Source organism: Malus domestica, chromosome 17 (genome assembly GCF_042453785.1).
Source record: "Malus domestica chromosome 17, GDT2T_hap1".
NCBI lineage: Eukaryota > Viridiplantae > Streptophyta > Magnoliopsida > Rosales > Rosaceae > Malus > Malus domestica.
Genome location: NC_091677.1, coordinates 25,266,512 through 25,327,515, shown reverse-complemented (window position 1 = coordinate 25,327,515; position 61,004 = coordinate 25,266,512). Strand labels below are relative to the sequence as shown.

General features: G+C 37.2%; 6 protein-coding genes across 12 annotated transcripts; 4 read left to right on the top strand and 2 right to left on the bottom strand.

Annotated features, from left to right (window-relative positions):
• The first annotated feature begins 7,521 nt into the window (after positions 1-7,521).
• LOC103428700 (peptide deformylase 1A, chloroplastic/mitochondrial) lies at positions 7,522-10,302 on the top strand. Its single transcript, XM_029097116.2, has 4 exons — positions 7,522-8,163; positions 8,693-8,782; positions 8,891-8,958; positions 9,784-10,302. The coding sequence occupies exons 1-4, from the start codon at positions 7,762-7,764 to the stop codon at positions 10,022-10,024; spliced, it is 801 nt and encodes a 266-aa protein (XP_028952949.1). The 5' UTR covers positions 7,522-7,761; the 3' UTR covers positions 10,025-10,302.
• LOC103428701 (probable polygalacturonase At1g80170) lies at positions 10,267-13,839 on the bottom strand. Its single transcript, XM_008366827.4, has 9 exons — positions 13,440-13,839; positions 12,808-12,939; positions 12,468-12,638; positions 12,354-12,374; positions 12,034-12,241; positions 11,654-11,735; positions 11,464-11,572; positions 11,223-11,339; positions 10,267-10,829 (listed from the first exon to the last, which is right to left on the bottom strand). Exons 1-9 carry the CDS (start codon positions 13,665-13,667, stop codon positions 10,509-10,511), a joined length of 1,389 nt encoding a protein of 462 aa, XP_008365049.1. The 5' UTR covers positions 13,668-13,839; the 3' UTR covers positions 10,267-10,508.
• Positions 13,840-15,669: 1,830 nt separating this feature from the next.
• Positions 15,670-24,256, bottom strand: LOC103428698 (ubiquitin carboxyl-terminal hydrolase 5). Of its 4 annotated transcripts, none has more exons than XM_070816601.1 (14): positions 23,890-24,190; positions 23,406-23,660; positions 22,720-22,864; positions 22,540-22,599; positions 22,325-22,420; positions 21,047-21,080; positions 20,673-20,947; positions 19,912-20,052; positions 19,662-19,832; positions 17,821-18,078; positions 17,585-17,733; positions 16,585-17,154; positions 16,109-16,382; positions 15,670-16,005 (listed from the first exon to the last, which is right to left on the bottom strand). In XM_070816601.1, the coding sequence occupies exons 1-14, from the start codon at positions 24,024-24,026 to the stop codon at positions 15,862-15,864; spliced, it is 2,709 nt and encodes a 902-aa protein (XP_070672702.1). In that variant the 5' UTR covers positions 24,027-24,190; the 3' UTR covers positions 15,670-15,861. The 4 variants fall into 4 exon arrangements, with proteins under 4 accessions (XP_070672702.1, XP_070672703.1, XP_008365044.3 ...); XM_070816602.1 differs by having other exon boundaries at positions 21,047-21,077; XM_008366822.4 differs by having other exon boundaries at positions 20,673-21,077; positions 23,890-24,256.
• Positions 24,257-33,501: 9,245 nt separating this feature from the next.
• LOC103440730 (pentatricopeptide repeat-containing protein At1g08070, chloroplastic-like) lies at positions 33,502-37,040 on the top strand. Of its 2 annotated transcripts, none has more exons than XM_008379428.4 (2): positions 33,502-33,777; positions 34,677-37,040. In XM_008379428.4, exon 2 carries the CDS (start codon positions 34,788-34,790, stop codon positions 36,573-36,575), a length of 1,788 nt encoding a protein of 595 aa, XP_008377650.1. In that variant the 5' UTR covers positions 33,502-33,777; positions 34,677-34,787; the 3' UTR covers positions 36,576-37,040. The 2 variants fall into 2 exon arrangements, with proteins under 2 accessions (XP_008377650.1, XP_008377651.1); XM_008379429.4 differs by having other exon boundaries at positions 33,564-33,777; positions 34,670-37,040.
• A 1,353-nt stretch (positions 37,041-38,393) lies between these two features.
• LOC103440729 (uncharacterized) lies at positions 38,394-42,049 on the top strand. 2 transcript variants are annotated; one of them, XM_008379427.4, is made up of 7 exons: positions 38,394-38,662; positions 39,355-39,490; positions 39,591-39,658; positions 40,401-40,511; positions 40,631-40,793; positions 41,600-41,749; positions 41,841-42,049. In XM_008379427.4, exons 2-7 carry the CDS (start codon positions 39,416-39,418, stop codon positions 41,865-41,867), a joined length of 594 nt encoding a protein of 197 aa, XP_008377649.1. In that variant the 5' UTR covers positions 38,394-38,662; positions 39,355-39,415; the 3' UTR covers positions 41,868-42,049. The 2 variants fall into 2 exon arrangements, with proteins under 2 accessions (XP_008377649.1, XP_070673059.1); XM_070816958.1 differs by having other exon boundaries at positions 38,405-38,662; positions 39,619-39,658.
• Positions 42,050-57,796: 15,747 nt separating this feature from the next.
• LOC103401850 (DNA-directed RNA polymerase I subunit 1-like) lies at positions 57,797-60,174 on the top strand. Of its 2 annotated transcripts, XM_029097872.2 has the most exons (5): positions 57,861-58,073; positions 58,265-58,336; positions 58,460-58,604; positions 59,353-59,564; positions 59,768-60,174. In XM_029097872.2, the coding sequence occupies exons 3-5, from the start codon at positions 58,460-58,462 to the stop codon at positions 60,071-60,073; spliced, it is 663 nt and encodes a 220-aa protein (XP_028953705.1). In that variant the 5' UTR covers positions 57,861-58,073; positions 58,265-58,336; the 3' UTR covers positions 60,074-60,174. The 2 variants fall into 2 exon arrangements, with proteins under 2 accessions (XP_028953706.1, XP_028953705.1); XM_029097873.2 differs by lacking the exon at positions 58,265-58,336 and having other exon boundaries at positions 57,797-58,073.
• The last annotated feature ends 830 nt before the right edge of the window (positions 60,175-61,004 follow it).

Sequence of the window (61,004 nt, the reverse complement as noted above, 5' to 3'; positions counted from 1 at the left end):
AAGTTGTAAATATGTGATAATAATTGGTTACATATTTGTCTACATGGTACTCTATTTAAAATTTGGGTTTTATTTGGATATTTAATATTATGTGAGTTTTTGTTTGGAAAATAAGAGTTTCAAGGGCCTTTTTCTTAAGAACCCTTAAATATATAACTGTTACACAAGTTTAATTATGGCAAATATTGCAAGATGTAAAAGTGATCCAGGAAGAGTACATCTCTTAGAGTCCCCTTGCAAGCATTTGCTCGTAATTCTCAATGGACTCGAGCCTTTGGATCAAAAGCTGCTTCCTGAACTTCTTGATGAATGCCTCTGCGCTTTCGTTGATATCTTCAGTCGACTTCCTCTCTAGCTTCTTTGGTCCCGTTTCCTCTTTATTGTTCGCCATAGCATGAGACCTTGAAGCTCCAGTTTTCTGATCGACTCGAAAGCTTTTCGCTTCTTCTTTCTGATCACCTGCATTTAGGGGAGAGTGGTATGGATGAGGAGGCATGGAGCTCTTCTTCATTATTGTAGCTTCTCTTTAATTTTTTTACAACAAGATGCGCTTTCTGAGCTCCATTGCGTCCATATTTATATGTGAAAAAAAGTGCCATGGTGTATTATATTCCTTTTTCTATTTTTCAGCTAGGTGGTAATTAATAAGAAAATCCCTTCTAAGTCAAAGTTACCCTAAAAGATATTCGGTAGCGACTAGGAGAAGCTAGATATGCTTTGACTGGATATGCGCTAGAAAGTCATATGCTTGTTTGGATTGAAGTGCTATCAAACTAGCTATTTCTATCTAAAGATTATCAAACCAGCTATTCTGAGTCCTGCAGCAACTCCTATTGGCTAATTAAGTGACAGTTGATTAAAATTATATCACTAATCACATGGGGTTTGGTCAACGAAATATAACTAATTTATATTGATTAACAGTAACAGTTGATTTTCTTCCTATGAAACTTGGTAGGTATTCTTTTAATTAATATTGATAAATGATTTCCTTTCTGTATAATTTGGCAGGTATGATTTTGGACGAATATAATAGGGATTTGGCTTAATCATACAGATGCGAGATTGACAATCATCCCTTTAAATATTTTATATATTTGGAAAGTTTTTAACCCACACGCATGTGAGTAGACCTTTCAAATAATTCGTGCGGCTTACGGCAAGGGTTAAGGCCGAAAGGTGCCTCATCTGGCGCCATATGTAATGCCTTTGAATGCATGCAATTATTTGTTTACGTTTAATTTCTCTGCACTACTATTATTGGATCGATCAAGCAGAAGAACCTTCGTGGCTCATGACTTATAACTAAAAAAAAAAAAGCATTATTGCATCTTTACCCAATTCTGCCGAACTACAGGGGTACACAGCATGCACAAGTTCTATGCCAATAAGATAAAACATGAAATTTAAGAAGTACATCGCACATCGGTGCAATTTATTGACGAGGTATGGCAGGTTGTCATCCATATGGGTGACCTAAACCCTAGGGATGGCAAAGGAATGGGTTACGAATCTTCGGATCAATTACAAGTGACAGGAGTTTTGCATTAGAGCCCTTGAACCGTTCCCCTTTTTTTTCTGTTTTGAGCAAAGGTTGCAAATAAGAGCAAACCCAAAAGAAGGAACAAGGGAAAAAGTAGGCTAGTGGATAGGATATGGATTACTCTTACTTTGGATATATACAAGGCAATTGGATAGTGCCTTTAGGAAGATTTGATAGAAATTTAAGCGGGGGGAAATGAATCACCCTTATCTAATAAATTTGGTTTGGCAAGGGAATCAGGTCCTCATCGAATATTGGCCATATTTCAAGGGTGAATAACAAACGTCTCTACAACTACCAAATGCCTCAATGCAAGAAACATAGAAAACTCGATAACTCAAACGATCACAAGCTCTAGAAACTGTGAAATCCCAAATTAATGATTTACTTGATCTTGCTAAACATATCAAACTGGGCGGTAAGAGACAATAGGACCCCCAATCGGTTGACATTAAAGCTAGACTACAAAAGCAAATCCAATATACATACCAAAGTAACTATTCTATTTTTACTAGTACAATTTTGGTCGTTAACGACATTATGCAGAGGACGGTTGTTGATAAAACTTCGTTTCGGTTTTCGAGATGACATATTAGGCCTAAAAATGTCGTTCAATGAGGTGCAAAAGGAGTGGAAGATAGATTTCCTATAGACTTCCTTGTAGTTTTGGTTCTCCAGACGATGGTTTTATGGCACTGTCGAATGCCGATATGTGACAAAGGCAAAAAAGTTGAAAAACAGGGAGGGGCTCCGTGTATTGTTCACATTTAAATGAGCTCCCCACCTCAATTTTTTTTACGAGTAAAGTCTTTCTCCTTTTTCAGTTTATCAGACACATGCAACCAAAAATCTCCAATCTACTAATTGTAGATCAAACGCCACAAACCAAGTCTCACCTTCTCGATGTTATTCTCGAAGATTTCCATACTACCCAGTGCTACTTTATCAATACCAGACGATAGTTTAAAAGTATCATGTAAGACCTTTTTTGTACTATTGTTTTAGTACTTATCTCACATTTGAGGATTATGATATCACCCTTCTAGATTTAAGGAGTTTTATATTTATACCAATTAGATATTGGTTTAATAGTACTTCTCTTTTCAATATTAAAACAGTCTGCAATTTGAATCATCGTAAACCATTGATAAAAATAAAAATAAAGAATTTATATTTATTAAAATATTGTGGAGTTGTTTCAATATATTTAGGCGTCAAACACAAATTTCTAGATTTAAGTTTATTAACTAGACAAGGAAGAACATAAGCTAGTAGTTGTAACCTTACAATCTAGTTTATGTGAAAACAAGTGTTGTGAAAGTCGTTTCGTACTTGTCAAGCAAGGTTTATATTATAGCGTGTTTGATTAATTTGTAATCCTTTTATCATTCTAACTAATGATATCTGAACCCTCGTTTCATGCTCAATTCATATATGTTTATATTCATTTTATTGTTCAGAGACACTCAATTGAATTAACATATGAATTACAATGATTATGCCTTCGCTATTGAAGTCAGGACCACCACGTAAAACGTAAATTAACATAAATATATTTAATATTTTGGAGTAGCAATTGTTATGGTTTGTATTTTGGTGTAAATTGTAATGGGAATGTAACGATTTAACAGCATGTCTTACTTTATCTTACTTTATCTTACTTTCTTGTTTGTACACGTTCTTTGAACAGCTTACACACAAAAAAAAAACTTATTTGCTCGAAATAACAGAAAATTAATAGTACAAATAACAATTCACGAGTTAAATATATTCTATGAGACTAATAGCTTTAGTGATTAAAAACAATTTATTCATGCATATGAGGTTGAGTCACTTTTTCCTAATATGTTGTTGTCTGGGTATGAAATAGTAGCTTGGGACGAGAATGGGTTAAACCAAACTGAAAAACCACAATACTCATACCAGTAGGCTTTTAGCCCAAGAAAGGGTTGATTCGACCGAGACTTGTATGAGGATTAAGATCATATGTGCTTCAATCGAGTCTTAGGCAAATTGAAATTGCTAAGGATCATAATAAAGCAATGATTAGATGCGAATTATCCCAAGGATTAGAATCCATTCTTGATCAGATAAGAATGAATTACTCACATAATGGGGTCAAGATAATCCTAGTTGGAATAAAAATAAAAATAAAAAGCCGAGACTGAATGAAGAAGAAGTCTTGGCTAAGAGGGAAATTAAAGAGATAAGGGAATATCCAAGTAAATGCCGAGAAAACACAGTCTTATCAGGACTTTACTGTGATAGACTTGTTTATCATGAAGGTTATCCCTATAAATAGGAGAGGTTCTGAGATGTGAAAACCCCTTTCAACACAACAAACAACTCAAACGCTTTAAGAAAAATACTATCCATTCTAAACCTCTGGTCAACACACCTTCAGTTTGGATTAGCAGCACTTTATTGGCAACTGGCAACATCTTCAGTTTGGATCAACCGCACTAAAGAATCAAGCAATTTAGGAGCATCTTCAATTTGGATTAACATCATTGCTTCTGGTTGGTTGGATATCTATCTAAGTCTCAGCCAATGAAGAATTATTAATTCTTTCACCCAAAGAGGTCACTTCATTAGCTTCCCAACAAAGTGAAGTGTTCTATGATTGGTTACTCTCAGGTGCATTTTGCAGTTCGGCATTTAGACGACCAAACCACATTCACCATAAGAGCACTCATCTTCTTTGAGTACTTGTGTCCCTACAGCCTAATACAGATTTGGCATGCCTATATTCTTACGAATATAGCTAATGCAACCGACCATGGTGTAGGAGATCCTGAACTTTGCAATGAACTAGGCAACCTTGTTTTCAGGTTCTCGAACCCCAGGCAGAGAGGTGTTCCTTCCTCGGCCATAGTCGCTCAAGTGCGGAAGTCAGTAGCATTCAACACCACCACCACCACATCTATTCTACTCGCCCTACCAAGCTCGCTTGCGAGTTGGCACGCTTGCATTCACAAGAATGACGTAGTTAACTCATAGTTACTCGACCTGCGAGCCTCGTAAACTTTGTAATTTTTAGGATCAACAATTGTATAAAATGAGAGAAGTAATTTTCACACACCAATAGCTTCATGCACACTCATCCTTTATTTCCAACCGTCAAAATAAATAATTAAACCAAAACAACATAGAAGATTAAACATGTGTGAGGCTAAAAATTTGCATTTATTACTCTGATTGGATAAGGAAATGTAAGATAAATAAGGAATTCCAAAATGACATAAATAGAAATGACGGAATTTTTTTTCTTCTAGAATTTATGAATTTTCTTGTTTGTTAACCTATTAAAACAATGGTTGAATACGGAATTTAATGTGTGTACAGAGTCCTTAATATATAAATGAGAGATAGTAGTTAGAAAATGTGCTTGCAGGTGGTGGTGGTGGCAACGATGATGATGGTTGGTGGTGGTGGCGATAATGATGGTAATGGGTAGTGGCAGGGACCATAACAGTATATGGTGGCGACGATAGTCGTGATGGTGATGATAATGGTGGGTGGGTGGGGGCGGTGGTGGTGGTGGTGATGTGTAATAGTGGTGGCAACTCATGGTTAAGTTTTTTTGTATTTTTTAGTTTTAAACCGTTATTCATAGAAATTTAGAAATAACACATATTTACATATAATTTAAACATGAGAATAGGAGGTCCCAAATTTTATAGTTTTTTTCTCACGCGAAAATTCTAAATTTTTTTGTTTATAAATCCAAACAAAAAAATTGATGCATATAAATTTATAAATTATGTATTTTGTCCAAATTGTAAGTTTGTTTCCCTTGTGCAATTGCAACCATAGTGTAAAAGAAAGCTTGGCTTGACGTTGTTATTAAGGTGCCTGAACGACGACATTATTGTTGCTGTCGTTTGATTGAAGCAACGGACGACATCATCACCTTCAAAGCATTCTTAAACCCTCTACTTGAAAATCCGAACCACGGCTATGGAAACCATCCATCGATTCTCGCTTCGTCTCGGCCCGATTTGTCTAGCTACCGCCCCGATATTTCTGAACTCCCGAATCATCTCTTTGAATCCCGGACTTCCAAACCCGGATCCAGTCTTCAACACCCATTTCACGATCCGGAAAAGTTCAGCTCAACCTCTTCTCCCGTCGCCAAAGCCGGTTGGCTTCTGGGTCTCGGAGGAGAGAAGAAGAAGAAGAGCATCAGCATGCCCGATATAGTGAAAGCAGGTGACCCGGTTTTGCACGAACCGGCCCGAGATGTTGAGCCCGGGGATATTGGGTCGGAGAGGATCCAGAAGATAATTGATGATATGGTGAGGGTGATGCGGAAGGCTCCTGGGGTCGGTCTTGCCGCTCCTCAGATTGGAATTCCCTTGAGGGTCAGTTTTGGTATTTTATCTTAAAGGCTCAAGTTAATCACTGACTATTTATTAAACGGTACACTAGTAATATCACTGTTTCCTAAATTAAACACTTATTATTTCTCAAACGGAACACTAATACTATCACTATTTCTTAACTGAACATTGACTACTTCTTAAAATGAACATTATTTCTCAAATTAAACACTGACTATATCTTAAACCGAACATTAGTACATCACTATTTTATAAATTGAACATAAGTACTGTCACTATTTCGTAAACTAAACACTGACTATTTCTTAAACGGAACACTAGTACTATCACTGTTTTGTAAACTAAACACTGACTATTTCTTAAATGGAACACTAGTACTATCATTGTTTCATAAACTAAACACTGACTATTTATTAAACGGAACACTAGTACTATCATTGTTTTGTAAACTAAACACTGATTATTTCTCAAACGGAATACTAATACTATCACTTGTTCGTAAATTAAACATTGACTATTTTTAAAATCGAACACTAATACTATCACTATTTCGTAACTAGAACTATCATATTCGTGTTTGTTATTTGACATTGACTTTCCTTTAATTTTTTTTTTCCACACAAACTGAGCTTCTCTCTTCATTTACGCATACAAAAATACCCACATCAGTTTTGGTCGCCCACAACCCAGACCAAATTGAACCTAGCCCACCCCTTGTAAACCCACCGAGATGCGAGTTTGAGAGAGTCACAAGAACAACTTTAGCAGAATTTGTTAAGAGTTTTACATGCTGACATTGTAACCCACATCAATTTTAGTGCATTGAGTGCCCTTTAACTCCACATCACCTTGCCAGTGAATCAGTTTCTGTTGCCATTGCGAATCTATCGGCGGAGCCCCAAATCACCCACTTTGACAAATCCAGTTCCACCGAATCAACCTCCCTCCCTCCAAATTGAAATACAAACCCTCTTATGTGATGACTCACCAACCTCGGAGTAATCAAATTTAACACCCCCGTTGACCTCAAGAAATGATTCAGGATTTGGAAGCAAACGAGAAGCAATCCGGGATTAGAAAATCAAATCACAGATGAACAAAACCCATAATTTATCTGTGTTCTTCTCTCTCTCCTCTCTTTATTTGCGCACTAAATCAGTTTCCCATCATCAACTTGAAAAATCGAAGTGGAGTTGCAGATAGAAAGTTAGAGAGAGAAAGTGAGAAAGAGAGTGGGGGAGCGCGAGAGGGAGCTCATGGGATTTATGGGTTGTTGGGGGTGAATATAAAGAATCGTGACTTTTTCAGCTCTCTGACAAGGGCAAAAGTAAACTGACGGAATAAAACGAAACTGACTTAACCTAAAACGTTAGGGGCAAAATCGACAAGTAATGGTATTATTTTGGTTGGGCCATTGTAGTTGGACTGCTTTAGTATTAAGCTTTGTACTAACCATTAAATAAAGTTGTAACATGTTTTTTGGTTAAAATCCAAAGTTTTCAAGCCTTTTTCATTAGTTTTCCTTTTAAACTATCATTCATAGAAATTTAAAAATGACACATATTTACATAGAATTTAAACATGAGAATAGGAGGTCCCAAATTTTATAGGTTTTTTCTCACGCGAAAATTCTAAATTTTTTTTTTATAAATTCAAACAAAAAAAAATTGATGCATATCAATTTATAAACCAAATTGTAAGTTTGTTTCCCTTGTGCAATTGCAACCATAGTGTAAAAGAAAGCTTGGCTTGACGTTGTTATTAAGGTGCCTGAACGACGACATTATTGTTGCTGTCGTTTGATTGAAGCAGCGGACGACATCATCACCTGCAAAGCATTCTTAAACCCTCTACTTGAAAATCCGAACCACGGCTATGGAAACCATCCACCGATTCTCGCTTCGTCTCGGCCCGATTTGTCTAGCTACCGCCCCGATATTTCTGAACTCCCGAATCATCTCTTTGAATCCCGGACTTCCAAACCCGGATCCAGTCTCCAACACCCATTTCACGATCCGGAAAAAGTTCAGCTCAACCTCTTCTCCCGTCGCCAAAGCCGGTTGGCTTCTGGGTCTCGGAGGAGAGAAGAAGAAGAGCATCAGCATGCCCGATATAGTGAAAGCAGGTGACCCGGTTTTGCACGAACCGGCCCGAGATGTTGAGCCCGGGGATATTGGGTCGGAGAGGATCCAGAAGATAATTGAGGATATGGTGAGGGTGATGCGGAAGGCTCCCGGGGTCGGTCTTGCTGCTCCTCAGATTGGAATTCCCTTGAGGGTCAGTTTTGGTGTTTTATCTTAAAGGCTCTATTTTTTTTTTTTTTTTTTTTTTTTTTTTTTTTTTTTTTTTTTGTTCTTCTGTTTCATTAATTTCTGTTTGGCTGCTGAGAAAATGTGGAAAGAAATGTAAAATGTAGCTTTCTTTTTCACCCTGCGTTGGTTCTTGCGAGTAAAATTTTTAGACAAGCGATAGTCTGCACTAAATTCGTTCTAAACTACGGGGAGGGGGATTCGAACTTGAGGACAGGGACGGGGATTCGAACTTGGCTAAGCCCATGTCTGCAGATAGATAGACCTTTTAATGGTAAATAATCAAAGCTTAGTTCAATTTAAGCTACATTGCTGATTTTAGTGATGTTCCTTTTTTTATTACGGTTACAAAAATTGATACTTTCTTTTTATTTTGGTGGAATGTATAGCTTAACTAACCAGTTTTAAATTTTCGTTGAAGATTAAACTTTCGTTATTCATGAAAACCTAGCATTCCGTAAAACGAAGGTAACAACTCTGTCTTGTCATCCGTGCAGATAATAGTTTTGGAAGATACAAAGGAATATATCAGTTATGCACCTAAGGAAGCCACTGCAGCTCAAGATAGACGACCTTTTGATCTTTTGGTATGTTAAGTATCTGTGAGAGAGGTGAACATCCGAATGACGTATTGAATCTTAAGATTGAAAATGTTACACTTGACTATTCCAATTTATTTGTTATTTTTGAGGCAGGTGATTCTTAATCCGAAGCTTAAAAAGAAGAGCAACAAGACTGCAGTATTCTTTGAAGGGTGCTTAAGGTAACGGATACAATGTTTTTCTATTTTAGCTAGAAATGAGAGAAATCTATGGTTGAGGTCGGAAGAAATAGTAAATGAACCATCCCCATCAGAGACGACACAGAATTTTCCTTAATGCCCTGTTCTTCTCGTAAATGGATAGTTGAGAACAATAGCTTTGTTGGGGGTTTGGATGTTACAGAGGCGTGGCAGTGATTCAAGTTACATAAGTTTCTTTATCATTCTCAACATTTGTATCTACAGTGTTCTTGTTAGGAATTTTCAACACCTATTCTCTGCAAAACTATACAGAATTGGTTCCATATGGTTACTGAATGCTCCCTTGTTTTGCGAGATATGATCATATGATATGAATAAAGTTTATGTTCTATACCATCACCTTGGATGCCACTGAACTACCACACGGTGAATTTTGAACCTGTCTCAATGCTAAACCGGGACTTAGTCATAGGGCATGTGAAACTATAGTTGACAACCTCGGGTGTTTGTAGTATTCGAGTCCCTCAATTAGAGAATTCCATCTCAGTTAACAAATTGATAGGAAACATGACGCTACTGCATTATAAGTGTTCCTCATTTGTAAATAGTTTTCATCTCTAAGGTTGAAATTTTTATAGTCAATCTTAATTGAGACTGTGAAAGCGAACATAGGATTTCATCATGGACCCTTGTTTATTTTGCTTGTGTTGGGTGCTCGACTTACTCGAGTTCACACCTTTCTAATATTGTGTTTTTAGAATTTTTTTTTAACTCAAGTTACTATGTCCATGGAAACTAGAATCGCCTACTGTCGATAATATGTAATTTTACTGTGATATTTTGCAGTGTCGATGGATTCAGAGCAGTGGTGGAGCGAAACCTTGATGTTGAGGTTTCAGGTTTTGATCGAAATGGCCAGCCCATCAAAGTAAATGCTTCAGGTTGGCAGGCTCGTATTTTGCAGCATGAATGTGATCATTTGGAGGGAACTCTTTATGTTGATAAGATGGTCCCAAGAACATTTAGAACTGTTGAAAACTTGGACTTGCCCCTTGCTGAGGGGTGCCCCAAGCTCGGAAATCGCTAGCTTATGGCTGTGAAAATGCAGAAGATAAAGGGACACATAATTTGTGATGATGTGAGATTTTATGCACTTGATTCTGGTATTCCTGGTGCGACGGGCGGTTCATTATTTCTACCGATGTGTACGGTTATCTTAGAATGTATTGGAAAAGGCTTATTCGTTTGAAATTTTGGCTTATGTTGTAACGAAGTCTCCCTGTAAAAGTTCGTTTTGTTTTTTTTTTTTTTTTTTTTTTTTGGACAATATGCATAAATACATTCCATAAGTAATGTTTCATCGAATCGATGCCAAAACTATACTGTGTATACATTATGTACAAATACTCCAACGAATCGATGTCATCACTACCGTTATCTCTTTCGTGCAAACCCAAGTTTTACAGTGGACTGTATACAAAGGGAAAAAGCTTCAGGGATCCATGCTCCAAGAACAAAATGGAATCCAAAAATGTCAACTCTATACGCTGTAGCTAGATCTATACCACAATCTACTGGGTTGCCGTTCGTCCATATTCCGAACTGCCCAACCTCTGTGAATGAATGGTAGAGTATGACGGGACTTTCTGCGTAATGAAGCTTTCGCTACACGAGAAGCAAGCCGGCGGGTCTACCAAACCCAAACTTGAACCTTGAGCTTCCCAACAAAGAGATGTTGTAATCTCCCCAACGCATGGTAGAAGCTGAATATCTTCCATGTATAACCCTTCACATGGAGAATCGTCACTGCAAACAAATTTTATTGCTTCCTCCGTAGCAGAAGTCCCTTTAATGTGCACGAAGGATATGTTCTCCACTTTTACTGCCGAAGTCTGCATTCTCATACGACATTGATGTAAATATGTTTTAGTTTAAGCAGCTCTAAAAACTAAAGATTACAATGTCAGTAATTCTAAGGAACTTCGTTTCGCTGGAGAACTAATAAGTCTCTCCGTGCTAACAAGTACTCGTCGAGATGTCAAATAAATTGTGCCTTGCACTTATTAACAGAGTTATGAACTAAACTTTAGGAGGCTACCGATACATGGGAAGAATGACATAATCTATTTGCAAGAATTAAGTGTTTTTAGTAGTCTCAGTAACTCATGACCACAGAGAAAGAGGAAGTATTCTTGAACCAGTTACCCACAATAGCTCGGCTTATACCTTATGAAGGACTTGGAATTAATGGGAGTAGCGCTATAACTTTTGTAAGAACTCTATACCTGATTTAGACATGGCAGCCGGGAGTCACAATAATACTGATCGATTATTATCGGATTTGATACATTTTCCATCATCACATTCCGGAATGCAATGTTGGAGGCAAAACCACTACCGCCCTGATGAAGATACACGAAAAACCAATTTCAATTAAATGCATAATGGTTCAGAACAAAAGCAAAAGATGAAGAATAAAAAGAACTCCTTGGTGTGTGCCTGTGAACAGAGTTCAGAGAAGATTACCTGCCATGTTTTGATTCTCACCCCATTATCTGTGTTGGACAAGAATGCTGTATCAACCACTACATTGCGCACTTGGGACCAAGAGTTTGATTTTCCCAAGCTTCCAATGCTTGATGAAGTATTTCAAAATTAGTAACATGTCCAGATGATTATGAGGTTTACCCGAAATGGAAGTATAGTCCAGTTTTACCTTATGCCATGACCGGGGCCACAAGCAATATTTATGATCCGGATTCGTGAAGAATTGCTGACTATAGAAATACAGTCGTCTCCTGGATTGAGTATATAAGAATCTGATATTAGAAAGAGACCGAGTTTTTTTTTCACCGCATACTTTGGATTGGACAATGATAAAAAGAAACCTTGATTGCTTAAATCAGAAACTAAATATTAGATCTAAAACTATGCTGAATACAAATTTCCAATTGGCACGTAAATTTTGCTAATCGCTAGAGGTAACAACCAACAACCTTTTCTGTAACAACTCAAACGTGAAAAAGAGAATATATTTCCAGGATCACAAGCACTGAATAAGTTTAAAATTGGAAATAGTTCTCTTGGATAACTGACCTGTTCGTATTATGGTATCCTTGACCTTGACACCCTTCGATGCACTAATGTGGATGCCATCAGTATTAGGACTAACAGCAGGCGCTATCACTTTGAGATTTGATGCCACTACCCGCATGCAGCTTGTGAATGCCATGTGCATTTGTTGACTATTGACAATCAAAAGATTCTTGACCTTCAAATTCTTGCACTTATGAAACGTAACTGCCTGGAATGTATTGAATATCCCATATTAAGGTTATGATTGAAACCATCGGAGGCATGAAATGGTAAAAGGAAAAAAACCAACTGCATTCCTCGTTAACTAAAAAAGCACTAACCGTTGGAGCATGTCGACATGGCTGCCATAAACAAATTAAAGCCACTTTTAGACAGATGTAGGTAGAATAATCTTTACATGAAACATAAAGCTTACAGGTTCAAGAGGGCTATACATTTGATGAGTTGGTCTTGCAAGACCGAGCCCACCATTCCTGCCCCATTCCATTGATTGTCCCTCCCCCTTCTATGGTAAGGTGGTTCACCCCATGGAAATAGAGCCACTTACGTCGATTCAAACCAATCCAAGCATCAGGATCTTCAGGAGCAATGACGGTACCAGAGATCTATTAAGGCATGCGATTTGTTAAAGGGAATGCAAGTAAATTCTGAATAACAAATATCAAATGAACCATAGATTTTGGACCAAAAAATACTGAACCATAGATGCATTCTCATCGAAATACTGCTAGTTAGAAAAAAAGAATTATAGCAAGCAATAGAATTGATTCATACCATTAGAGTCACCCTTGATCGACAAGGCCCAGCGATATCAACAGGATGGACTAGGTAAGTGCTTCCAGCAGGAATTAGGATTCTTGTCCGTGCAGGGATAGAACAAGCTATCTCCCAAGCATTTTTGAAAGCCTGAAGAGATGAAAAAAACTATATCACTCATCGATACGGGCTTCATTAACGGTTTTGTGGTAAATAATAATGCATAAGAAAGCGCCTGCTTATCGCCTCATTCCCAGAGAATGCATCTCCATAGCTATCCCATCAACCATACATCTCAGTCCATCTCTCCCACTTAAAATATATTTATAAAGAAAAACAACTCTCATTGATAAACGTCGTAAAAGTTGAATAAAATTTCTGGAATTAATATTAAATTTCTGAAACAATGCGTGGTTCTGCAAAATGGGCACAATTCATTTCAAGCGATATCACTATTCTAAGCTAGATTAAGATTATGAGAGGGGAAAGGGTTTGAACTCAGAAACGCAGTGTGCTTAAAGAGTAAAACCCTATTCACTGTAGCACCCATTGAACAATGTCATCATTTGTAAATTGAGTTTTAAAACCCCAAAAAAAAGAAAACAAAAATAAATCAGCAGAAATATTACAGATTGTGGGAATTTTGTTACCTGAGAGTCATCAGTGACGCCATCTCCCTTTGCGCCAAACTCACCAACAGAGAGGACCCTCTTGGATCCGGGTCGGATTCTTGTCCACCCGGGTTGTGGGAGGAGCTGCAAGACAGAGTCGAAGGTTTCTCCATACGCAGTATTTGAGCTGGCTAACAGAAACAACGTATGAATAACACCATAAATTATGGGTTTGGAAGCAGTTGGGGAAGATCGAAGGCTACTCATTGTGTCAGACCATGCCAGACAGATCTCAAGGGTTCAGCTTCGAGACGAGGTGCTTAACGACAGTGATCTTTGGACAATCTGTACCTCGGAAAACTGAAAATGTCGGTAGGTTTATTGGATTATACGAAAGTCGCAGGTTTCTAAACTCGGTTTCTTTTTATAAATTGTAGTTATTGGTTGAAGTCATTCTTTAAATTATTAAAAATAGAATTTAATCATTAACCGTCGCATTATGTAATTTATAAAATAAGGTCTTAAAAAATGGTTTTTCTATTTTTTAAAACGTGATTGTCCAAATAATTTATGGAGAGAGTTGTGTGTTTTATTTTTGTAATACTTTTGGTTTGAAGTACTAGAAATGTAGATTAATACTAAATTTTACACATTTTTTTTCACACAAAAGTTACTCTGAAAAATCAGGACCAAAACTATGACTTTTGAAGGTGTTGAGGTATCATTTGTAATAAAAATGGTAAACTATATTTTACACATTTTTTGTTTGAGGTGATTTTTAAATTACGCTAAAAAATTGTAATTTTCTCATTTTTCATTCTAAGAGTATTGAAATGTTATCAATTTATACTTTTGACCTAATTGACTATTTGATCATTTGTTAAATTTATGACACCATAGACATGTGACCCATATATGAGTTGACGTGTAAGATACATTTGCGTCGCATTAGCTAAAAAAAGAAGAAAAAAACTCATGATTTTAGTGGAGGATTAGACATTCAAATAGAAGAATGTACTAGGGTCCAAAGTGAGAAAATTAGAACATCATGACCCATTTTGAAAATCGCATCAAACCTAGAGAGTACAATGTTGGTTTTTTTTTTTTTTTGGGGGGGGGGGGTCAAAGGATAAAATTCATTAACAACAAGAGAAGTATAACAAAAGCTCAAAACTTAATAAACACAACAAAAGAGAAAGAGCCACAACACACAGAAGATAAAGGCACAAGACCAACCTTGGAGCCCAGCACAAACAACCAAACCACACAAAAAACCCTAGACAACTAGGCTTCCTAAAGCTGCAAACGACAACTCTACCGCCAGAGAACCACATCATGATTGTCACAACCGACCACCCTACACGATCAACTGAGATTAGACCATCAAGAAATCCAGAATTGGTGAGGACAGAGGTCACATCATCATCCATAGACCAGCACCAAAACAGCCGCCACGAGAACAAGAAGCACGCAACCCACAAACAACATCACCGACAAGGGCAAGCAATGGGAGTGACCAACAAGGGCCAACAAGGGTGATGGTATGGACACCTGAGCTAAAGCTCTACACATGCTCCCAAAGATCTGCAAAAAAACGCGGTAAGAAGAGGTGGTACCCAATCGGACATGAGGAGAGAGATGATGGAGCCAACTGAGGAAGATAATGGAGGGGCAAGGGTCAAAGAGGATGGAGGAAATGGGAGATTACGGAATAGGGCCCAGCATGGTGAAATCAAAGGCAAAGGAAATACACGGGGTCCGTAGCCGAAGCTAGGGCCCGCGCCGAAGAAAAACGGAGAGAAGGAAAATTAGTGATACGGCAGTGAGAAAGTCTCTGAGAGAGGAGAGAAAAGTTCTCACAGGGAGAGCAGTGAGAGTACAGTGTTGTTAGCCCCAAAAAGACATAGATTTTAAGATGTTGTGGTGGTGGTGGGGATGGCGATTGTGACGAGGTGGTGCTGGTAGCAACAATGGTTGCATGCGGTGGCGATGGTGGTGGGGTATGAATGGTAGCAATAGGAGGTAGAGATGATGAAGGTAGTGATGGATGGTAGCTAGGAGTGGTGCCGCCAGAGGGTGTTGCTAGGTGGTAGGGGTGATGTTAGCGTAGAAAGTGACCGTGGAGGTGGCTACGGTGGCAAGGGTGATGGCAGCAGTGACGTTGGCATTGGTGGCAGTGACAGCGATGGTGGCTGGACCGTGGACGTGATGGCGCAGGTAGTGGTAAAGCAATGGCGATTAGGGAGCAAATTGTGATGAACACAAATGATAGTGGTGCCTTACATGATTTTGTTATTTTGAAGAAAAAAACACACAAGCATCCATTTGATGTTTTTAAATAACCTACCAAATACATTTCACTAGTGTTTTCATCTGTAATTTAGTCCGCGAAATGAACATAGCCCTTGAGAGTTAGTCTTACTATTTTTTGTGAGTAAACACTAGACGTCGCTGCAAAGGACTAGGCCACATCGCTAACAGCTGCATCTTCAGTTGGCACACGCCGATAAAAGAGTACATACGCGGCGCCTGACTTCACCTCGTCTTCATTTATCGGTGATACGCAACTGTCATCAAAACTGTACCACCTATTCTCGTCTAGAAGCTGCGTAAAACAAACACCAGTCAATAAAATATATTTCTTATTACCGGTGAGATATGCAGCTGATTAATGTTTCGACCAAATATAATTCAATCGTCCCAGATACCTTGATATGTGCAGTGTAGTGGCCGCTACCCATTCCGCCAATGTGATTGGTCAAGGCATAGAGCTCATAAAGTTGACGTCGCGAGTTGTTTTTGTTAGCAACGTAACGTGTTAGATCAAAACCATGGATTGGGAAATCCACAAAGGTTTCCAGTTTATGCTTCATCGACCTGCTGTATGAGAACCTCTTTAGATGGATGACTAACACTTCTGGAAGCCTCCATAGATCAAGCTTCTTACTTGCTTGCCTTCGCTCATTGCACTTCGGGCAGTACCTACACCATACCATAATTATTCTATTAATTTAAGACATGCTTGTTTGAATACAGCTTCGTTCAACAGAATACTTAGTTATCCAAAATTCCGCTTATTAAGCAGGATACAGCTCCTACAGCACCTCTTGATGTTCAAGAGGCAAACTACATATGATTAAAATACATCAGTTTAGGGCTTTAGACGAGCGGGAGAGAGACTAACCACATATCTTCAGGCACCAGTGGTTCTTCACGTAGAAAAGCTTCGAGGCAGGTGTATAAGGAGAGAGGTTCAGTTCGGGCTTTCTTTGTTACAGGTCCATATTTATAAACTTCTGGCAAGGTTTCCAGATAATGAGTATCATACTTTTCCGAAAGCTTCTGTGACCAATCAACATATATTAGTATTGATGTTGAAGATGAGGCCAGTTTGATGGCTTTATCTTTCCTCGCTGATAGATCAATGCATGAATTATTTTCAGCCACCAACTTTAGAGGCAATTCTTGGGCTTTCACCACTTCAGAACTAGTGATGTCCTTGCTAGCTGAATTTGATACAATGGAATCAGTACATGTTTCGCGTAAACCCAATTCAAGAGAGGCGTCTGATCCAGCTGTTGTTGAGCTTACACCGGATATATCCATACTTTTAGCTTTAAGCATTGGAGAAAGCATTTTATGAACAATCGTCTGTATATTGCCTCCTTTAATTTCATCAACACAAGAGATTGGCGAGACGAGAGGTATTCCATAGGGTCTCCATCCTGATGCAACCTGGGAATCACTAATTCCTCTACGAGACAATTAAAAGTTAGTAGGAGAAGCCAGAAAATGATCTACATACCAGATAACCCCAGAACAAGAAGTCCAGTTGTTTAAGTTCAAGAGAAATACAGATCAACACCACATAGATTTTGTTTTTTATGGTTCGAAATGAGAAGTCAAATCAGCACCACATTTTTTTTCTTTTTCGAATTGTTCTCATTAGGAAAATGAGAAAAATTAATTCTGGACAAATTATATTTTTGCAGTCTTAACTAAACAACCAGCTTCTTTTCAAAATGCTTATAAAAGTGGTTAAATTGGCCGGGAGTAGTCAAGCAAGGAAAATAACTTTTTGTGAACGTGGGTACAGGAATCAAAGTGGGTGAGTGGGGGAGAGTGAGCTTTCTACATGATTCTAAACACTGCAGAATATAAGGTGAAGGTCAAAGTATACGTACTGTTCTCGACGGCGATGTATCAACTGAAGATACTTTGTTTTGTTTGGCAATTTTGGAACCTTATAAGCAGCAAGATGGTCATCATCTTTGATGGTAGACAATGATATTAATGGGTCTTCTAAAAATCTCTGAATCATATGGTTTCGTATCTGTGAACCACAAATTGAAAAAGTTAACCAACCATACAGATTCATAAAGCACAGAAGCATCAGTTCCAAATGTAAAATGCTGCTAACCTCCACAAGCAAAAGCTTTTCACTGTGCTTCACAGAACTAGCATTGCTAAGCACCTGGATCAAGTCCCTGCAACGTCCCTGTTTTGGGACTGTGACAGTGCAAGCAGACGGCAATGCACTTCCATCGCAAGAAAAAACTGTCACTGTCATTGTTCTAGTGGTGGTGGACTGGAGTGGCAACGAAAGGTACATAAAGGGATCAAACGTAACAGAGACTTTATTGCAAACGGGACAAACCAAAGTTGACTTATATTGGCCCTGTTAATAGGAAAAATTAAAACCATGAGAAAAAAACTATTGGTTATTACAAACTACCAGGAAAAAATTTTCGATAAGTATCAAGATTTAGTGCAAATATCTCTTGCATTAACACCAAACCATGATTCACCGGCCTTCATAGCATCGAGCATAAAATAAAAAATTATTTGATACATGAGATACGACACCAGGAAGCTTATATTTGATAAGTCTATAAGGTAATCAAAAGAATAATACGAAGACAAGTCACAAACCATTATTTGTATAATCCATAGACAAATTGAAGAAACTTGTTAAAAAAAGCACCCATAGAATTAGCGCACTAGGAGAAGAAATCAACAAGGAATAAGACCTAGACATACAACCAACGTATTTAAACTCAGGTACTATCAAGTCAAATGAATGGAAATTTGTCTTAGACTTACGGTTTAAAAATGAAAAGACTGACGAGTCTCAGAAGGTTTTTTTCATGGGAAAAAAAACTGAAGGCAAAAAACTGACAAAGTCTCAGAAGATTGCAAGCAGAAAGCATAGGATTGTACATCATTAGTGGAAGTGCAAACTTAGTGATACATGTCACTGCTTGGGAGCAAAATCAAATAAAATTGTTACGTCAGCAGATAATGAAAAACTTATTGACAGGGAATTTTGGTTCACCACTGGAGTGGTAAAATCAGAACACACAAATAAGATGGCAGTTGAGTAGTTCACCCATAATTGGGCTACATCCACTATACTTTGTAGTGTGTATTTCACTATGTAGGAGAAAAGTGACAATTAAGGGTACATTCCTCAGCTTGAAAGAACATTCCTATGCTTACGACAATGATGGCAATGAGGAGTGGAAGGAAGAACAAAATGGTAAGTTCCTCAGCTTGAAAGAACATTTTAAGCTAAATTACACGGTTGACCAATAAGCTTTGACCCACACGTTAAGAAAATGCACATAATTTTAACACATCAGTTACACTACTATTCAATTGACAATGGTAGTAAGGTATGCATAACTTACCCACATTGTGCGAAGGGCATGAACCACTTAACAAAACCACACAATTTAATCTTAAATTTTACAAGTATAGAAGATAATATTTTTTTTTATAATAAGAATACTGTACAATATAGGAACAACTATTGCTAGCAAAATTACAAGTAGAAAACAGGATAGACATCCAGCACCAAGTCCCAACATGTATAAGAAACAACAATTTGAACTGCCTTTGAGGTTACAACAGATTAATATTGCAGGAATCCAGGTATCCACATCTACCATATGAAGAGTTCACCAGTAAAAACATCTCTTTCTTTACAAATATATCACGAATAATATTGACACCATTTTAAGCGCTGCATCTTGAAAACCCTATCTACCATTTATCTAGGTCTTTGATTGAGAAAGCATAATGAAAGAAAAGATAATGAACCGAATCAACTTCAAATTTTAAATGAGAAATAACACTAAACAGATATTAGCAGCAGCAGCAGCAGTAATAGTAGTAACCGTTGCAAGTCTGCATGCAAGTTAAGCACTTCTACAATGAACATTATTAAGTTAGTAATAATATTTCCAACAACATACTCACTTGGCACACATCAACAATTATAGAATCATTACGAGCAGTGTGGTTTGCCCAATACTCATCCGCGACTTCTTCATCAGGCCGGCCATCAGCATCTCTAGACTTTATATAAGGTTTGTGTTTCACGCGATTCAGATCTTCATGAAGACCATCTAGCAAAAATGCCAAAAGCTCCTGAAACAACAATTAGTTTTTCGTTAATGCAAATTGCATGCATACACAATGGTGAAAACTCAAATGTCAAGTACCAAACCTGAGAATCGTGCTGATTATAACCACTAAACTGAGGCGCAAAGCGAGCAAGTTTTGATTTAAAAGGTCGAGGGGACACTGGTGTTCGTCCAGGTGCCCATAGCTTCCGCAGTAACTCACCAAATGCTACAGCTAGCTCACCCTACATTTTGACCAATTTAGCAAAAGAAATTCAGCCAAAAAAACAAAGCAGCAAAATTTTAGTAACACAGACACATCAACACTATCTCGGTATATCCTTCAAACTGCTTGCTTGGACTTCAATCAACAAACCGATTTCAACAAAATATCTTGTTTCTGAAAATCTTTCATCACCTCGATGTCCTAGAGAATTGAGAATAGTAGTTTGTTTCAATTATAAGAAGACATAAAAATGCATCATTTTGTAATGAGAATAAGGTAAACAGCCAAGTTGTGCATAAAAGCAAGCAATACCCTAAAGAAGATTAAAGGTACTCCTTGAAAACATGTGTGACTGAACACAAATCATTCATAGAGAGAAACAGGTATTGGCATTCATAGATGTCCAAGTACTAGCAGCCATAAAGATCTCAGTACTAACATTCGTAGAGGTCTCTTGCAAAAAAAAAAAAAAAAAAAACCAAAATATTTCAGGGTCTCAGGGTCTTCAAGAGCCTGAACACACCCAAAAAAAACTGCAAAACTGAATAAGAAATTTTGGCAGTCTATTATAGCAACAAAAGTATAGATATCAAAAAGCACATAGAGCTCATTTAAGCTCGGATAGTGTTAGAAACTTACAACCATGCCTAGAGGGTTTTGCCAGTTTATCTCTTGATGATAATCTTCCCGAAAATATCTAGCGAACTCCGGTGTATGAACGAGGCACTGTATAGCACTATTCATAAAACAAGTATTCCCAAGGTTTTGCAACCCAGTCAAACCAACAGATGACCCCCTAGTACTAACACCAGTCGTAGGATATGTAGTATCCAGTTCCCTTGCAATCAGGCCTTGACTATGTATGAGCTCTGAGCTGTAGTTCTTTGATGCACCCCTGGTTGCAGATAAACCTCCTGCAATCGACAAGCTTGACTTAGAAGGCTCTACAAGAACAGAGGAAGCTTCCTTCTCTAAAGAGCGAACAGAACTCGGGGATCCGCCCGATGTGTTACCATTGACAGGGTTAAGCACCTCCACCAGAATCTGCTTTAATTGATCACAAAACAAAACAAGTTTGAACTCAGAAAAACAAAACTAAAATTAAATGAAGCCAAAGTAAAGCCTCCAATAAGGAAGTCTCCACAACCATTAAATAAGTAAAACCGTGCTCCTTTTCGACTAAATTATAAAACCCAACTAATAAAGGTCACTCTTCCCTTGACTGTAGACCTACGTCCCATCACAATTGATGGTCATTTCCTTCCCTCACTAGTTACCACACAAAATCCATCACAATTTTCTCCAGTTACTTTGCCACTTTAACAAAAGTTTTTAACAGAGAAAGATAAAATGTGTGCAAAGCACTGCATGCCACCTTAATTTTCAACAGAGAATAAGCACCCTTGTGCATAGATACTGCTACAGCATAACATATTATTCCATATGCTACATAAGACCTATCTCAAATAGAAACCAATCTCTAGGCTGGTGACAGGCCATAAAATTGCAGTCATAGCCCACAACCATAAGAAGCCAAGCTCACAGACACATCTCATCTATGCCTATATAATAGACAGATCTCCACAATTAAAAACCAAACATATGGTGCGTAAACAAAAAATAAAAATAAAAAAGGATTAAAAAAAAAAAAAGAAACACAGAAAGCTGTAAGTGAACACAAATTGCTTTTGTACATAAATGTACAGTTCAGAAAGTTCCTCAAAGAGAATGTGACAAACCAATAAATCATGTTCGGACAATAAGATGGCGGGTCAAAATGGGCCAACAAGCTCAACTGAACCATTTGGAGGTAGATAATTACAAAAATACACTCTGATTAACCAAGTTCACTAAGTAGTGGGAGGTGATTAACCAATATAAAGGAGGCCAGCAACATACAGAGAAAACCTCTCATGAAAGAAGTGTGCAACGCAAATGCTCTTGCAAACCGACGTGTTAGAATAATAATTAAAGAATGGTACTTCCGGTGAATAGCAACACAAAAGCAATATATCTATCCTTGATGTTTTAAAGAAACATTCAATTCAAACCTAAAAGCCCATAAAAACATCAAGGAACACAAGAATCTCTAATGATATCATGTTAAAGAAGTATATGTTTGTGATTCCAAAATTAAGAAACAACTTTTTGGAAATGTATTACGTAGCTGTAGCCTTAACTCAGCAAAACATGAACGTATAAAATTTCCTATGTACCATCATATGAAATTATGAAGTCCTATGCTAAAGAGAATTGTGCATGTCATTCCAATAAAGTGATGGAAGACTCACATCCTGATCCATCTGTATATTGGCATCATCAAGAGTTTTATCCATGTCGTTCATCAGGGCATGTTTCCGGCGTCCATAGTAATCCCAAATGCACACCTTCAATCGAGGAAATTCTTAAGTACCAACAACATACAGGGAGTAAACGAGCTGCTGAACAAAATATTTCAATCAAACAATGAAGCTAGATGCAGAACCAGAGACATAGGAAACTTTACTTGTTCCAAGCTAAGATCAAAGATATCACAAGCTCTTCTGTGAAGCTCTGCAATGGTTTCCTGCCAAAAGAATTTCAATCTTAAGGTAAGAAAAATCAGCATATACTTTGTAAGACCTTACTAAGGTGGTGCAACTACCACTGAAAAAAGTGGTACATCATGATCTGCCTTATATTTTACCTTCTTGCTTATTCGTACAGTAGAGCGGTCACCTTTTGGCATCACAAGTAATTGAAGCCGCAGAGGGTACACTTCTACTGCCATCTCCGGCTGAGAAAGACCTGAACTAATCACTTTCCTTGGCAATGTTGGACCACCACCATACCTACAACCAGAAACACTGCATTACACATGTAGTCTCTTGACATTCTCCTCCAACCACAATAAATTGTGAAAAAACACAGAAATGAAACTTGATATTGGCTCACAGGCAATCATTTAAGTGTAAGGAGAGATACACTCTTCGGTACCCCTTCCAACCCCAAAAATATGCATAGATAATACTGTATGGTCACTGAAATGCAAATCTAAAGGAATTTTCAGGAAGGCTGGTCTTCTCAAAATAAATGTTAAATTTATCCAATCAATTGGTAACATTGCAAAAAAAGAGAAAGTAAAAAATCTCTAGAATACAACTCGACAACAACAACAACAAAGCCTTTTCCCACTAAATGGGATCAAAGCTCTAGAATACAATTAATTCGATAAAATTGGTGGTGTGTTAAGATCATTCTGGGTTTCCCTTTACGATATAAAAACCCAATAAATATGCGTGTACATATATGATTATTTCCATGAAAACGCTTGAGTGCATTTGGATTTCCATAGTGGTAGGGTTAACAAAGAAAGGCATGACATTTCCATACCATTTATGCAATCGGTTCCAAACTTCATGCGGGAGCAAGACATAATCGCGGCCTTCCAGTAACGTATCATGTATCTCCATGCCCGAATTGGTGTCCTCTGATGCTGCATCATATATCAAGTCAGAATTATCAATACCAGCAGGCCTCTTTAAGGCACTGGAACCGGGCGAATCACAATGCTCCGACACCGAGGATGCATCATTCGGGTTATTGGGTTGGTCATGGTTCACATAATCAATCCAACGTTGCCACCATCTAATTGGGAACAAATTCAAAAATGAAAAATAATACAAAACATTAGAACCAATTTTCACTACAACATATGAAATTACAACCCATTTGATAAAAGATTAAGATTTCATTGTTTTAACAGAAACACCGAAAAATGAACAATTCACAGCGACGAACTAATTTCTAATTATTTAAAAATTAATCATCAAATTTCATAAATAAATAAACCCAAAAAAATGCAAAAATTTGCAACCTTTGGGTGAGCAAGTAGAAGACATCGCCCTCTTTGGAATTGGCTTCAGCAGCCAAAGCAATGTCTCGTATCAAAATCCTTTCTTCCTCCGGCGAAAGCTCTGTGCTGCTGCTGCTGCACAGCGACACCGCCTCCATCCCTCGCCGACTTGCAGGGTGCTGCCACCGGAATTGCAATCCTTTGTCCTGAGGCCACGGACGGAGAAGGAGGTGGGGAAATTTTGGGGAAAGAAGTCGGTGAGAGTGAGACTGAGATTGAAACAGCGACTAGTTTTTGTGAAAAAATTAAAATTTGTAACAATAAAATCAAGGGGCGAGTCGGGGAAGGTATTTAAACCCCACTATTCAGGATTTACGAAAGTGTTTTTTTTTTTTTTTTTTCTTCTTAAAAAGGAACAAGTTTGTGTCTTTTTATTTATAAGTGTAATGTTTTAAATACGATTCGTCAAAAATAAATTTGAATTACATTATTACTAACGTATTGCGTGTCATGTAAAATACGGATGTGAAATTTATCTCAATTACTAAATCAACTGTGATGGTTGATTTTGAAGCAATTAGAAAGATTTGTTTGTGTATTTTAATTTAAAATAAAAATCAAAATGAAATCCCATCTCTCGCCTGAGATTGGGAGAGATTTACTCAAAATTTGACATTTATATTTCTAAAAATCGATTAAATCCCACCAAACTTTTTTTTAATGAACAAAAGAAAAACATCAAAGAATGATCACGGTCACAACCAGTTCTGATAGAATTAAAAATTAGGCATTTTTGGCCAACAAATTAAATTTTGACTCACAAGGATTTACATAGCGCACACCATAGGTCCTGTCAAATTACACACATAGCATGTGAGTCAACAAAGTCAGATAAGTTATCTAGAGTGGCACATGTTGACACCTGAGACATCTGTCAAACAAACAAATCAAGTACAAAAAGCGACAAAATAACTCTAATTTGATCAAATTATATCAATTTGGATCAATTTCCTAAATCAAAGATTTTTGTTCAATTAATGACTAAATTAAGTCAACTAGTCTACATCAGAAATATAATTCAATCAATTACGAGATTGAGATTGGGCCTTCCAAACTAAGCTCAATTCTTTACCTATAAATAGTAGGCACTTGTTCATAAACCAGGGGGGAAAGGAAGCAAGTCGAAGGGCCTTCGGACATCCAAAAATCTCTCAAACGTTCAAACACTCAAATACTGTTAAGGATACAATAGAACCACCAACTAAGTCTATATGTGATTAAAAGATTTCTTATCTGTTAAGATATAGTTGATAGAGTAGGTGGTTGTATCCATGTATATTGTATTGTACATTGTTTATACCATATTTAAGGCCTCGTATTTAGATCTCTTACAAATACTCGAGGGACTTAAATGTAATTATGTAATAAAGGAATAGGCAAATATGTAATAAGTGAGGAATCCTTAGTCTATAAAAGGACCCCTCACCCTCACAAATGGGAGTGACCAATTCCTAGGCCCTCTCACCCCCTCTCAAAGCTCTCACTCTCAGAGTTCTCTCCCCCTCAGATAAATACATAATCAGTGTGGACGTAGCCCAAAACCTTGAGGTGAACCACGATACATCTTGTGTTCTTTACATTTCTTGCAGATTCACGATCGAATTTACGTTGTTCCAAGACCTCCGGTTTTGTGCATCAACATACATATTCTGAAAGGGTAATGAAATCATTCTATTCAATCACCTTTCTCTATAGAATTCTTTCTCTCTCTACCTCTAATTGTTCTCTCACAGAATCATGAGTTTCTACATGGTATCTTCGCCGTTGTCTAACGACCTAGATCCACCGCTTCCGTCTTCTTGAATTTTCTCACCCTTTTCTTTTCTCCTAAACAGATCTTTTCTGCCCTAATTTCTTCAATTTCTTGAATTTTCTCCTCTAATCTTCTGGATGGCTGCGAACTCTTCCTTTCCGGCTGCTTCTTCTGGTTCTCATGTCGAGGTTCCAAATCCGTCAACTCAATCTCTCTCTTCAATTACTGTTCAGAACATTACCAGTATGGTGGCGACGAAACTCACTCGTCACAATTACATCACCTAGCTCAATGTCTTCCTCCCTGTTCTGAAGCGATTCAAGCTTTTAGGGCTTGTCAATGGCACTGAGTGTGTCCTTCTCCATTTGTGCTTGATTCTTTCAGATCTCAAATTCCTAATCTAGTGTATGAGACTTGGTGTGAACGATATCAAATTTTGATGATTTAGGTCAATTCGACCTTATCTGAAGATCTACTTCCTTTGACGGTTGGTAGAGTAGGTGGTTGTATCTATATATATTGTATTGTACATATTCTGAAAGAGTAATGAAATCATTTTATTCAATCATCTCTCTCTTTAGAATTCTTTCTCTCTCTACCTTTAATTGTTCTCTCACAGAATCATGAGTTTCTACAAATACTAGTGTTCTTCATCAAGCTCCCTTAGAATAAACAAGTACAACAGACACGTGTCAATTCATCCCACAAAAAGAAGATTTTTTTCTTTCGAAGTCGAAAGTATCCTGCACTCGGAAGGGTATAACTAATCTCCACTGGAGCCCAAAAAGGCTAAATGCATTTTAGCCCAACTCAACTTACAATTAAATGACACACGTCTTCTCCAAAGGTTTCAACTCTAAAATTACTTGTATACAAACAGATGAATTTGGATTTCCTACAATTTGACCTTCTTTTTAATTTTTAATGTAATGATTTTATTTAATTTTCTTTTTTACACAAGGATCAATTCACCTAGCAATTTAAAGGTGTTTTTTCTTTTTTTTCTTTTTTATAAAAAAGGGACAATTTGTGGCAAAACACGATTATCCATCTTTTTTAACCCCAGAGAGTCTATAAGAAATTTTACCTTACTCGTGGTCACAATCAAACAGACTCACCAGCTCAAATCATTCGAACCAAAGCCTACCATATTTTTTGTATGCTAAACTGCTAATTTGCCCAATGAACTATCATTTAACTTTCGATTTCCCCTATGAACTTTTTAATTGAAAATTTAAGAACTTAAACTGTAACATCCCACATCGCCCAAGGGAGTGGATCCTCTAAGCATTATATGTACATTTTTATCTCTACCTAGCACGAGGTCTTTTGGGAGCTCACTGGCTTCGGGTTCCATCGGAACTCCGAAGTTAAGCAAGTTCGCGCGAGAGCAATCCCAGGATGGGTGACCCACTGAGAAGTTCTCATGTGAGTTTCCAGAAATAAAACAGTGAGGGCGTGGTCGGGGCCCAAAACGAACAATATCGTGCTACGACGGAGTTGAGCCAGGAATGTGGTGAGGGCCGGGATGTAACAGAAATTTGGATGGAATGAATGAAAAATTAATAACAGGGGCAAATCTGCCAAAAAAAATTAGTTTAAGTCCTTAGTTTTCCAATTAAAAAGTTCATGGGAGAAATTGAAAGTTAAGTGATAGTTCAAGGGGTAAATTGGCATTTTATTTTTTATTTATTTATTTATTTTATTGAAGAGTGTTATTTCAAATTGGTTGTTTTGTGAAAGATTTTGTGACTCGGTGTTTAATAACCCCAAAAATAAAAAATTAAGCAAGAAACTACCCTCCCACCCAGCCCGGCCTAGGTCCAATGCTACCAGGGCGATTGTCCAAAGCCCAAAATTGAAAAGGGCACAAAAAAAAAATCCAAATAATTAGGTATAAAAAAAAATTGTCCATAACTCAAAATAGAGGATGGAAGGCAAGAACCCAAGTTTGACAATAGATGAAATGGCCTAGGTTTTGAATATTCTTGTGTGATAATTAATTGATATGTCTTAAAAAAATTTGTTAGAACTATAACTTCTGGATATTTTTTTAAAATAGTATTCGGTATTAAGGATAGTTTATCTTGATTCCTGTTGTAATTAGTCATTGGAAAATTAGTTTGTTATTGGACAATTATAGGTTAGATTTTGATGAGTTGCCAAACTATAGCTCTCTGTATAAATACCAAATGTACTCTAATTATTCATTCAATGAAAATACTTTTCTAATATGGTATCACCCGCCTTTGTCTACCGACTTCTCTCTCTTCGATCCAATTCTTCTCGCTTCTCACTGCGATCTTTCTCTTCTCTGATTTTTTGATCGATTTCTCAATTATGGTTGATCTCTTCGAGCTTCTCTCTTCAATTCAGCCATGGCGTCTCCTTCGTCGGAATCGGCTTCTCCAGTTCATCCCCTTCCGACTCCTTCCTCAAACCTTAATTCTTCCAGTTCTGCCTCCATCACGATCCAAAACATCGAATCTATGGTGCCAATCAAGCTCACCACTACCAATTACTTGACCTGGAGTGTTCTCTTTGCACCAATCTTTCGTCGCTATAATCTTACCGGCCTTATTGATGGATCTATGGCAGTGTCGCCTTAATTTCTCCTTGATTCTTCCGACAATCGCACTTAGAACCCTGCCTATATTTCTTGGTATGAGAATGATCAAAATATTCTCATCTGGATCAACTCCACACTTTCTGAATCCCTAATTCCCTATATCGTTGGTGTCAATTCCTCTCGAGAGTTATGGTCTAAGCTTGAATCGCGCCTTGTAACGGCCTCTCAGTCACACATTCATGAACTCTGATCTCATCTTCGTAACATTTCAAAAGGCAATTCCACTATTGCTGCTTATCTTCAACAAATTGAAGAGATTGATGATGCTCTTGCTAGCACTGGAGCTCCGGTTGAAGATTCTAATTTGATTTTTGTCACACTTCATGGCCTATTGCCAGAGTATGATTCCTTTGTTGATGCGATCCAATTCCGTCTTGGTTCTACAACACTTGATGAGCTAGATGGATTACTTTTAAACAAAGAAATACAGCTTGCCACTTGCAAGAAAGCTACTACATCCTTTGGTCTTTTTTTAGGCCTTCAATTCGAATCTTGCATCATCATCTGGCATTCTGCCTACATCGACTTCCAATTCTGGCTCTCACGCATTTCTTGCTCAGAATTCATCTCAATTTAATATGTATCAAGGCCATTATCAAGATCGCAATCAGTTAAACCCTATGAATTCTCAAAATAAGGGCAATTTCTCCGGCTATTGTGGCAACAATCAGCATCAGAATTACTCTTGCTATACTCAGAAGAACAATCGTGGAGGTCGCTTGGGCTCTAATTTCAGTGGCAGAAGAACAACTTGTCAAATTTATAGTTAGTATGATCATGAAGCCTTTGATTACCCTCATCGTATGAATCCTCAGTTTGGCAATTAACATTGTTAGATAGCTATGTGTGCTAATCCTTCACAGACTACATCTGTCAATGATGATTCACATAAGCTTTTTGCAGCCACTGTCAAAGCTTCTCTAGAGATTTGGCATCAAAGATTGGGTTATCCCTCTTTCAAAGTTTTAAATAAACTTGTTTCTAAGTCTAGTATTCCTCTCACTACTAGTATAAATAAAACATTCTGTTCAGATTGTGCATTGGGAAAAAGTTCAAAACTGACATTTGTATCAGCTTCTAGTGTTACCACTAGACCTTTGGAACTTTTACACGCAGATGTTTGGGGACCAGCTTCATTTCTCTCCGTATCTGGTTATCGGTATTATCTTCTTATAGTGGATGATTTCACTCGATATAGATGGTTCTTTCCGATCAATTGTAAATCTGAGGTCTTCAAAACCTTTGTTGAATTCAAAGCTCTTGCTGAATCTTTGTTAAATAATAAAGTTGTCACTTTACGATCTGATTCTGGAGGTGAATTTCTTAGTTTAGTGTTTACTCAATATCTTAAGGACCATGGTATTTATCATCAACTCTCATGCCCTCACACAACAGAACAAAATGGTTGTGTGGAATGTAAGAATAGACATTTAGTAGAAGTTTAGCTGCTTCTTATGTTCCTCATGTTTACTAGGTTGAAGCCTTCTCTACTGCAGTTTATCTCATAAACAGATTGCCTACTATGTCTAGATCCTGTCCTTGGGAACAACTTTTTAGCAAGTCTCCAGATTATACAACACTTGTGTTTAGGTGCAGGTGTTTTCCTTGGCTCAAACCTTATGTAGCTTCCAAACTTGAACCCAAAAGTAAGCCCTGTGTCTTTCTTGGCTACAGTCTCAATCACAAGGGCTATCGATGTCTAGATATTCACTCCAAAAAGATTTATATTTTGAGGCATCTCATCTTTGATGAACTGACTTTCCCAATTCATTAAGTTTCTCTAGTTTCATCCTCTTCATCCTCAGCCTATCTTTTCTTCTCACATACCTTCAACTCTTACATTCACCAAGCCCTATGTACCATCTTATCCCTCTCCATCTCTCAACCAACCTATAACTTTTCCCAACTCAACCTCTTCACCTGATATCATTAACTCCTCCCACCCTATCTCTCCTCCTTCCTCACACATATCACTAACCCCACCTCTAAACACTCACCTTATGCAAACAAGATCTAAATCTAGCATTTTAAAACCTAAAGCCTGTTCAGCTACCAAACACCCTCTTTCTTCACACATTTCTGCCGATTATCTTCCTGCTACTTATCTTGAAGCATCGAAACACCCTCACTGGAGACAGGCTATGTAAGAGCAATTTAATGCACTGGTTAACACATAAACTTGGTCTTCTGTTCCCCCACATCATTCTCAGAATCTTGTTGGCTGTAAATGGATGTTCCGCATCAAAAGAAAAGCTGATAATACTATTGACAGATACAAGGCTCGTTTAGTAGCCAAAGATTTTCATCAACATGAGGGTTTAAATTATACAAAAACTTTCAACCATTTGGCCAAACTAGTAACCATGAGGCTTCTTCTCAGACTAGCATCTTAGTATGATTGGTTTATAAACTGGTTAGATGTTAGTAATGTCTTCTTACATGGCAATCTATTTAAGAATGTGTTTATGCAGCAACCATCTGGTTTTCAAGATCCTACAAAACCATACTATGTTTGCAAGCTACACAAAAGCCTTTATGGATTAAAGCAGGTTTCTTGAGCCTGGTATGAGAGGCTTCATGGTGCACTTAACTCAATGGGTTTTCATGGATCACATAATGATCACTCTCTCTTTGTCAAGAAGTGTCATTCTTTGGTGTTTATCCTAGTATATGTTGATGACATTTTGGTCATGGTTTCATCTTCAAAAGCTTGCAAGGACACAATAGCTCAACTGAGTTCTCTCTTTCCAATCAAGGATTTGGGTCCTCTTCATTTCTTTCTTGGGATTGAGGTAAAAAGGTCATAATCTGGTATTTTCATTTCACAACCCAAGATATATCCTTGATTTACTTACCAAGACCAACATGGCTGGTGCAAAACCCTGTGCTACACCTCTTAGTACATCAAAACTGGATCACTCTTCTCCATTGCTCTATAATTCAGAGGAGTACAAATCAATTATAAGAGGGCTACAATACCTTACTTGGTCTCGACCAGATATCTCCTTTGCTGTCAACTTGGTCTGTCAGTTTATGCATCTTACTTACAAGTAGTTAAAAGAATATTGTGATATTTGAAAGGCACTCTTGATTTAGGTCTCTGGTTTCCAAAAACTTCAAGTTCACTCACTGTTAATGCCTTTTCAGACGCTAATTGGGCATGGTGTGATTTGGATTGAAGATCAACTGGAGGGTTTTGCATTTTTCTGGGGAACTCGCTTATTAGTTAGAGTGCTAAAAAGCAACCAATAGTGGCTCACTTTACCACTGAAGCAGAGTATCGATCTCTTGCTAACATTGCTGCTGAGCTTTCTTGGCTTTGTAAATTGCTTGTTGATGTTGGTGTGTCACTCCCATATCTTCCAAAATTGTGGTGTGATAACATTTCTGCGATTTCCTTAGCCAAAAATCCTTTATTTCATGTAAGGACTAAACATGTGGAGATTTATTATCATTTTATCAGGGAAAAGGTCATCTCTAAAGCTGTAACTGTTTAGTTTGTGTGTTCACAGGATCAAATTGCAGATATCTGCACTAAATTTCTGTCCAAGTCTCGATTTCTGTTGCTCAGAGACAAACTAACACTTTAGTTGCCTGTGTTCAGTTTATCTTGATTCCTGTTGTAAATAGCCATTGGACAGTTAGTTTGTTATTGGACAGTTATAGGTTAGATTTTGATGAGTTGTCAAACTATAGCTCTCTGTATAAATACCAAATGTACTCTAATTATTCATTCAATGAAAATACTTTTCTAATATTCGGCAGGTAATTATTTTTTATGAAACTACGATTGCATGTTCTTATGCATTATGCATATGATCTCTTAAGTAGAGGGTTACCCAAATTAGGCATTTAATTAAGGGAAATTGAGCATAATATGCACAACCGGTGAATTAATTTTAATATGGATCAGTAAAAGGCAAAAAGAAAAAGAGGGAGGCGGAGGAAGAGAGATTTTTCAGTATAACTGTCACACGAGATGGTACACTACATGTCTCTATATAAATGATGGGTTATGTGTGTTAAAAGGTTAATAACTTAAAAATTAAAAATTTTCACCACTTGCATAAAAACATGTGGTATACCATCCGTATTCCCGTCACAACTAAAAATTTCTGGCGAAGGAAGGTCTTTGCAGCAAATCACTCCAGACAAGTGCATTGGAAGATGAGAATATTTTAGATCGATTTTATGGTGATTGGCTTCTTCCGTGAGGAGAATCATATATATGACGATTCAAATCCAAAGTTTAAGAAAATTGATGCTGCTGCTGCTTTTGTATCCCAATATGACAACAATGTTAATGGGGAACAATGATGCTTAATTAGGTTTTGGTTTTAGGTGTAATTAAGTTTTAATTTTGAGGGTAGTTGGGTCTATTCAAATGAATTTTTGGCTATATTTGAATGTTATAAAAAAAAACTGATATCACATTAAAAAATCTCTCCACTTTGCTACCGTCAATCTCTCTCTCTCTCTCTCATTGAAACTGGGCCGCATGATTTACGGACCTCTCATCACAGCCATTGAAGCCGGCGACTTCTGCGACGACGACCTCCATCACCTCCATTGAGTTGAATTTCCTAGTCTTTCGTTACCTTTAGGAATCAGGTATGTTTCACTTTGCAAACCCTCAATTGACTTTTCGAATTTATTTCCCTAATTTGTTGTTCCCGTTTTTAATTGTATTGTCATTCTAGGGTTTTTGGGAATTTGGGTGTGCTGTACAGATTATAAGGGTGTATTTATCAATTGTTGTTACATGTTTGCTATTATAACTTAATTAGGGTTGAGAACTATAATTTTGGAAATGGAGAAAAAAAAACCCCTAAATTTCTTTCCAATTTGATGGATCAGATGCTATCATATTATGTTCATATAATAGGTTCAATGAAATGAAAAACCGCATACCCACTAACATTCCTTGGCTTCGTAAAAGGGGAATCTGAATAGCCTTCTGCATCATACAATGCTTGCAAAAGGAAACCCATTTTCTCGTGTGAATACAAAAAAACTTAAGCAAAATCAACAACACCAAAACAATGTAAAAAATTTCAACAAATCCAGTAGCTTCACTTACAACAAAGGCTACAACATTTCTCATAATTTTCCCGCATTTTCCCTCAGCTTCGACTGGTTTCGGCCATCGTTAAATATTTCTTTTAAACATATGTTTCCTTATTTAAAAAAAGACACATTTTAAACTTTCGAATTGGGCTTCAAAAAACTCATGACCGGCCCTACTCCCACCCCGACCCACCCCCATAACTCCCCACCGCTGGCCGCCACTAAACTCTCTCTCTCTCTCTCTCTCTCAATCTCCGTATCCATCCGCTTTTCGTGCTGTCTTCCTCGTCGGTCCGGGAAACCAGTTGAAGAGTTCTGACCATACTAAGCTGGCGATAGCACTGAGCAAGAGTTCAGAGGCTACCAAGTTGAACTCTCAGCATCTATTCGAATCCTGGAGGTTTGTAATCTTTCCTTTGATTTCAATTGTTATTTTTTTTCATCCTCTTCGATTGAAACCCTAGACCAGTAAGCGATGCAATTTTCCCCCAATTGATTGTTCTAGAAATTGTTTTTATGACGTGAAATAAGGTAGTTATCTTAAAATCTTTCATCTGTTTCGCTTTTAAGCATTTGATTTTTGGTTTATTGACAGAAAATTGTTTCTATTGATCTACATTAGGAAATGAAATGGCCATCAACCTATGCTGAAATATGAATTATTTATTGGCTTATATCAAATTTCGTAAAGAACCTTACTTTACTCCCTGGCTAAACCACTATATGAATGGTTTAGGCCTTCAGGTTAACTTGTAGCCGCGGAATGTTGCGTTGGTGAATCGTTGCAATATTGAAATGCATACATTTGTTAACATGTTGTGTCCATTGACAAACTCGAAACATCCAATTATCACCATACTAGATTGTTTTGGTTTGAAGTTGGAAGTCATTGGATATGTAATAGATGTGTAGTTTTGTTATTAGAGCTTGCTACAACTATTCTACTAGTCGCTCTTTTGCTAAAAGTTGCTATTTCTTTTTCACATTGCATACGATAAATATGATCAATTTTTTCAGGTTAGCATGTTGAAACAGATTTGTTTGCTTTTGGTTTTGAGTAGTGTAAGTGTTTATGGGGAAGATGAATTGTGTTTCATCACTAGTGCGCCCCATGAACGTCGTTCAGAATGCTTAGAATGATTTTCAAGGCTTCTTAGGATTACAGTTTTATACTACATTCTTTTTTCATCTTCCTCTTTCGGCCTTTTCCGTCACTGACTATTAGCAAACGTCTCTTTTTTTATTTATGTTCAAATGAGAAGAAATGTATTCTGATTCTTCTCTGTCTCAAGTTTTCAGGCTGCTCAGGAAGGAATGTGCCTTGGACTACAACATAGAGATATGTACCTTGGACTAAGAAAGCTGCGTACCCATAGCTACTCCAAAACTTAAAGCCAATGCCGGAATTTCATGTGTGCTCATTTTGTCCGACCACTCCTCAGAAAACTTGAGCCTGTTACCTCTGCCCCATTTCACTTCTGTCCCAAGAATTATCATTACCTCTCCTTTAACTACTTTTTAAACTCCTGCTCTTCTCTTTCAAACCTCAAATGTATCCACGCTCTAATCTTCCAACATGGATCCAACCAAAGCCTCCTCCTCTCAACAAAGCTGGTTACTTTGGCATCTTCATTGGCCCCTACTATGGACTATGCACGAAAACTCTTTGATGCCACACCTGAAAGGGATGTATTTCTTTGGAACACCTTGATTAGGGGTTATGCTGATCAGGGTCCTTGCCATGAAGCCATAGTTTTGTACAGAAACATGCATCGCAGTGGGTTGTCACCTGATAACTACACTTTCCCTTTTGTGGTTCGGTCCTGTGCGGTGCAGTTGGCTTTGAGGGAAGGGAAAGAAGTGCATTGTAATGTAATTAAATATGGGTTTCATTCGGATGTGTTTGTTCAGAGCGCTTTGGTCAGTATGTATGCACAGAGTGGAGAAACTTTGGACTCAGAGATTGTTTTCAGCGAAATGGTTGTGAAGAACATAGTTTCTTGGACTGCAATGATAGCAGGGTATGTGCAAAATGGGTTTTATGAAGAAGGGTTGGGTGTTTTGCGAGACATGGTGGCTTCAGATACCCAACCAAATGTTGTAACGCTGGTCAGCGTCCTCCCTGCTTGTGCTAGTTTGGAATTTTTGGATTTAGGAAAATTGATTCATGGTTTTGGAATAAAAGTTGGTGTTGACAAAGATGTAGCACTCATGAATGCTTTGATTGCATGTTATGGCAAGTGTGGGAATCTTGACACTGCAAGATATTTATTTGATGGGATGGCAGTAAGAAATTTGGTCTCATGGAATGCAATGATCGCTGCGTATGAACAGAATAATTCAGGGACAGAGGCAATAGAACTCTTTCGCAGGATGCAAACTGAAAATGTCGAGTATGACTATATCACACTAGTCAGTGTTATTTCCGCCTGCACTAGCTTGGGTGCACTTAACACTGGGAGATGGTTGCATGAGCTCATTCGAATGAAAGGCTTTGGAACCAATGCTTCAATCACAAATGCACTCATTGACATGTATGCAAAGTGTGGCAACATAAACCTGGCCAAGGATGTATTTCAGGGGTTGCCTCATAAAAGCGTTGTGTCCTGGACATCTATAATAGGGGCTTGTGCTTCTCATGGTCACGGTGATGATGCTCTCAGGCTTTTCTCTATGATGATAGAACAGTGTGTCAAACCAAATAGTTTCACTTTCACTGCTGTTTTGACTGCGTGTAGGCATGTGGGTCTAGTAGAAGAAGGGAGAAAGCACTTTGAGAGCATGATCAAAGACTACTCAATTTGCCCTGGTTTAGAGCACTATGCTTGTATGGTTGATCTTCTGGGTCGAGCCGGCTGTTTGCTAGAGGCTTATAAGTTTATTGAGAGGATGCCTGTTGATCCAGATGTGGGTGTTTGGGGAGCTTTACTTAGTGCTTGCAGGATACATGGCAATGTTGAGCTCGCCGAGCTTGTGACAGCACATCTGTCCCATTTAGATACTCAAACAGTTACATCCTACGTTCTTATGTCAAACATATATGCCGAAGCCCGTAGATGGGAAGATGAAGCTAGGTTGAGAAACTTGATGCGAGAAAAGGAGTTGATGAAGTTACCTGGGCAAAGTTCTGTTGAGGTGAATCAACGATTTTATACATTTCTATCAGGTTCAAGATCCCGAGCATCTTGTCTGAATTAAGTAGATGGTTTTTGTCCCTAAATGATGCCCTTCTAGTAGACCTGTAAACGGGTCGGGTTTATTGGGTTTGGGTCGGGTTCAACCCAACCCGTTAAGTTAACGGGTCATCTAAACCCAACCCGTTAAGCTAACGGGTCGTCCAAATCCGACCCGTTTCACCCGTTAACATCCGTTAATAATAATAATTATTATTTTTTTTGCATAAAGTTTATTTTTTGTTATTAAGATTTTACTATAATTACTAAAATATTTTCAACTAACGGGTGCTAACGGGTCCTAATGAATCTAACGGGTCTAACGGGTTGATTCAAAGTGACCCGTTATTTAACGGGTTCACCCGTTAGCGACCCAACCCGTTAAACATCCATCCAAATACAAATATTAACGGGTCGGGTCGGATCGGGTTAACAAGTTGGGTTCAAAATGCCAGGCCTACCTTCTAGCAATGAAATTGTGCTTCTTGATTGTTTGGTTGTGTTACACATACAGTATAAAAGTTAATCGTTAACCCAACAGTGACGTAAGCTAGCGCCACCAAGCGCTGCCAATCATCACCTAGTTATGATTGATTTGTTGTGACTTAGGGCTGGTTTGGTATTGATGTGCTTTGAAAAAAAACTGCTGTAAGAATAAGCGGCTGTGAAATAAATCAGTAGAGTGTTTGGTAAATTTTTTTGTAAAAATGCTTTTGGAAAAAAAAGCAGTCTAATAGTGGGTATTTTCATTAAAGGAGCACTGTAGCTCTGTGTGCTTTGAAAAAAAACCTGTTTTCCAAAGCTGCAAATAGTAGCTTCAGCTTTTTCCTTTGATTTCAGCTTATTCTCACAACAGCTTCCAAAATAAGCCTTTTTTTTCTTCAGTTTACCAAACACCTAAAACCCTTACAGCTTTTTTTCATGGGTGCTTTTTTTTTTAAGCACCTTACTCCCAAACCACCCCTTAGTTCAGATGTATGAGTAGGTCCAATCCAGATAATTTTGTATCTGGCTTGCTATAATTTATGTGATCGCTTTAGAACCGATTTGAGGTCAGTGCACTCTAAAACTATTTAAGGCTCGTGGGGTAACCTTAAACATAAATAACTTACTTGAAACGAAGTTAAGAAACTATATTAATCAACTTGAATAAATATTCGATGGACCTCACACGTTATGCGTGTGTAAATATAATAATTTAAGATCACCAAGATCAATTCGCCATGCAATTTTTAGGTAAAGGTTAAAACTAAATTATTATCATGTGAGTGCTTTAATGAGTGTGACACTAGGGCTGTAAATCGGCTCAAACGGTTCAAGTTCGACTCGTTTTTAGCTCGTTCAAGCTCGATTCCTAAGTTAAACGTTTTTAGTTGTTTTTATATTATTTCAGCGGTGTGTATAATTTTCATTTTATGAGATTCATTTAAAAAATGAAGTCGGACAAAGCTCATGTTTAGTTTACAAACGAGCTCGAGCTTGAATAAATTATTTGAGTCAAGCATAAGCTTGGGGTTACGATCTATTTTCGAGCTTGAGCAGATATAATATTATCTGAGCCGACTTTGAGCATCTTGATATTCAGCTCAACTCGGCTCATTTACACCCTTATGTGACACCCCACCATGGACTTTAAGTGATTGAAGTATGATTAATAATGTGATGAGTTACCCAACTCGGCTCATTTACACCCTTAACATTGTTCGCTGTTGACTCTAACTGCGGTTGTTTTTTATTTTTTTTATTTTGTTAAACGATAAATTTTGTTAAATTAAATGTTAAATTAGATAGCTGATCGAGTTTGAAATAGTATAAGGAGAACACTCATGTAGTGCAGCTTTTTAGCGGTAACTGAAAAATTTCAAAGCAAAATCCCGCGAAAACTCCAGCAACCCAAAACAGATAAAGATTTCAAAAAAACATTGTTTTCGGAAACTCATTTCCAGAAACAGGGTCGCCGTCCCATCGTCTTCCTCAGCCTCCCTCAGTCGGCATCTTCCGAATTCAGAGACACCTACTCCCAGACTCGCGCTCTCGTCTATCCTATTGCTGCTATCTAGGTGCAAAACTGTAAATCTTGATTGTCCATTGTTGGGATAACCATTCCACCAGGTACTCTTCTTCTCTCTTGCTCTTGGTAGCGGGCACCCGTTTTTTATTATTCTTTATTCAACTCATAAGTTAGGGTTGGTTGTGATTTGGGGGTTTTGATGAAATTAGGGCCGTGATTTCGGATTTTTTTTGTTGAAATTAGGGCTGTGATTTGAGAATTTTTTTTGAAGTAAGGGCAGTCATATGTAAAGATTTCGTTGGTACGGGTTGCGATTGTTGAATTATGTTTTATTGGTAATTTGGCGGGTTCAATTTTCATTCTTTTTGTTACCCAGTGTTGAACTGGGAACATGATGAAGGCTTCTCAATTTTATTTATTTTTATAATTGAATTGATAAATCGAGTTTAATAGGTGTGGTTGCTTACCAGATTATTAACTCCATTAACACCAATTTGGCATAGTTACTGATAATTAATTGTTAATTTTTTATGTTGCATATTAATGAAAATGCATTTGTACCGTCAGATTTTGTTTAGATTTGTGTTTATTTAGTTCAATTGTATATATCTTTCTAATATGTTTTATAATTTGGGAATTTCTGAAAGAAAAAAAGGAAGAATCATTCAAAGTTTCTGTAGACTTGTATGAATCTCTGCCTTTTGAGGGTTTTTGGCCGGGGTTAATATTGGGTACTTTAGGGTCTCAATTTTATGTGCTTAAGCTGTTTGATCTAATGTTTTGTTGAATGTAGGTTTATAAGGAACATTTATTTGGATCCTGGGGTAGGGTTGGCCTTATTTGGAGTTTCGAAGATGTATGGGACAAATGCCATCCAACTGGTCAAAGAAATTGCAAATGGCGAAAAGGGGCAGCTCACGGCTTTCAGTGTAAGAGAGAACCGTCTTTTTTCTCATTTTGACCTGCCATAAATCTGTCTGTTTTTTCTATGTATTCTCTTATTTGATATATGTTACTATCATCTTGTAGAGTAATCTGTTCAAGGATGTAATTGCAGAATGTAGTCAACATTACGAAGATCTTCAAAAGTCGTTAAGGTAACATGATATTGCAGTTTTTGATTGTGTGTTTCCTTTTCTTTTTTCCCATTCAAATTTGTTGTTTCTATTCCATAGCAGCAAATTACATGCTTCATCTCACCTTGGATGATGAAGCTGTACAACTTAACTGCTGAAATTCTTCTTATGTAAGATAAAATTGATATGCTATTATGAAATTAGGGGAATGGATCCAATCAATCCCAAGAATCTGCTTGAAATCTGTCTCAGTGATCTAAGAAGTTTCTCATTCTTGAGTTGAAATATAAATTGCTCAGGCTTCATGTTTTTTTGTCATAACTTTTGACTTTTCAAAATAAGATAGGACTACTACAAAATAAATAAAAGTGCATGAGAGTTGCAGATACACTTGACCGTATGTATCTGTGCTTGTAGTGCCTCAGTGCTTGTTTTACTGCCATAAGTCTTAAATTACAGATCATGATACCGGGGTTTTCCTTGCAATTCATTTGATCATTTCACCGTTTTTTGGTTGGTGTATATACCTTTCGAGCCATACTTTTACGTTTTTCGGCTTGGACATAGGCAGTCCCAAGATTCAGTGTTGGATTAATAATCATCATGTGACGGGCATTTTTATTTTGAGAACTACCAGTTAACACGTATTGACCAAGTCTAAAACCATGCATCTCCTTTTGCTTTATCTCTAAGTTTCCATAAATCCTGCTTTATCTTTTTGCTTGTATTCTTAGTCAACTTATATGACCTGATGTTGCAACAGGAAAATGCAGGAAGCAGGAATAGATTTCCAAACTCAAAATGAGGACCATTATGGTTTCCTCATCCACCACCTTTCTTTACTTCGCAATAAACGCTGCTTAATGACTTACATGTAATTTTTTGTTTCCTTGTTGTGCTATCATATAATTATTCGTTTCTTTTTAATCGGTATGCTTTATGTAAATGATCTTTAATCAACTTTTGTTGTACATGATTCTCATACCCATTCAGGCACAGCCGAGCAGAAATGTTACGGAATCTCATATGGAAGGTGGGCTATGAAATTCCAGAAGAAATTGAAGAGAAGCTTAGTCACACAGAGAAAGAGTACTTTAAGAAACATTCAGAAGCTTTAAAATCATACATGTCGAGAGTGGAACTCCATTTGGATATGGTAATCTCTCTCTACACTTGCAGTTAAACTTCATAGTAAAATAAACTGATAAGTTAGGAAGTCTTTCTCTTTGACACTTGAATATTCATGTGAATTAATTTTGAAACTTGAGCAAGATGACTGTTGGTTGTGTACTTTTAATTGACTGGCACATTAGAGTCGCTTTTAATGAAATTTTTTTGAGAAACTTGCTTTACTGTTGCTTATTAATGAGAAGATCTATGCTCTATAAACTTAAGACAAGTATCTTGCTTCTTAAATGGGTAGGTTTCGAACCTTTGGCTTGCATTCTGTAACGTTGGAATTATTCTGATGATAATGCTAATAGCTTCAGTGAATAGCACTGGTAAACCCCTTCTTCTGATCACGTAAGCAGAACTTAGACGTACCAAATTCTCGATTTTTTAAAATTCAGTGACATTTCTTTAATCTTTTCCGTTCACAATGGGAAACCCTGGAGAAAACTGTAAAGAAAATTTTTGAGAGTAACCAAACATGATAGGAGAAAGCCAAAATTTTGAAATCGGTCCTAGTATCTGGATTTATGAATCATAGTATCATCTGCAGTTGGAGAAGTAAAACCCTTGTTGTAAAGTACGATGAAGCAATGGACATTGTCATCTTGGCTTCCGAGTTGCATATAAGTGGATATTTAATTGTAAAGTTCATATATCGAGTATTGGTGTGGGGTGAGCAATACATTGGGTAGATGCCCTATGGGTGTGCTAACAGAGGAAAAATCCTCGCCCATGTTTCGCTACATTTTGTGAGAAAAGATCCTCATTCTGATTTCTTGTGTTTGCCAGGATATGGTGCCCCCGAAAGACCCCTACATCAAGGTGAGAGTCCTCGATGACATGGGCGAAGTACAATTACCTAGCTTCAACACAGCCAATTTTGCTCAGCACTCGATGCATTTTCTCAAAAGAACTGATGCTGAGAAGTACATCTCACTGGTATGTTTAATTAACCGGACAGCTTGAAACTTGATCCAATTTGGTTTGGTAAATTCTAGCTAGCTTTCTAACTTGTATCCTCCACTAACAGGGGAAGATGGAGGAGCTCACAGGGTGATTTTACTGGCGCGACCTGCTAAACCATTCTTCCTCGGACTCCATATATTGTATGATGTTTGGTTTGTGGCTATATTGATGATTTTATTCCTAGTTTTTCTTAATAATACCGGAAGTATTAAATTTGTGTAAGTGAAGTCAATTTTTACTCAACAAGAGCATCCAACGACTGCATTCTCATAACCTAGTCAAGTGAAATTTATCCTTCGTTAGTTTACTCAACAAGTTAGCTTGCGCATGTTTAAATGTGATTCCCCATCATGTATAGCAACAAAGTATGTATGAGCGAGTCCCAAATCTACAGATTCAAATTGAGTTAAAACTTTTTTTCGGTACAAGAGGGCTCGGTATAGCGGCTTTCACTCTAACAAGGCGGTAGCCCTCTCCGTTCGAAGTTGGGTGCCTACTCAACTCAGGGCGGTTTTTTTTTATTTTTTATTTTTTATTTCTTGGCCGTCTCCACACTTTTTTGATCTTTATGTGTACTAGTAGCTGGGGGGGGGGGGGGGGGGGTATAGATATGGATTGTTGTGTACTAGTAACTGGGATTTAAGTGTGGCAGCTTAAAGCTTACATGGTTTTGCCCTCACCCGTCGAGAAAAAGCGAGCACTCGTATAGCCCCGGAAGGTAGCCTTCTCTACACCTCACCCTCTCGTATATCTCTGTCTTATTTAATGACTAGGGTTTTTAAATAGGCAGACGTAGAACTCGCTTTGGTGAAACGATACATGATAGGAAATCTGAAGGGTCATGCAAGATCGCTAACTGAGTAAGCAAACTAACAGCGGTTACGTAAACTTGACTAAATCCGAAAACTGCATGCGTTTGTACGACCAGCCTACAACAAAACCTTCTAGTTTCGAAACGTGGTGATATCCTATGATTTCTAGTTTTGTTGTTTACCGAAATGTTTTAAAGAAATAGAAAGTCATATCAAAACCTGCGTTAAGAAAAACAAGAAGCCAAGAAAAAGAAGAAAGAGAAACCGAGAAAACATGAAGCCAAGAGAACAAGAAAGAGAAAGAAACTTACCATCAGCCGTCGTTGGCCATTGACATGACCGACAGAGGGTTGGGCCGGGACTGGAAGGTGTCGATTCTTCTTTTCTCCTGTGTGGAAGGACGAGGAAAAGCGGTGGCCAAGAACCTCTTGACCCACCCGCTCTGTTGGAATGGCGACGATGGTATGGACAGCTTATTTGAGTTTGCTGAAGTTTTCTTGATTGCAGCACTCCGGTGGTACTGGCAGCGGAATGCTCCGGGATGGGTAGACGGGGAACAAAGGCAAGTTCTTCTAACCGGAGTGCTCGACATTGTTTAGAGTAGTTTGATGGTAGGATGGAGAGAACACTGTGCGTCCTTTTATAGGTGCAGTGTGCGTCCTAATCTGTAGTCGATTTAATAAAACGTGGGTGTTGTAAAATCGACACTGTGTGCAGTGGAATAAACAAACAAGACACAAAATTTATGAGGTTCCTTTACAGTCAGTGTGACTGGAGTACGTCATCGGAGCAGCAGCAGTGTTTTTATTTATAATTTGATGTAATAAGATTACAAAGATAACTCTCTTCTTTCTTTTCTCCCTCTGCCGTGAGCCTTGTGGCTTCTTACTTCTTCCTCTTTTCTTCCTTTTATCACCACATTTTGAACACTTGTAATGCTCTATTTATAGAGCAAACATTTTGAAAAGCAAACAAAACACTATTAAACTTGTGAAAGGTTTACTATATGGATGTGGGCATACATACCCACTATTTACAGGATGTCCACATAAGTATTCAATTAACTTGTTAAAATCTTGATCTGTTTTTGAATGCTCCCCCTGATGAGTATCTCTCCCTGATTTCAAATCATTTAGGCTGATCGTTGATCATTCTGCTTTAGTCTCTTAGTAAGAAGAGTTGCTGAAAGAGGTGCTTTACTTGTTGTTAACTTTCCACAGGTTTGTTCTTGAACTGGGCTGGATGGCCTTCTGCTAGACTTCCTCCAAAGGTCTGAATTTATTTTTTTTATCTGGAACTAAATTTAATTCAAGGGTGGTGGATACTTGATCTTGAATCAAACTTGTGATTTCTTCAAGGACCTTCGAGGCTTGATCTTGAATGAAGTTGTACCGTGAGGAGCTTCACGTGGCAAGTGATCTTTGGCTTTGTCGGGGATGAATCAACACGTGTTTGTTGAGCTTGTCTCCACATACTTCAATGTATCATTTTCACTTGCCTTACTTGTTCCCCTTGCTTAAGTAGTATTTTCCCTGGTTTTCCCTCATGCATGTGTGACATATTCTCCTACAGTATTTGCCCTTTGATGCAGGAGTGGAATGCAACCTTACATTTGGATGGTTCATCACTTCTTGGTGACTGGAAACCTAGCTCTACCAACAGTTGAAGATAACTACTCGAGAGCAATGCTAGGTAAGCAATCAGGAAAGGTTCCAGGTAGTCGGTTCCTTACCGGAGTTTGAGTGGAGGTTCCGACATATTGCTTTCTTTATCCTTGTCTTTGCAGGTAAGAACAAGGATAAGGGAAAGGGCATGGAGATTGCATAATATGAGATACTTTTGCTCTCATCCATGATGATATGAGATATTCCTGCTCTGGTGTGACTTATTTGAAGAGGTATTCTCGAAGAGGAAGAAAACTGAGTATTTCGAGATGCTTTGTTGAAGATGCATTCTCGGAGATGAGGAAGAGTTAGGTATTCTTGCAAGTCTGCCTTATTATGGAGAATAGAGGTCGACATATATAGAGATTTCCCCAATAGTAGGTAATGGTGTGAATTTGGCTTTGTCATCCACGCTTGTCGGCAACAGTGTTGTAGTTGGAATAGTAAGATTTACGCGTTTTCAACTTTGTCAGAGATTTTTGACAAAGTTGCACGCGATATAAAAAAAAGCTAAGATTGCATTTGAAAAATGCCAACAAACTTTATTCAGGAAAATCTGGCTTTTGAAATTCGGAGAGCGGTGCCTCTTCGATCTCTGAACAAGTGACTTTGTTGCCTATTCTTTTATAGAGACATCAATTGTGTTCAAGAGTATGCTCAGAAAGTTGATGTCTGTAAAAAATTTCCCCTTATTGTACTTCTGAATTTTTATTTGACCTAATTTTCCTTCATTATTTCTGAAAATGGCTTGCCCATCTAATATTTGCTTAGATTTGAGTCTTAGGAGTGATACAGACGAGTATCGTCAGGATAATATATGGCGTATGTCCTTCTTATCTTCTAATGGTCATCTTACAGTTAGGGACTCTATGATGAAGAATAACATAATCGCTACTGTGGTAGCTAGGAATCTTCTCACTCCAAAGGATAACAGAATCCTTTCAAAACGGTCCAATAAGTCGACTGTTCAAGACTTCTTGGCTCTTAGTGTTCAGTGGGCGGGCTCTGTATCCAATATAGGCCAACGTCTACTTGCTCAAACTCGCCAAGTTGAATCATTGATGGCTGAGGTGACAAGTCTTAAACAAGAGATTATAGGGCTTAAGCATGAAAATAGAGTGTTACACGTGCTTGCAAATAATTACTCTACGAGTATGAAAAAAAAGCTCGATCAATTGCAGGAATTTGAAAGTCGGATTCAAAGTGATCACCAGAGGTTCGTTGCTAGATTCTGAAAGCAACTGATGCCTTCCCCTTCTGGTGTTTTGCCAAGTATTGGGATGCCAAATGATCAATCTTCAGTGCCTCTCCCTTCTGGGGTACTGCCGAGTATTGAGGCTTCACATGAGCAACCTTTGTGAAGGCTCCATCCTGTTTGTTTGTTTTAACTCATGTGTATGCACATATCTGTAATTTCTCGGAGATATTAATAGATAAGCTTTATTTCATTCAATGTATTGTGCCAAATACAATAAAGCATATAATTCACTAAGATGTGGTACTTCTGGACCAAACATTAATTTATTTTTACCCTCACGAAGATAAATGATCATTCTTAGTGTCGACATTATTTGAGTATTTAACTCATAATCTTCAATCCATATGGTTCTTTAATATTATAAACATCATGGATAAGATTCGTGTTGGCATATTGTTTGATCTGCAACTCGAGACAATATTTCTCTCAACACTTTATAATCTTTCTTGACTCTTCAGGAGTCTCAATTTATTATCATCAACTCTTCAGGACTTCTAATTTAATGTCATTGACTTTTGCAAGAGATTTTAGTATGTTGCAACAATATCATAATGATAGTACTTACTAAGACAATTTATATCATCTATTGGTATTGAATACATAATTTATGCTTTACCCTTCCAGGACTTACTTCAAGCAATTTGAATCCTTCAGAGATTTTCTAAATTTCATGACACGTTTTTCTTTGGAATTTATACAGAGCAACTTGCTCCCATGTATAATTGAGGGATTTACTTATGGAGATATGATGTGGACGACTCACAACCCTTCGTATATAATTCTTCATTCATATGAACTTGTTTACAAGAGTATAATTTCAGGTTTCAATTAGTAACCTTGTGTCATATCATGTGAGTGTATTGCACTGTATTACAAATGCCCAATGTAACCTCCTTGGTTCAACATCTTTTGGCTATTTGTATTGTATTCAAGTATATAGGTCCATTTTTCCACGTTCTTACAAAATTGTAATGGAATTGCCTTTTTCCATTTTGGCCAATAATTCTTGTTGACGGAAAAAGAACAGGGCTCAATATCAAAACAGCTCATTGATGAATTTAGTAGCTACTTGTAAAAACCAAAATTACCATTGGTTATCATCAATTTGAGATCCCATATTCTCATGTGCATGCTCATGCATAAAAGTTTTTCATTTCTTTTGGATATCCATTGCCTCTTAAAGGGCATTACACTATCTCTTCCAGAATAGTCATAATTTAGAGAATGTGGATCATAACCTCCTTTTGAGCGTTATAGAGCTTGGATTTTAATCTCCACTTCTGGGAGTTGAGTCATTGGAACCTATATGTCTATCATGCTCCATGCATGAGACATCAACATTCTCATGTATGCGGATTGTCCTTTCTGGGACGTATATCCATGCGGCGACTGTTATGCTTCTGGCATGCAACAATTATGCTTCGGGAATGCAATACTTCAATAGTGCCATATTCTTTTTTTTTTTTTCGAATGAATGAACCTTTTGAGTTTAAGGGTCTGCCATGCTTCAGGCATGCAACATATAAATAATTTATTGCATCATAATTTTGTCCAATAAGGACATCAATTCTTGTAGGCATATTTGCAGTAAGTGTATATGATTTCATCACTTTCGTTGCATCATTCAAGTATTCTCACTTCATTTTTTCATTGATTGCTTCGTAAATCAAAATAAGACAAATTCTCTTTGTTCTTTTGGAACGGTATTTTCTCATGATTCTTCTGGAATGATATTTTCTCATCGTTCTTCTGGAATAATGTTATTTTCTCCCCCTAACGACGGGAAAATTGTCTTATCAAAATGACAATCTGCAAACTAAGCCTGGCAAACGAGTTGTGTCTGTCGTGTTCGTGTCGTTTTCGTGTAACACCTGTTATCTTAACGGGTCGTGTCGTGTCGTGTCACACATGTTATCTTAACAGGTCCTTAACATGTCGGGTTACTTTACCCAACGGGTAAAGTGACCTGACCCATTATGACCCGTTATGACCCGTTAAGAAAAATATATTTTTTTCTTAAGTTTGCACATACCACACTTTGCCACATAAATATTACTTCAAAACATTAAAACACATAATTTAATATATATAATTATTATAGTTTTTAGGGGTATAAAATTGTTAAATTAATATATATATATAATTATTATAATTTATTCTTACTTTCATTAAGTATAACATAAAATTTTGTCGTATCCACTAGTGTAAATATTTTAAATTGAATATCGAATTCATGCATTGTATTCATATATGGTCAATGAGTGTAGCTGTAAAAAATCATCAAAATTTGAGTTAAAATAACCGTTAAATCGTGATTTTTTGTTTTATAACTGTCGAAAAGTTTTGTCCCATTACTTGATCTCTGAATGTTTGTTTTTTGCAATTTTTAGCGTATGCAGTCTAGAAGTATATACAAACATGTTTGACAGTTTGATCGTTGAAACTAGTTTTGTAAAATGCATATCCCATCACAACAATAGATTCACTAACACTTAAAAGTTTATTCATACTTTCATTAAGTATAACATAAGATTTTGTGGTATCCACTTGTGTAAATATTTTAAATTGAAGATCGAATTCATTCATTGTATTCATATAGCGTCAAGGAGTGTAGCTGTAAAAAATCATCAAAATCGGAGTTAAAATAACCGTTAAATTGTGATTTTTCGTTTTATAACCATCAAAAAGTTTTGTCCCGTTTCTTGATCTCTGAATGTTTGTTTTTTACAATTTTTGGCGTATGCGATCTCGAAGTATATACAAACATGTTTGACGATTGGATCGTTGAAACTAGATTCGTAGAATTTTTATCCTATCAAAACAATAGATTCACTAACACTTAAGAGTTTATTCATACTTTCATCAAGTATAACATAAGATTTTGTGGTATCCACTAGTGTTGACACACCCCGATCCTAGAATCAAGGCGTGCTGGCCGTCACGTGAGTGTGACGTAACCAAAAGTGCAATGCGGAAGCAAAAGATAAGAGAAATACGAATAAACAAAAACCAAATACTAGCAATAATATTCAACTAGCATGCGAGAGTAAGTTTAAGTGTAAAACACACAAATTCAGAGCATAAATAATAGGTGCAGTCAAGTAGGACCATAACTAAGTTACAACACCCGCAGGTGAGTCCTACATTTATGTAGTCTGTCAGTACGCCATGGGGATCCTCGTGGGCCACCAACGCTGCTATCTAGAACCTGGAAGGGCGCAAAACAAAATTGAGTGGGTCAGTAAAACCAAAGTTTTCCAAAACATTTCATTTAAAACATTTCTAACCCCTCACTGTAAAACCTGTATACTTTCCCAGAAAATAACATAATAGCATAATATTTGTTCAAATCTCTCAAAACATCAATCTTTATCAAAATCCAGCAAGTATGCCATGCTATAAATGTCAATGACAGAATATGGATGCATCAATATAACAGGTGGCATAATGAATCAACCGGAGACCCTGCAGTTGGTCCTATATGGTTAATTCTATAGCTCAATATCTAACCCAGCCGGAGTCACCACGGTGACCTGTACGGCGCTACTCTGCACATAAGTCGGAACTACCTGAAGTAGTCTGTACGACAAGAAAGGTGTAAGAATACGCTCTAGTGCTTCTCTCATCAATCATCTGTGCGCATAATCTAAGGTCACCTACCAGTCGGAACCACCTCTAGTGATCTGTACGACTAGCATGTCGGAACCCTCTCATGGTCTGTACGACATGCATCTACTTGGATCCAAGGTGCGGTGCGGTGAATACTATAAGCACTAACACTAGGGGTGCAGGTTATGAGCTCTCAACATAATTCACATTATCAACAATTCACATGATTAACATAAAACTCACCTGATACTCACATGTGTGTCCACAACACCAATTCACATATATATGCATCAATTACTAATTCATAATATGCATGCATGGCATTTGAAAAACATACTTTCATTTAAATTCAATTTCTGGGAAAATCAATGGTATATAGGTAAATACAGAAAATAACCGCCCACTCACTGATAAGTCGAAGGGTCGTAACCCCCGTGACGTCCCTGGATGCGCTCGTCCTCGGGATAGGTATCACCTATATGCGAAACAACTAAAATAAAGTTATTTAAAGCACATAACCAACAATTCGCAATAACTTCTCATACGGTGCTCAATTTGGGTATATGAATATACCACAGTGACCTACTCGACGTCACGGATGTCGAGGTATTTTTAGAAAATTTTTTTGAGGCCGCACGCGCCCCCACGAGCCGGGATGGGCACGGGTCCACGCGCCCCCACGCGCATAACCCCTAACCTCCAGTCGCCGAAAAACTGGAGATTTTTCAATCTCCTTGTTCTTCATCATTTCTCAACCATTTTTCACGTATTTTATATCAAAATGAAGCCCTAAGCATGTAGATTCACGTTACACTACTTTAAGGCTCTAAAAACTACGAAATCTCACCGGAGAAATTCCAAGAAAACCGGCCAACTTCGAACTCAACGATCCCGACGTCCAAAACCTTCAAACTAAGTACTCTGAGCTTCCTTAGGACCTCACTAAGCTCACTATAAGCTTAGAATTCCCTGAAAATCAACACATCACGAATGCATGAACAGTACTCAAATCGGACCTCGGGTTTTCAACGTGATTTCTAAGGTTTCCCATTCTAAAATTAGTACCAAACGACTCAGGAGGTTGAAAGGATGAAGAATCTTACCTTTTTGGCGTCGATCCGTGAAGGTTCGAGGGTTTGGTACTTTGTCCGTACGTTTTCGAGAGGGATAGAGTGAGACTGAAACAGAGAGGAGAGAGAGAGAGCACGGGGGAAGGAGAGAGAGAGGTTTGACCCGTGTGTATGTGTGTGTGGTCCATCCCAAAACCAGTCCAACTTCATTCCCTAACCACACAAATTTACAACCCAAATTTTTAATCCAACTTAAATAATTTTTCAAAGCTTATGAAATATGTATTTAGACCAATAATGTGTCACACACACATACCTTAGTAACCGTTAAGGGTAATCCTGTCATTTCACGTCCTCGATAAATAAAATCCCGGGACGGGCTGTGACAAGCGTAAATATTTAAAATTGAAGATCGAATTCATTCATTGTATTCATATAGGGTCAAGGAGTGTAGCTGTAAAAAATCATCAAAATCGGAATTAAAATAACCGTTAAATTGTGATTTTTTGTTTTATAATTGTCGAAAATTTTTGTCCCATTACTAGATCTTTGAATGTTTTTTTTTTTTTTTTGCAATTTTGGCGTATGCGATCTCAAAGTATATACAAACAAGTTTGACGGTTGGATCGTTGAAACTAATTTCGTAGAATGTGTATCCCATCAAAACAATAGATTCACTAACACTTAAAGAGTTTATTCATACATTCATTAAGTATAACATAACTAGTGTAAATATTTTAAATTGAAGATCGAATTCATTCACTGTATTCATATAGGGTCAAGGAGTGTAGCTGTAAAAAATCATCAAAATCGGAGTTAAAATAACCGTTAAATCGTGATTTTTCGTTTTATAACCGTTGAAATAGTTTTGTCCCGTTACTTGATCTCTGAATGTTTGTTTTTTGCGATTTTTTGCTGATGCGATCTCGAAGTATATGCAAACAAGTTTTGTAACATCCCACATCACCTAGGGGAGTGATCCTTAAATGTATATTCCCATCCCTACCTAGCACGAGGCCTTTTGGGAGCTCACTGGCTTCGGATTCCGTAGGAACTCCGAAGTTAAGCGAGAAGGAGGCCAGAGCACTCCCAGGATGGGTGACCCACTGGGAAGTTGCTCGTGAGTTCCCAGAAACAAAACCGTGAGGGCGTGGTCGGGGCCCAAAGCGGACAATATCGTGCTACGGTGGTGGTGCGGGCCCGGGAAGTGATCCACCCCGGGCCGGGATGTGACAAGTTTGACGGTTGGATCGTTAAAATTAGTTTCGTATCCCATCAAGTTGAATGGTATATATATATATTTATTAAGTAGATTTAAATCTATTTATTTTGTACATATAATTATTATAGTTTTTAGGGGTATAAAATTGTTAAATTAAAAAAAAAAAATATATATATATATATATAATTATTATAGTATTTTTTAGGGTTATAAAATTCTTAAATTAATATTCTGCTTATCGTGTATCATGTTACCCACGTGTATACCCGAACCAACCCGTTATCTTAATAGGTGCTTATTGGGTTACTTGATAACGACCCGATTCGTTATCGTGTCGACCCGAACAAGTGTTATTTTCGTGTCATGTCATGTCGGGTTATCGGGTCGTGTTAGGAATTGCCAGGCTTACTGCAAACCACGCGGTAAACATATCCCCAATCAAGGGTTCTAAATATTGAATGATAGATGGTGGATCAAATTCAACATAAATTCCCAGTTTGTATTGATGCCTTATTTTAGTACGTTATGACAGTGCAATAGGCACATAGATAACATAACCAAACACTCATAAATGTGTAATGTTTGGCTAGTGCCTAAACATGAGTTGTACTGAGAAATATCGATGGTTGGTAACTGGTCTCAACCAAACTTAATAGTGAATTATGTAAAATGACATGTCTACATATAGAAAACTTGCAATTTCGTTTTCATGAGTAGAGTGCGGGTAATAAATTTCATCCGCTTAATAAATACTTCTGCTAAATCATTTTGAGTATGAACATGAGGAACATGGTGTTCAACATTAATGCCCAATGACATGCAATAATCAATAGCCTATTGATTGGGATTCTCATGACCTTTGTTACAATTAAGTTGAGGCACTGTGACACTTCAAACTTAAGGTGCTTATCAAGAAACTTCACGTCTGATCTTGAGGATGTAGGGACTTCATGCCTGATCTTTTTGCATGATGGAACTTCGGGTCCAATCATTTTATGTGATGAGGATCCAGAAACTTCAGGTTTTGATTTGATCAAGGAATTTCGGGTCTAGTATGTACTCATCGTAACAAAAAGAAGTACAATAAATAAATTAAAGCAATATGCGGTAATTCCGGCCATGGTAAATAAATTGCTTTTAAGTAAATAAAACTTGTGACAAGGGCTTTGATTTAATACCATTCACATAAATATCAAAGCTTTAAAGCAAAGGGTAATAATTCTACCCACTGTAAATAAATTGCTTTAAATAAATAGAACTTGTGACATGGGCTTTAAACCAACACTATGCACATAAATATGCCAAAATATAAAATGCAATGATTAAGTCCTCATCTTTTGTTTTTTCTTTTTCTTGGTCTGCCACTTCTTTTGTTTGATTCCTTTTATTTTATGTATATTTCACAGTTCTGAAGTCATTTTGGTTACTCAGTAAATAATAGTAACAATAAGTTCCAATTGGTGTTCCTCATCCGGTGAGTTTTGAAAAAGTCGAAACGGTTCCCATAAGTTTTGGAGTCAAGAGTGTCTGCAACTTATGAGAGATCAAACCGTTAGATTTAGGTCAAATTTTAGTATGATATGGATAAGAGGATGCCAAACAACTTTCGTGAAGAAACAATTTCGATTTGAGCTACCGAAATGGAGTTGTGATACTCATAAGGTGGCTGTCCAGTTTTCTGCGGAAATTGGAAACTGGTTTGGTATTTCAGACATCTGCGACGATTGCATTGTTAAAGTTTTCTGAAATTTTGATATGTTGTAGATACTGAGCGAACGAACAACTTTCAAGAAGAAAGTATTTCAATCTGAGGTCCGCAAGTTGGAGTTCCGAGGCTGTTTACATGGCTATCAAATTCTTTACGAATTTTGAGTCTGTACTCTTTTGCTTCTGCAAAGGATGATATACAGTCATACAACAATATATATAGTTGCTTCAAGAAAATCAATTGTACTGGGATTTGAAGATGAAATGAAAAGATTTTCTTATCCGTGAGATTTCAGCTGAAGGAGGTGAACAAGATTTGTGGCGCTGTGCTTTCCACTGATATGAGAGCTTCTCGTGCTGATAACGTGTTGTAAAATCGATGGTGTGTGTAGTGGAATAAACAAACAAGACACAAAATTTACGAGGTTCCTTTACAGTCAGTGTGACTGGAGTACGTCCTCGGAGTAGCAGCAGTGCTTTTATTTATAATATGAAGTAATAAGATTACAAAGATAACTTTCCTCTCTCTATTCTCCCTCTCTGCCGTGAGCCTTGTGGCTTCTCACTTCTTCCTCTCTTCTTCCTTTTATCACCACATTTTGAACACTTGTAATGCTCTATTTATAGAGCAAACATTTTGAAAAGCAAACAAAACACTATTAAACTTGTGAAAGGTTTACTATATGCATGTGGGCATACATACCCACTATTTACAACAGTGGGATGTTAATCCTGATAGAATATGGTATTCCCAATTTCACTAGGATTGGGAAGGGTGCATTGGTAATTTCCAAGACACTAAAATAAAACCTAATTTCTCATACTTCTGTTATAATATAACATGAAAAGTTAGAGAGATAACCTTTATTAGGAACAGGAGAGAAGCGGGTGCAAGATATCACACTGTTTAGTTTCGTAACTATAACACAAAAGATTGCAGTAAAAAGGAAGGGAGGGATACTCATATTATTGCTTTGACTTTTTTTCTTTTATGTATATTGTAATTACACACGGAGTGCTCTTTATATAGAGCCACGTTTGTAACAAACCAAAAAGTGAAATGATTTCTCTTTTTGAAAACTTTACATAATAACAATCACACTACTATGACATTTCTAAAAACATCATATAATAACAATTACATTACTGTGGGCATTCATTTTCACAATTTTACAACAACTTCCTTCGCACTTTAATAAAGACACGTTATAATTGTAAGTTCTAAGAAGTTTAATTTCTAAGATTTCGGCTTTGGCCTTTCTACCAAGCAGAACTAGTGTTCATAGATATTTCTGATAATGCCGATGTAGAGTCAGTTTATAGTATTTACTCAAGTGAAGATCAAGAAATTTCACTTAATTCTTCAGAACACGAATCTTCTTCAGAAGATGACACTATAAATCTTCTAAATGACATAACCCAATTTACCATATAATGAACAACTGTATTCATCAATTTACAAGATACTCGGACTTTATGACAGATAGGTGCAGTAAATGTAGCTCTTTCCCAGATAAAAGAAACAAAGTAAAATGTTTAAAGTGTAATGACATAAGAGGAACGATCTCAAGAAAGAATTTTAGAAAAAGAAAAACATTCTTCCAGTCTATCATAGAAACATTTAGAACTCGATTTAAGAGAAGAAAAGCTTAAAAATAGGAATATAGTACTTCAGATTCAGGAATTAGAATATCAGATAAAAAATGATAGGGTGAGACAGACGTACTTCCATTCTTTAGTTTTTGCGGAATAAGCTAAAGAATTAGTACCTTTATTCTTCAAGGTCGTCCTCATATTGTTCTTATACCAATTTCTATGGTGAGACGTACTTCCATTCTTTAATTTTTGTGCAATAAGTTAAAGAACTAGTACCTCTATTCTTCAAGGTCGTCCTCATATTGTTCTTATTTCTAGGGTGAGATGTACTTCCATTCTTTAGTTTTTGCGGAATAAGCTAAAGAACTTGTATCTCTATTCTTCAAGGTCGTCCTCATATTGTTCTTCTCTACTTAGTTTGTAAACACTAAATCTTACTGCCTGGTCTCCATTATAATGTGTATACATATTGAATTCTGTGGGGTCTCTTGTATTAGTATCTCCTAAAATATTTGACACATCCCATTCAATTTCTTCTAAGTTTAACATATCTGCCTTTTTTGCTTTTAGGACAGAAATTCCTCTACTTCCAAAAATTTCCAAATTTTTGTTTAAATCTAATTTTGTTCTAGTACTACTATTTACTTGTAACTTTCCAATAAATCCTACACAAAGTAATAAGTTATCTTTGTTTTCTATCATTTCATAACTCGTAGATTTTACTGTTATCTGAGTATCTTTATAAAAATATTTGAAGGGAATCATAAAGCCAGGTTGGCAATAAACTACTATAGCATTCTCAAACATATTATTTCCATCATTCGTATTGTGGCAGCGTCTAACTTTTTATGTCCAGTATCAAGTATACTTATTAAAACTTTAACACCTAATTGTGGTCTGGTTAAACTCTTAACTTCTACCACCATTATTCCTAAATGTATTAGATTATATTTCTTATCTATTTTTACACTAGTACAAAAACATGTTTGCGCGACGTAGAACATTTTGCGCGACGCTAAACACAAAACGTCGCGTAACGTAGCTTTGTGCGACGGAACTTTGCGCGACGAAGGAATGCGTCGCGCAAAGATGTTTTGCGCGACGAAGGTACACTTATGTCGCGCAAAACCGATTTGAGCGACGCATTCTTTCGTCGCGCAAAGTTCCGTCGTGCAAAACTGCTTTGCGCGACGTTGGCTACGTCGCGCAAAATGTTTTTTTTTTTTTTCCTTTTGCTTTTCTTTTTGGGGTCTTGCATTGCCTTTTTCTTTTGTGGTATCCACTTGTGTAAATGTTTTAAATTCACGATCAAATTAGTTCATTGTATTCATATAGGCTCAAGGAGTGTAGCTATAAAAATCATCAAAATCAGAGTTAAAACTACTGTTAAATTGTGCTTTTTCATTTATAACCGTCGAAAAGTTTTGTCCCGTTACTTGATATCTGAATGTTTGTTTTTTGCGATTTTTGGCGTACGCGATCTCGAAGCATGTACAAATAAGTTTGACGGTTGGATCATTGAAACTAGTTTTGTACAATGCATTTCCCATCAAAACAATACATTCACTATCATTCAGAGTTTATTTATACTTTCATCAAGTATAACATAAGATTTTGTGGTATCAACTAGTGTAAATATTTTAAATTGAAGATCAAATTAGTTCATTGTATTCATATAGGGTCAAGGAATTTAGCTCTAAAAAATCATCAAAATCGGAGTTAAAACTACCGTTAAATCGTGCTTTTTCGTTTATAACCGTCGAAAAGGTTTGTCCCGTTATTTGATCTCTGAATGTTTGTTTTTTGCGATTTTTGGCGTACGCGATCTCGAAGCATGTACAAATAAGTTTGACGGTTGGATCGTTGAAATTAGTTTCGTACAATGCGTATCCCATTAAAACGATAGATTCCCTAACACTTAGAGTTTATTTATACTATCATTAAGTTTAACATAACATTTTGTGGTATCCGCTTGTGTAAATATTTTAAATTGAGGATCGAATTGGTTCGTTGTATTCATATAGGCTCAAGGAGTGTAGCTCTAAAAAAGCATCAAAATCGGAGTTAAAACTACCGTTAAATCGTGCTTTTTTGTTTATAACCGTCGAAAAGGTTTGTCCCGTTACTTGATATCTGAATGTTTGTTTTTCTCAATTTTTGGCGTATGCGATCTCGAAATATATACAAACAAGTTTGACGGTTGGATCGTTGAAATTAGTTTCGTACAATGCGTATCCCATTAAAACGATAGATTCCCTAACACTTAGAGTTTATTTATACTATCATTAAGTTTAACATAACATTTTGTGGTATCCGCTTGTGTAAATATTTTAAATTGAGGATCGAATTGGTTCGTTGTATTCATATAGGCTCAAGGAGTGTAGCTCTAAAAAATCATCAAAATTGGAGTTAAAACTATCGTTAAATAGTGTTTTTTTGTTTATAACCGTCGAAAAGGTTTGTCCCGTTACTTGATATCTGAATGTTTGTTTTTCTCAATTTTTGGCGCATGCGATCTCGAAATATATACAAACAAGTTTGACAGTTGGATCGTTGAAATTAGTTTCGTACAATGCGTATCCCATTAAAACGATAGATTCCCTAACACTTAGAGTTTATTTATACTATCATTAAGTTTAACATAACATTTTGTGGTATCCGCTTGTGTAAATATTTTAAATTGAGGATCGAATCGGTTCGTTGTATTCATATAGGCTCAAGGAGTGTAACTCTAAAAAATAATCAAAATCGGAGTTAAAATAACCGTTAAATCGTGTTTTTCGTTTATAACCGTCAAAATGTTTTGCCCTGTTACTTGATATTTGGATGCTTTTTTTTTTTCCAATTTTTGGCGTATGCGATCTCGGAATATATACAAACAATTTTGACGGTTGGATTGTTGAAATTAGTTTCGTACAATGCGTATTCCATCAAGTTCAAAGGTATATATATTTATTAAGTAAATTTTCAGTAAAGTTTATATTTAAAAAAAAAAAAAAAAAAAACCTTGCGCGACGTCGAAATGTATACCTGCGTCGAGCCATTTGTCATTATTTTGGCGGGGCAATTCTAAAAAATAGGCGCTTTTTTTTAAAAAAATTTCCCAAATTTTCCAAACCAAAAGCCTTCCGCTCTCTCATCTCTTTCACTCGGTCTCTCTTCCCAAACCAAACCCAAATCCTTCTCCTAACTCCAGCCGACTATCCTCCTCAACCAATTCCACGCTTTTTTTTTTGAAATTCGAAGGTGTTGTGGAACATGGGTTGTTCTTGGACATGGCGACGGCGGTGATCATTGCTGGCACGGATGGAGTGGATGTGAAGACCAAGTGATTGGATTTTTGGATATTTCCGGTGGCGGTGAGTGTTGAACCTCCATTTGTACTCTGTTTTTTCATATTTTTTGGTGGGGTTTTGTACTTGCTGCTTGTTCTTCAGTATTTCACTGTGAAATTTAGTTCCTTTGGTGAAACTTTTAAATTCGCGATATGGGGAAATGGCAGCAATTATAGTAATATATAGATGCTCAATTATAGTAATATATAGTGCAGGAGCTCTATGGCTCAGATGCTGCAGGAATTTTGCTTTCTGTATTGAGTCGTTTATTTACTGTTTATTTGCAGGTTAGTTGGGTTCAATATTTGTTTTGCTGTTATGTAGTTAATTTTATTTCCTGTTAACCCTTAATTTATTTTCTCTAGCAAGTAGCAACTATATAAGCTTGCATTATGTTGTGTATGGTTCAGATGCATGGGTTCACATGTGGTGTTGATGATCTTCTGGTGATGCCCAGCAAAGACACAAAAATGAAGGAACAACTTGAAAGTTGTGAAGAGATTGGTGAAAAAGTTTTCCGTGATTTTATCGAGGTCGAAGATGATAAAAGAAAAGGTATGCCATTGTTCTGTAGCAAACATTTCTCTGTCAAAAACATATATAGGTTGATGATTGTGAGGTCGTTGTACAATGTGAGAGATCTAGGCTCACTTGACAAATGCTTCCATTCTCTGCCTCTCTGAATGTTCTGATATTTTTCATTCCTCCAAGTTCATCACTTTTCTAATCCAATTTTACCTTTAACGGTCAACACAGTAGAAGGTTTCTTGTTGATCTCATGCACGCATAGAACATGTCTTTCCTGAAAATAACAACCATTTCTGGAATTCTTAAGGTGTCGTAATTTCTTTGACACCGAAGTCCAAGCTATCTCATTCTTAAAACAGAATCAGCCAAACTGAGCCAGCTTACCCATCTCTATAGCCCCATAGTCAAGACTAAGCCCATATTCGAACTGCAGATACATATGTTATTGTTGTACCTAATATATATAGTATCTTCGCTTTCAGCTTCAGTTAAAACATGGGAGATCGGAGTATTTAATCTGATTTTTCTTATGAAAAATGGTAGCGGTACTAATAGTTACTAGGGTAGCTTCAATTCAAATAATTTAAAATGCCATTCAATATCAAATTATCGTCTATTCGGATGAGCATTTCAATCTGAAGAAAAACTTTGTTGAAATGAAAATCTATAATTTCTGATCAGTCTTTCTTTTTAAGTTTTTACACCTTGTGTTTTCCCCCACTATTCTCAGTTCATTTGTTTTAACGGATGCATGATATCTTGATGAAATTTGCAGATCTAGTGGCACTGCAATTGAACATTGAAAAATTTATACGGAGTAATGGAGAATCTGCCTTGGCAGCCTTGGATAGGAGAATAATTAGTCAGCTTAATAACAAGACCTCCAACTCTGACGTCTTCAAACAATTATTGTTGAAAGGGTTATCAAAACCGTCCGTTAAGAATTGTATCTATCTTATGACCACATCTGGGGCTAAAGGTAGTGTGGTAAGTTTCTAGTGTTAACTTCATACTTTATTCTTTTTATGAGTAACGTGCAGCATGATAGTGCAGTATTAGAATACTAAAGAGTAAGTTATGTTTTTGACATTACTATAATTGAGCATATATACTTTATTCTTCTGTTCATAATTGTCAATTATTCTGATACATGGCCATTTTGTTTGTCATTTTGTTTTTCATATTTGTAGGTCGTTTTTGAAATGGAGGACATATCCCCTGAGGTCAGTGCCTACTTAGAGGAGACCTTAGCAAGCCGGTACAAAGATTGGAAGAGCGCTCTTCACAAGCATTTTCAGCTATGGGAATCTCCGGAGATTGCTCGCCTAAGAGGTCAGGTTGCGGCCCAGGGCGACCACATTAGGGCCCAGGACGAGATGATGAATATGATTGTTCAGGCCTTAGCGATGTCCGGCCTCCAAATCCCGACGATGCCAGCACCTAATGTTGCTCCACCTTCGACTTCCCAGCCATTTCGCCCAGACGATACCGAGTAGCATGATGTATTAAACTTAGAAGACTTGTAGTTTTTTATTTTTTTGTTTGGACAAATGTACATTTTCATATATTCTATAATTAATTACTTTTTCTTGGTTTATTAATTATTGTTTAGAATTTAATTATAATATTTATTAAAAATTAAATAAAAAAATATAAATGACAAAAAAAAAAAAAAACTTTGCGCGACGTAGTGCCTACCTACGTCGCGCAAAGCTACTTTGCGCGACGCAGGTAGTCATTGCGTCGCGCAAACCCTTCCTTTACTGCCTTCGCGCGACGGTTCTTGCATGACGAAGGTTCGTTGGGCTAATTTTTGGGCGACGTATTTTTTACTTTGCGCGACGACGGTCCTACGTCGCGCAAAGTCTTTTTTGTACTAGTGTTATTATAAGATTCTCTTGTGATTAAATTAATTCTGCTTACGTCTTGTTTGTTTACTACTCGTCTAATTTGTTCTTGATGGTGACTATAAAGTTTACTTTCACTAAACCATTCTCCGTTCTTATGTAGATTTTTTGGATTTAACAAATGTAGAGTCTTATTTCTAAAAGCTTATGCTTCTCTTTCAGTATCTACTTCTTCTATTCTTATTAATTCTATTCCTTTAGTGTTATTTTGAAAAATTCGTCTTAACATAACTTGTAACATCCCACATTGCCCAGGGGTGAGGATCCTGTAAGCCTTATATGTATATTCCTATCTCTACTTGACACGAGGTTTTTTGGGAGCTCATTGGCTTCAGGTTGCATCGGAACTCTGAAGTTAAGCGAGTTCGCGCGAGAGCAATCCTATGATGGGTGACCCACTGGGAAGTTCTCGTGTGAATTCCTAGAAACAAAACCATGAGAGTGTGGTTGGGGCCCAAAGTGAACAATATCGTGCTATGGCGGAGTCAAGCCCGGGGATGTGATGGGGGCCCGGGCCGAG

Coding starts and splice junctions, on each gene's coding strand:
- LOC103440729 (XM_008379427.4), top strand. CDS start 39,416: ATGTATGGGACAAATGCCATCCAACTGGTCAAAGAAATTGCAAATGGC. Junction 39,491..39,590: donor GGCAGCTCACGGCTTTCAGT/GTAAGAGAGAAC, acceptor ATCATCTTGTAG/AGTAATCTGTTCAAGGATGT. Junction 39,659..40,400: donor GATCTTCAAAAGTCGTTAAG/GTAACATGATAT, acceptor ATGTTGCAACAG/GAAAATGCAGGAAGCAGGAA.
- LOC103428700 (XM_029097116.2), top strand. CDS start 7,762: ATGGAAACCATCCACCGATTCTCGCTTCGTCTCGGCCCGATTTGTCTA. Junction 8,164..8,692: donor AGATTGGAATTCCCTTGAGG/GTCAGTTTTGGT, acceptor TCATCCGTGCAG/ATAATAGTTTTGGAAGATAC. Junction 8,783..8,890: donor GACGACCTTTTGATCTTTTG/GTATGTTAAGTA, acceptor TTTTTGAGGCAG/GTGATTCTTAATCCGAAGCT.
- LOC103440730 (XM_008379428.4), top strand. CDS start 34,788: ATGTGTGCTCATTTTGTCCGACCACTCCTCAGAAAACTTGAGCCTGTT.
- LOC103401850 (XM_029097873.2), top strand. CDS start 58,460: ATGCATGGGTTCACATGTGGTGTTGATGATCTTCTGGTGATGCCCAGC. Junction 58,605..59,352: donor CGAAGATGATAAAAGAAAAG/GTATGCCATTGT, acceptor TGAAATTTGCAG/ATCTAGTGGCACTGCAATTG. Junction 59,565..59,767: donor CTGGGGCTAAAGGTAGTGTG/GTAAGTTTCTAG, acceptor TCATATTTGTAG/GTCGTTTTTGAAATGGAGGA.
- LOC103428698 (XM_070816599.1), bottom strand. CDS start 24,026: ATGGAGGCGGTGTCGCTGTGCAGCAGCAGCAGCACAGAGCTTTCGCCG. Junction 22,865..23,405: donor TGGAACCGATTGCATAAATG/GTATGGAAATGT, acceptor TTCTGGTTGTAG/GTATGGTGGTGGTCCAACAT. Junction 16,383..16,584: donor CTGGTGCCTGAAGATATGTG/GTTAGTCTCTCT, acceptor GGTATGGTGTAG/GTACTGCCCGAAGTGCAATG.
- LOC103428701 (XM_008366827.4), bottom strand. CDS start 13,667: ATGAGTAGCCTTCGATCTTCCCCAACTGCTTCCAAACCCATAATTTAT. Junction 12,639..12,807: donor GATCAAGGGTGACTCTAATG/GTATGAATCAAT, acceptor ATGCCTTAATAG/ATCTCTGGTACCGTCATTGC. Junction 11,340..11,463: donor TGAGAATCAAAACATGGCAG/GTAATCTTCTCT, acceptor TATCTTCATCAG/GGCGGTAGTGGTTTTGCCTC.